Source organism: Apteryx mantelli, chromosome 19 (genome assembly GCF_036417845.1).
Source record: "Apteryx mantelli isolate bAptMan1 chromosome 19, bAptMan1.hap1, whole genome shotgun sequence".
Classification (NCBI taxonomy): Eukaryota; Metazoa; Chordata; class Aves; order Apterygiformes; family Apterygidae; genus Apteryx; species Apteryx mantelli.
The window spans coordinates 4,097,655-4,168,293 of record NC_089996.1 but is presented as its reverse complement, the minus strand read 5'-3'; the positions used below and the strand labels follow the sequence as shown (position 1 = coordinate 4,168,293).

Below are 70,639 nucleotides of genomic sequence, written 5' to 3'. Positions count from 1 at the left end.
TGGCAATTTTGTTACATGTTTAAATGGGCATCTCCTGAGAAATGGGGGCATTCTCTTCAGGTACCTTTCCCTGTGGTGACAAATCCCTAGAGGAGATGCTCTACCTTAAAAATTACCATTATTGATTGATTAAACAAAAGCTGCCCTCTCCTCAAGACTCACTGAAGTGAAGTCCCTTCGAGAAGGCAGCATAAGAAAACAGGACTGCCGCCGACAAAACCCTGAAACGCAAGGTTAAAAAGGGCTGACCCAAGGGTGAGGATCAGTTCCATGACACCGTCCGCAAAGAACAAGCACCCAACATCTCTCGAGAGCGATCAGACCCCGAAAGAAGGTGATTTGTTAAAGCCCCGGGTCCGTCGCTTTTGTGTGAAGCCTGGACATCTGGCAGAAGCAAGAGGGGTGCGCGGTCGGCGGCTCCAGCGCTGTCCTCGACCAGCGAGCTGCGCTTCATTGAAACACCGACCGGTGATTCTCATGCAAATGGCCGGACGGTGAGAACAGATGTGAAACATTTGGTTCTGTTCTTGCTGGCTTGTAAAGAAATAATGCGACTGGAAGGGGGGAAGAAAAGGGGCCAAGCTGGGTGCGGGGGGAGAAAGTTTATAACAATGGTTCTCCCTTGGTGGCCCGAAGCGCTGGAGTTTATGTCAGGCTGTGCCAAATTCATATCTCTAAGTGAATGGGACTAGGCCTGTCAAACTTGGAGGTAGGGGCAATACACAAATATTATAAATACAGGGAAGTGTAGAAGCTGTGTCATGTCCAGTGCGGAGCCATCAATCATCTCCTCCCCATCCTAAGTTTATAAAGTGGTTTCTGACAGTACTTAGACAGTTTACTCCGGCCGTGCGGACTGGCTGGAAAAGCTGACTGCATGCTCCAAGTATGTCGCGTTTGCTCTCGAGGAGCCCCGGTGATGAGGTGCCCTGGCAGGTTTTGTTGATATTAGCAGCCGGAGAGAAAAAAAATCCGCAGGCGCAAAGAAACAGGCAAGCCGAAAAAACAACATATGCTCCAGAAGACCCCAGCCCAGGCTGAAAGGAGCCCGGCGTGGCCATACCTTTGCACCGCGCACCCGCATAGCTCGTTCAGCTCACGGGATGCGCGGGCAGGGCCGGTGAAGGACGAAATCTGGTAACGGCACAGAGGTGCACAGATGCCTGCAGGCTCCTCTGCCGCTTTTTTTCCTGGCTCCTGCAGTTACCAAGTGCTATTACTGTTTGTCGGCACGCAGCCTGGGACACCCATCCAGACGCAGATGCATGTTCAAAGACGCGTACGAGGCCATTTTTCTGTGAACATCCATGCGGAGGAGTCTGTGATCCCACGCAACACCCTACATGAAAAATGTGCCTGACGCACACGTATGCATAGAGCTTGCCCATTACAAACACACAGATACCACCCTACACACAACATATAAAAGTCTGGCATGCACACCCTTACCTGCTGTCGGGTGTACAAATGCAATGCAAATGCTCACAGGCAGACAGAAGTGTCCCTTGGTGCACCCACACACACTGAATCCTGAGCTTGGCTTTTCCCTTCCTTGCCTATTTGGAGACCCCTGAGCTAGGACACAAACTCACAAGAAGAAGGGGAGCCTCAAGGCTGAACTTCTCCTGGATTTAGCAGCAAGTGAAGCCTCTCAATGTACTGCAGCAATGCCTCCAACACTCTGCACCCTGCTAGGAAAGATGAGCTGTGGGAAGTGCTCACAGGTGAGCACGGAGGCCAGGAAGGGATAATCAACATGTTCAAGCTAACCTGCCTTCATCTCAGCCCTTTTCCATGCATAGAGGAGGTGACCACATTTCCCTGGACCAGGCTGACTGAGGTGGGTACAGAAGATCTAACCCCACCGCTTCTCTTAGCCTAGGCTCACACAGCTGTGTCGATGGGACGGTGTCTGCCTATTTTTTGTGAAACAATAAGGATCAGGTTTTTGCAACAGTCGAGCTGACGACTGCCTGCGCAGCTCCATAATTATACACTCTGGCATCACGGTGTACATGTGGATTAGACCTAAAATGACACTGGGATGTTGTGCTCCCAAGTTGTTAAAATCTCAGTGCTGGGACTGCTTCCAAAATGCCCCGGCATCTGGGAGGCTCTTCCAGGCTGGGCATTCCTGTGCAAGTCCCGTGAGTCACAGCCCACTCCACGGGTCTCCAAGCCTCACTCTGGGAGGAAACGGGGTTGTCCATTAGCCGGCCAGGAGGTGCTGGCGTACATCACTGCCCATAGCCGTGTGCGCACACACAGGCAAGTGCAGGCACCCTGCCGCATGCACAACGGGGCAGGTGTCCCTCCCCTCCCCCCGACTTCTCTTGCGGGTTTGCTGTGCTCCTCGCCTATCATCCCTCACTCTCCCGAAGCCTCGGAGAGTTCTCCAGGCATGACTTCACCCACGGCTGAAGCGCAGCCGTCTCAGAGCTGGCAGCGCTTTTTAGCAATGCCTAGCAGGAGCGCACGCTGCCTCAGGACGGGATGCTAAGAGTACAGTATTCAGCCCAAACTCCCAGGGTGATGTAAGCAGGCCAAATTTCCCATACAAGGCTGGAATGTGCATCTCTCGTTCCCCCTTCCAGCAGGAACTAAAGCTGTGTTGCTGCTCTGCTTCCTTTTAAAGTGCTCTCTTCAGCCCAGCAAAGCCAATAAGTGGAGCTGTCACCAGCTCTCCTCAGGCAGAACCGCGCAGCAGCGCCAGTGTAATATCTTCCAAGGAGAAAGGCAAAACCTCCTTGCACAGTGAACCTGCGCCCTTCCTCTTAGATCAACTGAACCCAGCAGACCCGGGTGATTCTCCGGCTCTGACACTGGTTTGCTGGGGGTGAATCATTTCCCCTCTCAGCCTGGCTTTTCTGTTTAGGCCATAGGACACTGTGTTTTCCGGGTATTGCAAGTGCCCTGGCAGCGCTGTGGGGCCCCAAGCTCAGTTGGTGTCTCTGGATCAGCCGTTTCCAGCTGCAGTTTTGCAGCTCCTGAGGCAAAGCAGGATATTTCCAAGGGATCTCATGGAGAGAGCAAGCCATGAGGTTCAAATCTGCACCTCCCGTTTCAATCCCCATGTGTGCCATCCTTGTACAAATGGCAAATTATTCCTTAAAACCCTACTGTGAAGGGAGTTCGTGGCCCAGGTGTTCACCAGTGGGTCTCCAGCTCTTCTGTCCAGTGCAGCTGCCCTGTTCCAGCTCTTTGGGAGCCCCATTCAGTCCAAGGTGCTCTCCAAGCATGGCCTGATATCCGGTGAAGTCGATGAAAAGACTGCCCTTAACTTCAGTGCCCGTTGGTTAGGCTGTTTGAGAACACCAAGTATTTCTACGTTCTTTGCACTTTTTTTTTGTGAAGCTTCACCAGGCCAGCAAGGGCAGTTGGGGGCCAGCTTGTCCAGCTTGGAGACCCTTTGCTGAACGAAGCCAACAGGGACATGAGCATGGGCAGCTGCCGCCTCTGCTTTGGGTGATCCCAGTCTCTATTCCAGTTCTTGGGGTCATTTTCTCTGGCCATAAGGGAAACCTTACCCATTATATCTTCTTCAAAACCTGTCATTTTCCACAAAATATTTTGTTTTCACCAAAAGTACTATTTTAACAGGAAAAAAAAAAGTGTTGACAACAGTTTGAAACCAGCCTTCCCTGTATGTTTAATATGGAACCATAAATGCAGATTTAGGGTTTAATTTTTCTGTATTGTTTTCATTGTCTGGTTTGGCATTTTTTTAAGCAGGGAATGATATTGAAAAGTACAAGAGGCCTAGATGGTATTTATTGCTGCTTCAAACTGTAGCCAGTCACAACTGTATCAAACCCAGCACAATGAAGCATGCAGCACACAAATAAAACGAGACACAAACAAAGGTAATAAAAGAGACAAGTATCTGTTTCCAAAGCGCTGGAAGAGCAGCAGGAGTGTAACTACTTCATGTTCCAGCTAATATAGCTGTCTGGAGTGATGCTCAGAAAGCTATACCAGGGAGCAGTTTATGGGTTTCCCTTGGAGAGCTCTTGTAAATATTTGCCTGCAATAGCGGAGGACTGTTGGTAATGTTAGTGATGTGTTGCTCATTTTGCTTTGCCAGCCACACTAAGAAGCCCACTGCTCAGGGGCGCCACCGCAGCGCGCCCTGCACCGCGGCTGTACGCGCGGGCATGGACGCGGGGCTTTATGCGCTTATTCTCAAGACGTATATAATGCGGACTTAGTTGGAGAATGACTTTTCTGTGAACTACAGCAGCTAAAACGCAAGCGTGCTTAGGCGTAACAGCCAGCTTCAGAGGTGCAGAGCTTCACTGTGTGCATAACTATGTTCAGCGCTGCACATCCGCGTCTCTGTCTCCTACCAGCATCTCCCGGTGGGAATGTTGCAGGTTCCGCAGCCCCCGGCTACCTGGGGAGGGGTTGTTATCTCTAACACGCTTGAGCTGACCAGGAATAACATAGTGCCTCTTCTCATCTAACAAAAGCCAAGATTAGAGCTGGGCTCCAGACCACTAGATGCACCTGCTGGTCATGCTAACAGCCCTGTGCAGACAAGCAACACCCCCACGGGGTTGAAAAGGGGGGTCTTGCCTGCTCATTCATCTATTAAAGGGGTGCAGCTGGGGGCCTGAAGCCATTAACAGGGTGCAAATGAGTGCATGCCTGCAACAGCACCCCTTCATGTGGCGAGGATGGGAGTTTCCTGGCCCTTGTGTCTCTTACTGGGGTGCAGGTGGGGACCTGCTGGGTCTGCAGCCGCAACAGGGCACAGATGGGGGCAGGCCTGGTGCTGAGCCCCTTAATGAGGTGCAGACAAGGGCACCTGCACCCCTCAGCGTGAGCCTTGCTGGGCTGCAGAAAGGATGAGGCCGGGGGAACCCTTGTGCCTTTCCCTACAGCAGCCCATCAAGGCATGGCTGTGACTGCATGATGTGCGTGAAGTGCTGTGGGGAGAGGTCCTCGCTCTGAAGATGAGTCTGCTGCTTCGTGCAGGAGCAAGTGCTCCTGCCTGAATGGCTGGCAGTGTACAGCCTGTGCCTTGCACGCATGGGAGAGGGAGGGATTGCCTCGATAGCTGTGTTGATTCATCAGTGTTGTGAGTTTGGAGGACTCTGCACGTGGGAACACTGAGTCAGGAGAGAAGAGTAAATAGGGCAGGAGGGGGTGGCCAGGGAATGCACTGGCTTCCCTTCATATGCTGCAGAAGGTGTTGGGATGAGCATACACCGAATCTGGCATCTCGGTGAGATGTCTGAGGTTGTCTGTGTTTAATCTGCCTGGCTCTGCTCTATCTCAGCCTGTTTCACTGTCACAGCAAAGGCTAGAGTCGAAGTGTCAGTAGGCCTAGTTAAGGTGTGCGCGATTAATCCCTAATGGCCCAGATTTGACTTGATGAGGAGGGAAGCTACAGTTCAATTCAGGCCACATCCCTGAGCCAAAGAGCCCCTGCCCGTCCCACGCTCTGCCCCATGCCGTGTCTCACAGCTGCAGTCCTGGCTGTGATCTGGAAGGAGCAGCAATGCCCCTGCTGAGCCGCAGCCGTGCTGGGAACCCCCTCGCTCTGCGCCTTTCCCTTCGTTGGCAGCACGTCCCATCCCACCCCACCGTGCACCCTGCTGACAGCGAGAGAGGCTCCGGGAGCTGCTCCCACAGCGCTGCAGGAGTCCAGGAGCCACCCGGACTCCAAGGTGCTGTCCCTGCTCGTAGCAAAGACCAGCCTGTGCATGCAAGGCTGCTGCCAGCAAGGAGCATGGCTGAGGAAGGGGACACTTACCTGGGTCTCTGCATGCTTCCAGCCAGGGGCCAGGCGTTCAAAGCCTGTTTTAGTGCCTGGCATTGTGAAAAAAATAAAGGAAGCTGCAGCTTCTTTAATCAAGGCAGAGATGTGATTGGTCCCACTGGCCCTGGAGGGTCCGTTGCATGCTCAAGTCTTTGGAAAATACTGATGCGGCCACTTTCACAGGAGGCCGAGCCAATAAAGAGCTGTAGAGACACCTCCCCCCCCCCCCCCCCCGATAAATCATCAGCCCACATACTTCGGGGAAGGACAAATGGGTCACTTGTACATCAACCTTTTTGCCCCCTTGCTTATATTGGGCATGACAAAGTGCCCCACTTGAGGCCAAGCTCTTGCCTGCAGCATGGCTGCATTGGGGAGGGCAGGCTCCCGCCATTGGCAGTGGAGAAATCGGGACCCTGCCTGGAACAAGCAGGCTAACCAAGGCTCAGAGCCTGGAGCTTCATGTCGGGGAGCTGCGGAAAGGCTTTGAATCCCACCCTCCTCTTACCGGTTCTTATTAATTCATGCTCCCGATCAGAGGCCTCCCAGATGTCCTCACATCTTGTGCCAGCTCTCTAATCAAGTTGGCCTGTTCTCCATCCCCGCTGGGGAGAAGGTATCAGGTACAAGGTGGATGGAGCTGCTTGCCAGCTCCAAGGCCAGGCATCAGGTATAAAGATATGTTGCCTCCTGCCTCCGCCAAAGCAGGACCGGGTAAGATTTCATCTGCTTTCCGCTCACTGATCCGTTTGCTTTTTTGGGTGCAGGCACTGCATATTTTGCAATAATCTGGGTTGTTTTATCATGCTAAGTGAGTGCAGGCTGAAAATACTCCCTTAAAACTTTTCTCAGTATTAAAAAAAAAAATCCTGTCCCTAGATTTTTAGTCTCTGTGCTGCATATTTTAGCATACATTTTCAACAGAAATGGCCCAGCACTGAAGACGCTGCTCGTCTCTCCCAGCATGGCTCCAGCACTTGCAGCCAGGTGCTGCCCCTGGGGCTGCAGCTCCCTGCGCCCCACGCTCGCCGCAGCCTTGTCTGGGGACCTCTGTTCCCCTTGGGGCTTAGCTGCTCTCCTGACTTTACACCTTCGCCCCAGGACACGGCTAGTGAAGGCTCTGCAGAAATCCCATGAGACAGAGCAAGACCACAATTCCTCCTCTTAATACTGTGGGAGCATTTGGCTAGCGCCTCGTTGTGCCAGGCTCTGTGTGTTCACAGCTACTCTGCCCCCAAAAGCTTGTTTTATCAACACGTCGTAGCAGGCATCGACACACAGTGCAGCTGCACTGATCGGGTTTGTAGCTGTGCTCTCCCCCTTACATGGGTGTTCAGACCCAGATCTTTGGAGAAATAATGTCTTTCTCCAGCAGTGAGTAATCCTGGCTGGCCTCCTCGGTTTCTTCATTTCCTTCTGGCAAGGGAACGTCCAGCGGGAAGTTATGCCAGTAAAATGGTGGCTCATCTTGGATCACAGCTTCCTCCCAAGGAAAAAGGTGAGAGAGGCTTGGGCATCCCCTTCAAGGCACAGAGGAGAGCTGGAGCAGGGATGCTCTCCTGGCTGACACCATCGCGGAGCCGGGAGCCAGAGAGGGCCAGGCAGCCCGAGGACAAGGCCAGCCAGCCACAGCCTTCCTGCTGGCCTGGGGCTGGGGACAGCCTGCAGCTCCCCTGGCTGACAGCAGCTATTCATCCATGGTCCTGGTCTGGGGTGCTTCCCACCACCATCCCCGCACTACGCACAGACGGCAGTGTGAACACAAAGCCCATGCCAGTATGAAGCAGCGGGATGGAAGAGCAAGCCATGACCACGGGGCTGCAGCCCCCTCGCCTGCCTAGGTTTAAACCTCCCTGGGGCTGGGGCTGGCTGCCCATGCGTCCAACGGCCCTGGGGACTCTTGGGGACAATACACATGTCCCTACAATTGAAGGTAAAAAGTTCTTGAACTTTCTGTGTGATTTCAAGAGGGGAAAGCCCAGGAGATTACCGAGATCAATAGAGGATTTGGGTAAAACAGGACCCTCCATTGACTCCTCCCTCTCCTCTGGGCTCTCAAATCCTCGGGCTGCTGCTGGCCTGTCCCCATTAGCTATTGTCCCTATTCAGTTGAGATGAAGGGGCTTTTGTTGTAGGAGCCCATGCGGGGTCACGTTGCCCCTTGGTTATCAATCTGTTTCTCTCTCCTCCATCCCATCCGCCAGCGCCCCGCTACAATGGGATGTTTTCTTCTGCAGCAGCTTCCTGACAGGCAGCAGTTCCCTTTGGCTTCCAACCTTATAATCACTTGTTAAGCTATGCTCGCCTCGGGCTTCCCCAGCCCCTTTCCACCATACTCCCAGTTTAACCCCTGATCCCGTCTACGCTACGGGTCACCAGTAAAGGGGGAAAAATACAGCCGTTCCCGTGGGGGCTGGAGCAGGCTATGCCTTCACGGGGCATCCGAGCTTGAAACGCTTTGCTGTGCGCTCCCCAGCTGCATGGAAGCACCTGGAAATATCATATGATGGAAGTCCTCAGCTCTTTCTTTTGCAAAAGCGACAGCATTTTGGCTGCTGAATTTAATCCTTTGCAGACTTGCTTGTCCAAGTGCTCTCCCGGCAGCCAGGTCAGTGTCGCATGGAGGGACCCCCAGAAGCAAAGCATCTCAAATCGGCCGATTTGCAAATGGAAACCTTGCTAGTGGCCCGGCCCCTGTTGCCATGGGAGGTGGGGGCAAGTTTTGCATGGGCTGTGCTGGGGGAAGAGCCCCGCTCGCTCGCGGGCAGAAGCAGCATCAGGAAAAATTTGCATGGTGGCGAAGTCCTCGGGGTGGGGGTGGGGAGGGGGAGGCAAGGCGGTGGGGATTTGAGCAATAAAACAATAAATAGGTGAAAGGAGAACGGAACAAGCGAGGGAAGTACCGAACAAGTGCAAACAGGGCAGCGTAGGAGATCCTGCCAGGACCTTCGTGCCAGCGCGCTGTGCAGCCGGGTGCGTGCGAGCCCATAGTAGGGCCGGTGCCAGGGAATCGTGAGTCACGGGCGCTGTTGCAGCCCTGCCGCCAGCCGAGCAAGCTCGGACAACCGCGCTCGCCTCCCGCTGCTCAGATCCCACCTGCGAAGGTGGTGATAGGACACCCACGTGCCTCGGCAGAGCCCACAGATCTTTCCCTCGCCCCGAGGGGCTGCCTGGCATCCGGCGGCATCCCGCTATTGCCAGCGCAGGTTTTATGGTGGTGGAGTATAGTGGAAGACTTTAAAATAGATAGATGGAGCGATCACTGCGGAAGAAATTTAAGGGGAAGAGAAGGAGGCTACAGTAAAAATCTTAAGTCGGTTGTGTAAGAGTGCTGTTCAGCCTGAGTAAAATGGAAAGCACCTTTTGCTCCAAGCCTCTAAATCCCAGGGAAAGAAACACCCATTATCCTTGAGAACGGCTATTTTTGTATTAAGGCTAAAACAGAGAAGAGGCATAAATTCTCAGAACTGGCTATAATGACATCATCCACCCAATTTTGCTAACTTTAGAAGCACAGCATTCAGCAAATGGTCTTTGTATCTAGAGCTGTTGATCTAAACATAAGGACAAAAACAGTCTGCTAATAAACCTCTAATTAGTCTCATTATACACATGTACTAGCCTACATGATGTCTGGGATGAGCACGCAGTGGTGGGCAGAGTCCTCGGCGCTATGGGGTATAGAGGAATGAAACAACACTGAGCACTTTTTGGATTTCCACATATTGCCCTTTTTAGCAGATAAAACAGCCTCCTGCTCGGAGAGTTGTTGCAGACTGCAAGAGCCCCTGGTATCTTCAGCTCAAGCATTCAGAAATGATGGAGTCAGGTCCTAAAAAAAAACAAAAAAACAAGATTGCCTTAAATACCATAAGACAGTTTTAAATACAAACATATTTGGCATATTGCTTTCTAGACACTGCAATTTTTAAATAGACTCGGGTCATATTTTCACTAGATAACTAGCAACTTTTTAAAATGAAAACTGAGATTCTCACCAGTATTTCCAGGAACATTCAGGGAAAGAAAAGCACCAAACATCCCAAGCCTTGGGATACAATCGCAAGCTCAGGGCAGGCACGCACTCACTCTGTGCTCTCTCATACCGATTTCCCTTCTTTCCTTGTTTTCTCTGCTTGAAACGAATATTTATTCAAACAGAAAATGTGCCATTGTTCCAAGTGTCTAGGAGAAAAGTATTGTAATAACCGGCATAAAGAAGTCAAGCCACTTCCCACTGATCGCATTCCCTCTATAGGGCCTACTCCAAAGCCCATTGATGTAAGCAAAGGCTTTTCATTGACTTCAATGCGCTTGGGATCACAGCGTAGATTTATAAAGGCATTTAGGTTCCTAATGATGTAAGTAGTTGCCTAGAGGTGTTAGGGGCCCAACCTGCTTATACCCTTTTGTAAATCACACCAGGCATCTACTTGCATGTTGAAGCACTGAAATACCTGAAACTGTAAAATAGTTTGAAGTCACCAAACATACCACGTTGAAACTATGTTCGCTAATCTTAGATAAAGCGATCTGGCTGCAGTACAGCTGGGGTGGGTATAGATTTTGAAATCCATATATTAAAGATAAGTTGCTTTGCTTAGAGAGGAAAAATGTTGTGAAGTTGGGAGGAGATCTAATAGAATAATTCATTGCAAATAACATTTGTTATTAATTTGAGCCTGTTTACTATTTGGAAACATATTTTTATTAGTCAGCCAGCTTTGCAGATGGCTGATTATTATTCATTGAAATTTTTTTTCCTTTTCATTGAGTAATTTGCAGATACACCAGCTTTATTTCCAAGTAGTTGAAGTTTAATTCCTTAGCTAGGTCCACACCAAATAGAAGAAAAAAAAAAGATCTAAGTCAAGTGTTTCATGTGCAAGTTTGTTTAAAAATTCTGTAATCTATGACAAACATTTCAAATTAAAAGGGCATTCCCACAGGCAATGAAATAATGAAGCCCTTAGAATCACGCAGCCGAGGCATGAAGCTGATAGCTATTTCCACATTTTATGTACTCTCAAAGGAGAAGAGCAGATTCTGAGAGCAATCTCATGTTGTGTTTGTGTATTTTTCTTACCAACTGCGGGCCTGATTCTGCAGCTCGCCTGCGGGTAGTTTGTCCAAGTGAGCGGGGAAAGATCTGGCTTCAGGTCTTTCTATGCCGTATTCAGTGCCCTGCTTAGTGTAACTGTTGGCTGTAATCCTGCACATATATTTATGTTTTATACACACGTCAGTAGTTTCACTGGTTTCAAGGGGGACTGTTCCTCTGTGTAAAGACCTTCATGTATGCGAGTATTGATCCGGTTATGAGCTAAATGGGGAATTTGTGCTCAGATACGAGAGTGACGGGGATACTCTAAAACTCTGTGCGGACGGACGGACGGACAGAAAGGCAGGGAGAGTGCGGTCAGGTGGGCACCGCACTCCCATCACCACGCACATGCTTTGGGGAAAGCTCCCGTGGAGCCGGGCTGGTAACTCAGCCTTGCTGGGGGCAGCCGGGATGCAGCCGCTCCTGCCGCTCCAGCGGGCGGCCCGCGGCCGGGCTGCGCGGAAGTAACGCCGGGTCTGCAGGAAAGTCCGCAGAGCTGGTGGAGCCGCGGGGTCGCTTCTGCGGCCCGGCCCCCGCCCGCTGCCCGGGGCAGAGCCCCGAGCGCTGCCCGCGCCGTGCGCGGGGCGGCCCCGGAGCGGCCCGACGGCAGCGGCGGGGCCGGGAGCGGCGGGGCCGGGCGGGTGCGGCGGGGCCCCGGCGGGGCCGGGGGCGGCGAGGCCGCGGCCGGGGGGGAGCGGCGGGGCCGGGGGCGGCGCGGGGGCCCCGCCCGCCCCCGCCGCGCCATTGGCCCGGCCCGGCCGCCGCCCCGCCCCGCGCCCGGCGATGTCTCCGCCGAAGTTTGCTCCAGCGGCGCCGCACGTGGGAGCGGCGCGGAGCCCCCGGCGCCGGCGGCGGGGAGCGGCGGGCTGCGGGGCGGCTCCGGCTCCGGCTCCCCCCGCCGCCGGCGGGCGGGCGATGCCCCCCTGAGGCCGGGCCGGGGGGGGCGGCGGGACGCGGCGGCGGCGGCGCGCAGCCCCCCGCGGGGCCGGGCGCTGCGCTGCGCGGAGGGGCCGCGCTGCGCGGGGGGATGCTGAGCATGGCCAGGGCGCCCGGCCGACGCCTCGGGGCAGCATGGCCGTGAGCGGGGCGGCCCCCCCCGCCGCCGAGCCCCTGCCCCGCAGCATCTTCAAGAAGTTCCTGGTGATGCTCTGCTCCCTCCTCATGTCCCTCTATGTCTTCTACTGCCTGGCCGACCGCTGCCAGACCCTGCCCGGGCCCATCATCGCCGCGGGCGCCGCCTCGGAGGAGGAGGAGGGAGGCGGCGGTGGGTACCTGGGCGGCTCGGCCGAGCTGCCCCCGTGGCAGGCGGCGGCGGCCCGGCGCAAGCGGCTGCTGCAGCGGCTGAAGCAGCGGCGGCGGCGGCAGGAGGCGGCGCCGGGCGAGGAGGCGCCGGCCGGGGGCGGCGGCGGGAGCCGGGCCGGCGGCTCGGGCGGCGGCGGCGGCGGGGGCAGCGCGGCGGGGGCGCCCGGCACCCTCCCGCCGCTGCTGGGCGACGGCACGAAGCGGCTGCCGCAGGCCATCATCATCGGCGTGAAGAAGGGGGGCACGCGGGCGCTGCTGGAGTTCCTGCGGGTGCACCCCGACGTCCGCGCCGTGGGCGCCGAGCCCCACTTCTTCGACCGCAACTACGAGCGGGGCCTCGCCTGGTACAGGTACGGGACAGGTACGGGAGGCCGCGGGACCGCGACGGGGACAGGGACGGGGACAGGGACACGGACAGGGACGTGGACGCGGCCATGCCCGAGCCGGCACTGCCCCCCGCTGGCCGCCCGAGTCCCTCCGCCGCCCACCCGCGACCCTCGCCTCGCCGCCTCCCCACCCGCTTCTCCCAGCGCCCCGGCCCCGCTCCCCCAATCCCCCAGACCCGCTCCCCCCCCAGTCCGCATCCCTCCCCAAACCCCTGTCTCTGCTCCCCGGCGCCCCCTCCCCAAATCCCGTCCCCGCTCCCCCGGGCAGGGCGCAGGTGCCGGGGCAGCCGTCGGGGGGCGCGGGGCCCGGCCGGGCGCGGCTCGCCGCGGCGCTGCCTGCGGGGGCCCCGGGGCGGGGGCCGGGGCCAGCCGAGCTCCCCCAGGAGGGCGGGGGGTCCCCGCCTTGCCGCTCCCGGGCTCTGCCGGGGGGGCTCCCCCAGCCCCGGCTGCCTCCGCTCGCAAAGCGTCTCGGCTGGCTCGGTGCAGCGCCGACCGCCTCGTCGCCTCTTGCAAATCCCAGCCCGGCGACGGAGCTGTTAAAAGCGGCTTTCCTATATTCCGTGTGGAGAAAACATATTTTGCAGGCAAATGCTTCAGCAGCCCAGTAATGGCTACCAGAAAACATCAGTTCCAGGAGCACAGCCCATGCCCTCACCTTGCTTAAAAAAAAAAAAAAAAAAGTGGATGTGATTCTTCTTTCAATTAATCAGTGTTTTCTTAAACCAAATAAAAGGGATCCCCTTTAAAACAAGAAAGCAAACGTTAAAGCCGAGGGGCAGAATTCTCATTTGTTTCGTTTAGATGTTTTTCTCATATATTTCGAAGTTAATAAAGGAGTGTTTTCTGGCAGATTCCTATGGAAAGGACTGGCTAGAGTGAGGTAGAAACTGCTCTTTTACAAAGTGCATCTGTGTCCGTGGTTTTCTTGAATGAAAGAGCAAAAAGAAAAGGATTTCGAGTACCCCCAGAGCTTGTCTTACATTTATGCTAAGCCCAGCTATTAGCTGAGAGGAAGAGGATTTTAGCTCAGACTGCGGTGACAGTGTTGAAATGTGGAGTAGGATAGTACTGACAGTCCGAGTGTTTATGTAAAGTCTTAACACATGGAAGTGATGAGCTTCCTTGTGTATCACCTGGTGTTAGAAATATGCTGGGTGTTTGCAGGCTGCTGAGTGTGGGTTCTCTGAGAAGAAAGATTTCCTTTTGTGTGGGCTGTAGCTGTCTACAGAATTATATTTTTAGTGTGTGCTTATCCAGTTTCCACATGCTGACCCTGTAACAGAAAGGAAACATTACAAACAAACCTGAAAACCTCAAGAACTTGAATCGAGTCTTGACCGTGAAAAATAAACAGGGCTTTGGGAGGGCAGGTGCTGAAGTTTACAGTGGATATTCAGAAAAGCTGTGTTTTGGAGGGTGCCCTTGAATCCCCAGGGAGCAGATAGCATTGAGATAGCCTCACTCTGGGAAACCGTGCCTGAGGAGGGAATGCAGCCCTCGACAGAGGAGGAGCCACAGGCATTTAGAGCGTAGCACAGCCCGTAGCATAGGGGATTTAATTTTCCAGAGGTTTGCTCTTGATCTTGCAGCTCTTACCCATTTGAGGTGCTGCCCTGCAGGCTGTTTGTGCAATCGTTATGTGTTACCATTTGGTACATGAGCGCTCCCATTAATTGGTGCCGTTTGTTTGTTCTGGTATTTGATGTACTGAATTTCACTTTTTTTTTTTATTAGCCCTGTGGAGGCTGAAGTACAGTGAATTCTTTGTATGGGGCTATTCCTTTGAGACCTAATCTTGCAGGCCTTGCTTGTATGAGTAATCTTTACTAACACGCGCAGTCCCACAGTGATGTTAGAGCTGCGGTGTCAGCCCCAGGTAACCAGTTAACAGCCTGCTGTAAATCATCTTTTAAAAAATATCTGTGTCTTTCCACGGGTTGGTTGTGATCTTTGATTAGGGTTCAGCGCTGGGGAAATGGCCAGATGTTTGCCAGCGGTCCTGATTTCTTATCTTTGGAATCAGTCTTAGGTTTCTCATGCATTTCGATATTTTATTTTATTTATTTTCCCCTCAGCAGTCAGACTAAACAGCATCGTTACAAGGTATAAACACTTTGGGTTGCTTTCAGCGCCTGCAGGAAATCGGCACGGTTAGCAAGTGCCCTGTCTAGGGCAACAAAAAGCTCGTGGCTGTTTGCAGCGACACAGACTTGCAAATGGAGAAGGGCAAGCGCGGGCTCCTCGGTGGGTCGGTGCCGCTGTGAATAAACAGCGCAGCTGGCGAAGAGCCTCCGGGGGGGGGGGTTGTGGGTGCCTGGGCTTGGCAGCGGGATCCCTGGGGAGCGCGGAGCTGGGCTGTCGCAAGGATGCCACCCTCAATCCCAAGGGTCCGCGGGGGGCTTGGGCGAGATGGGACCGCGGTTCCTCCTGGAAACAAAAGAACAGCTTCGGCAGCAGCTGCTATTGCCCGAACCTTTAGAAACAGGAGGATAAACAGTGGCTGTGGCAGCAGTGATGCTCCCGAAGCGGCTGGCTGGATGGAGGTACCTGTAGGGCCGCGGCCCCTGAGGCCAGGCTGGGCACAAGAAAGTCATGTCACCTACTGGGGTGCCCAGCGATGCACGAACCCACTCGAAAATGCTGTCCTTTAAATCAAGTGGAATGATCGCTCTCCTCTTCGCCTGCATTGTGTCTGCGTAAAAGGCAGCTGTCCTACGGAGAGGCTTGTTTTTAAAAAAACAACCCGAGTGATTTAATTTGGGAGGTGCGACACCTCCATGCATGCTCCTGTGTGGGTTGAATATTGAGGGAGGTGGTGTGCCTGAAGCAGCTTTCTCCGGTTCAGTTTTTGCAAGTCCCCTGTTTGCAGGGGGACAAAAGGAGGGAGGGGGCGAACCCACAATGGTCTCATTGACTTTCCAGCACAGAAATCTCTGCTCAAGCCCTGAACAAGGCTATTGAGCTATCAGAGTTCAATAGCAGGTGAGCGTGTGTTTTAATAGAGTTGAACTGCCATCCTCCACCCAGAATACGGCTGTATACAGCCTGGGGAAAACGCCAGGAGTGGGGGCTGATCCAGTCAAGTGAAAAATGCCTGCGATAAAATAAATAAATAAAAATCTGTATTTGTGTGATATTGCGAGTCTCGCTGGTTCCCTCTGATCCTTTGTTGGTCTCGCGCTGACTGAGCTGCCTGTTGGAATGTCATTAGACTGTCAGTCACCCCAGCAACATTTATTTCATATGTTTTAATCTCCCTGCCTCTGTAGCACTGATGCCAATTCCACTAGAGCGAAGCCAAGCTAATGTCATTAGATTACACCCTATACAGGGGAAGATGAAAGATGATTCAAAGTTACTCCAACAGGCTGGGAGTTTAAGTACCGCTCCTCCCTGATGCTTCCAGATCTGGGGAGTTCTTCCTTCTAATTAATGTCCTCGTGGGATTTTTCTAAGGCGCGTTTTTTGGTGTGTGGGTTTTTTTTTTGTTTTTTTTTTTTTTTTTTTAGTCTAAACACCCGGTGATGTTTCTGAGTCAAAGGGAACAGAAAATGTTGCAGTTGTTGAAGGGCCTGGGGTGGAGGAGGAGATGGGGGGACATGCCCCTAGCAGCTGGGCGCAGCTGCAGCCCACCTTCCCGTGCAGTTTCCCAGCCCCTGTGCCTCAAATCGCAGTGAAACCTGACCCCAGGGCCTGGAGGAATTTGGCGACTCTTGTCGAGCCGGGTGGCCTGAAGGTCCATGAGGTCTCGTGGCCACCATAATTCAGCAGTGCTGTCCAGGGGTGTTTTTTACTGTGGAAGCGAGCAGAGGAGTGGTGGCATGGGGGACAGGAGTGTGCGGATGATGCCAGGGGATGCTTTGGAGGAACGAGTGCAATTTGTGAAAGGTGGAGCAGGACCGGATGGCCGCAGCCATCGGGAAGAAATGATGTGGTGCAAAGCCCTCTGCAAGAGGGAGACGCCATAGCAGGAGCCAGCAGTGCCCTTCTTGGATGGCTGTGTCCACAAGAGGATACCTTAACATTTCCTCGGGGTAAAGTGATGTTTCTCCCCACCTTTCCTCACCCCATCCTTGCAGTCTCTGCAGCTTAGCTGACTAAGTCAGTGAGTGTTCCAAATGTGCCCAGCCCAGAACATGACTTGGGCCACTGGAGAATTGCATTTGAGCATTGAGTTTGAGCTGGTTTGGAGTTTTCCACTTGCTGCTCTGTGCACTCATGCTCGTAGGAAGCTCTGGTTAGCAAGGCCTGTACCTGCTTCTGGGAACTCCTCGTCTCCCAGGCACATCTGCATTACTAATAGCATCGAGTACAGCCTGCAGCAGTTTCTGCAAATTGCCGCTTTGGACAGCCAGAAGTTGAAGTGGATGACGGTCCTTGTTTATTTATTAGCTGTGTAATTGGATACCTTCCCGTACCAAGCTCACTGTGCCAGGTGCTTTATAAGAAAGGAACAAAAGATGGTCTTGGCCCCAAAGCACAGATAATTCACTATAAACAACAGGTGGAGATAGGCTGAGGCAGGCGCAAAGGAAGATGAGAGTGTGTTTCTTGGCAGGGCAGTGTCTGGGGACCGGCTTTTTCGTGGCTCTTCGGTGTGGTGTGGGTGTCCTGGCCAAAGAGCTGTTGAAAGTAGAGGATGAGGTGGGTTTATGGGTGGGTGAAGGGAGTTGTTCTCACTGGCGAAGGGCAAGATGAAGGAGCTCATTGGAAAAGTTGATGAGATCAGGCCTGGGGCCACTCAGTAAGTTATAAAAAGACCAACTGGTTTTGATGCTAACTTGCTTTGCTACTGCCTTCACGTGTGACCTTGGGCAAGTCCCTGAACTCGGATATTCCGAGGCATCGGGGTAAAAAATTGAAGTTGCTGGAAGGTAGGCACCCTGCTGCTTGTGGAGTTTGGGCTGAAGTCTTGGTGTGCCTCCGTTTCCCATCTGTAAAACGGGAGGGATGGCCCTGCTTTGCATCGCAGGCATTGGACTGCAAGGTCAGGGGTACCTCTCTCCAGCGCAGAACTAACATGGTCTTTGGTCTCAGCCATCTTTTCAGCAGAGCAAAGGGCACACAAGGCAGCGGGGGCACTAGGCAGGCAGCCGCGAAGGGGTCATTCCTGCCACGACCTGCTTCGTTCCCTTTGCTCTCGCAGCTGGGTAGCGCTGGGAGCCTTGGGACAGCTTCAGCTTGCTGTCCCCTCACCGCGCAAGGCAGAGTGCCATCTAGTGTACACACCTGAAGGACCATCCAGACGCGGCACCGTCTGGACACGCATCCCAGCAAGGTCTGGGCCAGCTGTGCAAAGAGCTCGGGTCAGGGTCTTCCCCCTGCAATTTTTCCATAAATAACCCCCGAAGGGTTATTATTTTTGGTGGTGCTTTTAAGAATTTTGTATATATATGTATCACCTTTGTTTTCTGCTGGGTGGAGAAGTTTGTATCTGAGGTTCGTGTCCGTTCCTGCTGAAGTGGTGAGCCCCCGGTTTGGAGTATAAGGGAGGCTATCAAGGGAGAGAAGTTCAGGCAACCGCGTTCCCACTGTAAAGCATCAAAATAGGCAATTAAGGTTTTATTGGACTCTTGGCAGTTGCTGTGGTCTTGGGGGGGGGGGGATATACCAGGGATCCTAAGAAGTCAGCAGGTCCCGTCTTTATCTTTAGCCCTGCGTGCTGCCCTGGTCCCTGAGGTGCTGGTAGGTGGCAGGGATCGGTGCCACCACTCTGCCCAGCTCTGCCTGGGCCCTGGGATGCTTGGGTGCCTTTGGAAAGCTGGGTCTCCTCTGGCCCTGCATTTCGGTGCTGAGCAATCTTGAAAATATGGCCTCGACTGTCCAAGATTTTGTCAGTTAAATTCACAGAGCTGGATCTTGTGGAAAGCAGTATGAAGCTCCAGCTGGCTGGGGTGAGAGCCCATTTATGGCAAAAATTCTGTTGCTCTTTGGGGAAGCAGCAGATTTACTCCACTTAAATCATTAGTCCTCCTTTAAGGCCTTATCTTACAAAATTCCTACCTAGATGAGTAGCCTTTTGTCCTGCGATCAGTTCTGCTGCCGTTGTGGGGTCCCCTGTGGGTAGTTATGTTGAGTCTGGGGTCTCAGGACAAAGTTCTGGCTGCACCAGCCCCACCAATGCATCACCTCTGCCAAGCTAGTGTTTCATCCCAAACTTTTGAAGTCCATAATAAAAGTAGTTAGGTCTTAGTGGGGGGAAGGGAGCTGGTTCCTTTCCATAGAGTTCAGAGCATCAAACAAGTGATCAGAAAAAACAAGAATAACCCCCCACCGTGCACTCTCTCTCCCTTATGTATGCATTAAAACTTCTTAGCTGCTAATTACGCTTTTCCCCCTGGAGAATATCAAGGTAACCCAAACTGCTTTTGCAGTGAAACAGAAGAGGCTGGCTAGGGGGAGAAAGGGCGATTGTTGTGGCCATAAATCTTTGCAAATTCTCATTACGTACAGGTATTATGGAAGGGAACCGGATTAGGTTGCAGTTAAAGTTACATTCCTGGCATTGGACACTGTGGCTCTTACCCTGTTAGATATAGCCTCACCAACCAGAACGGGGCTTCTTACAAGGTTTGTAGGACTGGGGTCTCCAGGGCTGTGACAGCAGCCAGTGTCTCTACCTGAGCCCATCCATTCTCCTATGTAACCCACTTCCTGGGACATCCATTTCATGGTTTGGAGTTAAACACGTTAACATCCAAGCTGCACTCTCCTAAGCCCTCATAGTCAAGAGCAGCCTGTTGGCTCCAGGAGGACTTCGTGTGAGCGTGTTGGCGGGATAAGGCCCGCAGTTGGAATATAAATAGAGTTGCTTGAGGAAGTGAATTATTCTTGGTGTTTCTTTCATCAAGTGATGCGATTCTGTAGGAAGAAATTTTCCAGCAAAAGAAATCACTGGTTCCCTTCATGCATGGCAAGATCATCCTTCTCGCTTCCTAGAAGCGAGGAGATTCGTAATATGCTCTTTCTGTTGCAACACCATCTGCTACAAAGATATAAAGATCCCTGCTTGAACTCCCACAAACTCCAGGCTGCTGCCGAACGCGGTTCTGGTAGGAGATCGGAGCCCAGCAGGCTGTGAAGAGAAACTTCCCCTCTCCGTCCCAGGACTGCTTTGGAAACCAGAGACTGCATCGGCCCGGTGCCCGATGTCACGGTGGGGCTGGAGCTTGCAGGTGGCTCCCAGCTCCTGCTCCCTCCTTGCCTTGGCTACATCTCCACCAAGTTTCAGCTAGATCCCATCCAGCCCTGGCCATGGCTGGTCCTGGAGTGATGTCCCCTGCCCCAGCCTCGCTAGGCTGGGTGGCTCCAATTTTCTGAGCCCAGCCAATGGTTGTCAACAGGGAGCTGATCGCCCAGATCAGGTCTGAAAAACAAATTCCCCTTCCCACGCATTTCTCTGTTGAGAGACGGTCAAATTCAAGCACAGCTTTGCTATGAGAAGCCAGCAAATTATCTCCCCCCCACCTCAACTAACAGGGCGTTTTTCTGCTGAAAATTTCAGAAGGTCAGAATGATTTGTTCTGACGTTTCCTGTTGGAAAAGGATTCCCTCCTGGAGTCCCTGCTTTCCGGGTAAGCTTTTTATGGGAAAATATCAAAAACAGTTTTTTTGACTTCCTTGTTTATCTGATAGTCTATATATGTGTGCATACATGCACACATGCATTTTTGGTCTTTAAAACATTGCATTTTATCCATAACATTTCCTTTCCACTTCTATGATATTGTATGATAACATTTAGTATCATATATCAGAATGCTTCAACATTATTTAAACACTTTTGCACTAACTGAGTTGAAATGGTTAGAAAATCCTCTTTTTAGGAGAAATCCCCAAATACTGGCATGTTCCAGCCCGGAATAAAACAGGTGAGGAAATGTCAGAGTTTCCCATCTCACAGAAATGTCCTGACCCCTCTGGTGTGGGGAAGGGGTGTAAGGGGAGCCTGGGGAGCCTGCCTGGCTCCTCTGAGACTGCCCACAGTGAGGGGAGTCTTGTACGCTTTTACTTTTGAAGACACAAGGGGCCCATTTGCAAAGGGAACAAACTTCTCAGCCAAGCTGCAAGCCTGCAACCACAGGCAGAGGCAGTTCAGGACTGAGCGCTGGGGACGGGGCGACGTTGCAGGTCCGCTGGTTCCAGCATGCTCAGAGCCCCATGTGATGCACCGGCTGGAGGTGCCGTTTTCTCTGGTTTTGGGTCTCAACTTTGTTGGCGCAGGAGTTTTTCCTGCTGCCTGGAAATTTTCACCTCAAATTCCTTCAATCTTGGAAGCTCAAGCATTGACTGACTCTTGCGCCAGCTTGCGGCTTGCCAAGTTCTGCTTTAAGCCTCAGTAAAGAGGCATTTGGGAGGATGCCTGGGCCAAGGGCTGGTGGCTGAATGATCTGTCCTTCTCCTGAGTGTTAGCAGAGTGGCCAGGGCGAGTGCAATTCCTGGCCATGGCTCCCTCTGGTCTCACCAAGTTTGGGCTCTGAAGCTTTCCTCAGTGCTTGAAACGGTGAAGAAGAGGCTTGCTGGGCCCCCATGGTCACCAAGTAGGGCAGCGCCTTGAGCGTCCTCCTGCAGCTTTTGGGGGACCTGCTTCAAAGTGAGCTGTGGTGCTGTGCAGGCTCTCAAGAGAGCAAACTCTGTGCAGAGGCATGGGCGTGTCTAGGAGCCACAATTATTCTCCTAAATCCCATTAATTCTGCACTGGGGAGGCTCCCCAGCTGCTCCTGGTTCTGCTCATGCTTGCTGCACACCTCTCTGCCTCCTCCTTTGCAGGGCCAGGTGGCTTTTGGAGACTGTCTGCCCCTTATGGCGGCTGAAGGGGCTCCAGACACTGCTCTTTCCCTTGGGATTTCTAAGGCAACTTATGCACCTGAAGATCATCCCCATGTTGAGGTTCCCCTGCCACCCAAAGGGGCAGGACACATCTTTCCCCTTCTCTTGCTGGACCTGTTCTCAGTGGGATGAGGAACGCCCAGGCCTGTCCCCGAAGCGCTGGGGAGCAGCAGGTTACCTGGGCGTAATTAGTAACACATAGTGAATGGGCCTTGGTTTCTGTAGACAAAACCAGTGATCACAGTGAGGGCACTGCTGAGATTTGTTGGCAGAGCCTGTAGCAGGGTTGTCCATCTTGAGTCTGGCAGCTTCCAAACCATGGTCCATACAGCACGGCTTGTCTGAAAGGCCTTGTCATAGGATGAGCTTCTCCAAACACACCAGCTCTTCCAGTAGTTGTTTGGTACAAAGGACACACAAGGAGTCGTGAGAAACTTTGGCATTGACAGGATCTGGTCTGGAAGGTCTGGGATCTGCTGCCGCCATCCTGGACTGAGATTCCACCTCCCACCCTCTGAGCTGAGTAGAGGAGTCAATCTCCTGATCCCCAACCACCAGCTCTGAATCTCTCAGCTCTGCAAAACTGAACCAGGAAGTCCCCAGAGGTCAACCTGCCTTGGGAAGTTCCTTGTTAGAAACAGCCCTGAGCTCTGCTCTGTTGCCAGTGTTTGCGGTAAGGTGGGAGCTGTAGGTACCCCAGCTGGCTGTGGGTTCAGCTGGGATTTCCAAGGCTCAAGGCTATCTTCCTCCAGGAGCTGACTCCATGGGTGCAACTGATGTACAACAGTAATAGCGTCTTCGTGAGGGAGAGCAGTCACTTGCCTCTGCCTGGCTTGGCAGGCAGTTTTAGTGGTCATGTTGAACGCTGCCATGAGTACTTGGTGATGCAGGTCCACTGGTTAAGAAAACTCCATGGACATCATCAGCCTTGGTGGAGTGGGGGAATCTCCACTCTACCAGTGGGGAAACTGAGGCAGAAAGCTTACTGGCTCAGAGGCATTCAGTGGCTTTTGCAGATCTAGGCTTAGCACGTGCAACCTCTTGATATCTTGCTTCATGTTGCTGTTGATCTTCTATAACTGTGGTAGGACGGGAGACTGTCTGATACAAGTATCAGCGGTGGGGATTCAGCAGGTGTTGAACTTGCACTTTCGTCAACCCCTTTTCCATCCCAGTGCTGCCCATGGATGGCCAGCCCTGTGCTACACCTGAAACTGGTCCTCACGCTGAAGGTCATGGAAAGTTCTCCTGACTCCTTTTACAAGATTTGGGGGTGTTAATCCCCTTGTCCGGGCTAAATTCCAGTTCAGGTAATTCTATTCTTGGTCCCTAAAAATTAACTCCACAGTTTCAATTGGCTTCAGTTGTCTTTGTTCCCCATTCACAGATGTTCTGGGCAGCATGTTCCTGGCAGAGACCCACTGCTGAGCTCTGGCTCAGGAGCGGTTGTGACTTTCAGTGGCAGGGAAGTGATCTTTCCTATGATCTGCAAAATGATTTGGGATTTTTCAGTGCAAAAGCTGTGTCATGGCAAGGGATAAAGCTAATGTTATAGAATATTCCTGGCTTTTTGTACTGCAGAAGTGTGTGTGAATATTAACGTTTGCCTATAAGTATTTGCCTGGTACTTATCAGTCTTTTACCTGTATGACAGTGATTGTTAGCTCTTCCATCATCTTTAAAGAAGGAACAAAAAAAAAAAAAAAAGCCAAATCTCACTGCATGCAGTGAGCAGAGCACAGGTATTGAGACATAGCTGTGGGAGAGGAGTGCACTTTTGGGTCAATGGCTTGTTGAAAAATGGGGTGAAAATCATAGTTTTGATCAATCAAAATGTGTGATTTAAAGCTCATCCTAGTTTGTCTTCCTTATACATGTCAACTGGAAAACAAAATCATTGTTTTGGAAGGAAAGGCTAGGTAGTTTCATTTAAAAGGATGTTAAGTGGCTTGAACTTGGTACTTTTGGAAAAACTTTCAGGCCAGACTCAACTAAATGTGGCTTGTAGAATCAGGGATTTGTAAGGGAGTTGTGCACTCCCTCTCACATGAGCTAGACCCTCCCCAAGCTGTTTTCAACATCTGTCTGTCTAATGTCTTCTCTTTGAGGCGAATTATCTGCATTGGCACCGGGCTACACCCAGGTGGCCTGAGGTTTAGAGGCAGGAGTGATAGCCTCAGCAGAGGGAAACTTGGGGATTTGCTGGAGCACCTGGTTCAGCCTCCTCCTGTGCAGGACCTGGCTTGTGCATGTTGTTCCCACCAACGTGCGGCCCCAGACCACCCCTCCACGCAGATTCAGTGCCCTGGGAAGGGAGCAGCTCCGCGCTGGGGAGGAAAAGCCCAAGCACTCCTGGTTTGCAGCGCGGAAAATCTCTCCCGAGCCCCACAATTGAGCTGGCATTAGGAAGTAGAGCGTTCCTGTGGCAGCCATCCCAAAACCTTCCCTTGCTTCCTGTTAACCTTTTGGAAAGTGTCTCAGCCTCCCAACACTGAAGGAAAGCGAAGCTGACTGCTTGTGATGGGCACTTTCCAGGCATTTTGTGGCTTGGCTCTGCCCACGGTCATCCCACTTTTGCTTCTCGTACCTCCTGCCCATGGCCAGCAGGATCTCCAGGGCCTCCCAGCCCCATCTGGCTTTCCTCAGCTGGATGCAGCCCCAGCTCAGTGGCCAGGCCCCAACCTGCTTCTCCTGCAGGGCAGAGCCAAGAGGAGGAGGAGGCCACAGGGATGCTGAGCACACACATATGATTGCGCTGGCAGACCGGAGTGACTCGGCGCTCACTCTCGTCCAGCAGCCTGCTTCCCTTACGGGTGAGCCGAGAGAGACTGCAACTTTCAGAAGCGCTTTTTGCAATCTGGAAAGCAGTGCAAAGCACAGCTTCTAGGGCAATCAACACTAGCCAAGGCACGGGGAGTACCAGAAGGCCAAGCACAGCCTACAGGGCTTAATTGACTGCAGTTGCTCTCCTCCAGGGTAGCGCTGGAAGCTTTATTGCCAGGTAGCCCAACAACAAATGGCTTTTGTTCATCTCTCCCGAAAAAGGCTCTGAGTGAGGGCCGATCCTAAAGGACTGTGACTACAGCCAGCCAGGAGAAAAGCCAATCCATCTCTCAGAGGATTTTGAATGTTGGACCTTTGCAAGGTACAAGGTACAGCTGTGGTCAGTGCATTTTTAACGTAACAGAGGGTTTTCTTTAACCTGTCATTTGCTGCATGACCTCATACTCTGCGTGGAAGCCCCAGAGCACAAATTCTGCATAAAACACTTGCTGCGTGAAGCGATCAAGCCCTGAGATTGCTCTAGCAGGTGCTGCCTGCCTCTTGTGGCCATAGCGCCCACGCACTCATTTACACAACGTGTGGTAGGGTGCACATACCTGTTTATGTGATATGCTCCTGTGTCCGCAGCTGAAGATCTGGTTGTAGCTTTTCCTCTGGCTGCAGTTGGCCAGCCAGGGCTTGGGCCAGAGCCATGGATCTACCATGCCATGGGCTTTCTGGGCCACCAAAGACCACTTTCTCAGGGGGCTGCTAGGAGGGTGCCTAGGGATGTTGCAGTCAGTGTGCACTGATGGAAAAAGCCCTTTCCATCCCTTTTTTTGATACCAAAGCCCTGTGCCTGGTAGAAGTAATTAATGAGATCATTAAAGGCATGTTGCTGCAATCTAGAGTTTAACTTACGCTGCTATAGGTATAAGTAATTTACCTTCTTCCTTTCAGCCAGTTTATTAGCACTGCTTTCATGGGTGCTGTAGCACAGGAGAACTCCTCAGCCTCTGTACATCCCTGTGCTCATCGCTGGGTCCCTCTGCTCGAGGCTGTCCAAGTCCAGGGAGACGAGCACAGTGCTGCAGGCTCTCACCACTGGTGGACCTGGGAGTGGAGGGGGCCGAGAGTGTGTCTCCCCGCTGCACCAACTCAGATGGGTTTTCTTTTTTTTAACTGGGATTCTCAGTTTGCCGAAGCATTTGGGGTGGCGGAAGTTTACGGGAGCTGGCATGCTCCTTTCTACCTGGTGCTGGGCCGGGGGACATTGTTCTCCCGGCTCGCCGGCTGTAGCAAGGTCAGCTGTGTCCATGAAGGTGCTTAGCTGGATCTTTATCTCCTGGGGTTGTTCACTGCACATCTTTTCCTCCTTCTTCTGCACTCATGTGCTGTGTTACCAAGTATTGGCAGGCTGTGTGATCGCTCCAGGAAGGGCTCCAATAGACGTTGGATCTGTGGCTGGTGGCCAGGAGATGCTGAGAGAGATTTCACGGCGACCGCGCGGAGGAGGGGCTGGCACGACGCACCACAGGCTGCCCAGCAGCAACCTTACACAGGTTTTGCTTTCCTGCTGCGCTGCAGAGAGCAAGGATCCCCCCGAAGCCCGGGTGCCCCATCCACAGGGCTCTGGCAGGAGACGGGAGCAAGCGCTGGGGCGAAGCTCTGCCACCAGCAGGATGCGGCAGGACCTTTGGCCCTGCACAGTGGGGAGGTGACAGCTGTTCCATGTGGGTCTCCAGCTCCACGTTGCTTCCTGGCACCATGGGATTAGCTTGGCCAGGGCTCTTCGTCTGGGATCCAGAGCACCAAGGAGGGCGCGGGAGCAGCACGTGGTGGGGAGAAGGGACCCAGACAGCGCCCAGTTGTGCTGCCGGTCACTGAGGTTAGATGAACCTTTGCCGTGACCCGGTCAGGCTAGTCTTACAGCTTAGACAGAACCGTTATCTGCGGAAAAATATGATCTGTGTTATCTAGTTAGAAATCTATTTTCTCCAAGGGGATGAATTTTCCAGTTGGCACTCGAATGACTGGTGGTTGTTAGGAGAGAAGGGAGAGTTGCACTTTGCATCCACCATCTAGGTCATTGCAGAATTAATGAACATCAAATCCCTGTAACCTCTCTCTGCTCCTGCCTTGGGGCAGTGTCCTGCAGTTCACGGTAAAAAGTCTGGATAAATCCTGCTGGAATTGCGCTTTTTGAAACAAAGAGCCTGGATGTGCGTGTTACTATGTTAGTTCAGTTGTTGCCAAACTCAAAGTCTGGATCACGGTGGGCTGTACTGGTTTCCATCCACTTCACGCAAGTGCAGCATGTTGGTATTAGAGGTTTGCTCTTGGAAGTAAATCAACTCAGCTGCACCGAAGTATGCTTTCTGCTTTGTGAAAAGAGCCACTTCCTTGCTCTAGCCATGGAATAACAACAAGGTTTTAGGAGGCTGTGATCTGGCTGGGATTAGGAAGACAGGTGAAGTAACACAGGTGATAAATGACTGGCTGGGAATTAGCCAGGCAGTTCATGTTATCCGACCAGCCCCACCAAGCTGAGCAAATAAACGGCCTGTAGCTCTCATCCGAGCTCAAATAGGTGAAGGATAGTAACAGATGCAAAAAGAAAAAATATATATATATCCCTTATCACCTGTGGCAAGTGAGAGCTGGGTAAACACGGCTGAACCTTCTGAAACAGCCGTTCAGATTTGTGTAGTTTTAAGGCTCAGTTTCTCCTCCTCCCCCTCTGCCAGGAGTTTCTGCCTCCACTTGGGCTGCCTGAGCGGCGCACACGAGCTCTGCTTGTCCACTTCTGTCGATGGAGCCACCCATGTTTAGATGGTTGCTGAAGGGATTTGGGCTAGGTGGGCTGACTTCACACTGGAGGAGACCAAGAGCGTCCCCAGGCTTTGTTCTGCGAGCTCACCTGTGGATGCAGGTGACGCCACCAGCAAAAGATCCCCTTTCTGTGACGCTTCCCAAATCGTGGATGTTGATAGACTCCATGCAGGTACACCAAACTCTCCCGGCTCTGGAGCTTCGCTAGTACCGTATTACCCTACGGTACAGTGATGGTGGCCAGGCCCCGTTCATGGTCAAGTTCAAAGTAAATAAACACCTGGAAAAAGGCTGGTCTGTGGCTGGGATGCTGCTAGCTCCACCCGCAGCCATCTGCGCGGACCGGCTGGAAAGAGATACATCCCCAGGAGAAGCGCCGGGACATCCATGCCATCCTGCAAAGCATCAAGGAAACCTGCATCACCAGAACCTGGCTTCCTGTGGCGGGAGCTCACGTCATGAAGGAGGGAAACTTTATCCTTGGGAGAAGGCGCGCGTGGGCGAGACTGGAGAGCTGGGTGTGTACCTGGGCGGAAAGAAAACTTTCTCCTAAAACTGGTTTTGCTAATGAAAATAGGAATACCTGCTTCCCAAGACAAAGCTCTGAATTTCCTGGCAAGGAGCTGAAGGTTTGAAAGCAGGGATGTTAAATATCTCGACCCAAACAGCAAACAGTGCTTGGCTGTTTCTGCTCCTCGTTTGAGCCAGGATGGCCGGTTCTTACCTCGTTATTGCCAAGTGTTCCTATTTCTGTGTGTCCTGGACCCTCCGTAGGGCAGGAGATGTGGTTTTGTTGTTGTTGGGTGCCAGCGTGGCACTGCTGTGGCACGAACAGCGTGCAGCCTGTGAGTGTCTCCCGCATGGCTGCAGGGCACCTAAGAGGCTTAAGGAAGCTCGCTCAGGCTGGGAGACTGTGATCGAGGGCCTACACCTTCCCCTGCCTCAGTTTCCCCATCTGTGAAGTGGGATTATGCTGCTGGCCTCTCTGCAAAATATTAGTTGTTGCTGAAGGTACTCCTGTAGGGGTTGGGGCTTTGATTTCTGGGAATCAGTGAGCATTGGGATCTCTCCCTTCAGGATCTCTGTCTCCAGATGGCATTTGCTTGGACTGCGGGGCAGAGGAAGTGCCGAGGGTCAGGAAGTGCCGAGGGTCAGGTGAAGTCATGCTGGGTTTAAATAGCCACTCGAGCTGCCAAGCCAGAAATGTCCCGACGTTATCGTGTGCACGTGTTAACCCACTGTTCAGCCCGGCACGAGAGCGGGGCTCCGCGGGAGCAAGACCTGGCCCTCATGCTGCAGCCAAGCTGGCGGGAGCTGCGTTAGCACGCAGCAGCTATTGCCGCTTCGCGCTCGTGCGGTGCCTGGCTCTGCGTCCCTGCCTTTCAGGAACAGTAAATCCACTGGAAGGCTTTCAGGAAGAAAGAATTTAGTAAGACACGCAAGCGGCGAGCCAAGGAGCCTCTGAAGGGGCCGACCAGGGGGAACACTCCACGGCCTGACCCAAATGCAGTGCCATGCATTTAATTGAGCTTGATGGGCTTGAACACCGTGGGTCGGGGTCAGCCTTAGGTGCTGGAGCTGCTTCACTTGGCACCTTGTAGAGGCTTAGCTCTGCCCTGCCAGCACTGAGGTCGGGGATGTTCGTTACAGTATGGGGACCCTGGGGCCAGCGCGGCGGGCAGCAGCCACGGAGGCTTGCAAGGCTCCGAGTGAGCCCCGAGCACCCTCTGAAAAGCCCAGTTTTTATAATTACAGATTTCTAGGGGGCTGTGCATGCGAGTTTTATGGGATTTGTCTGTTGGTTGTTTCCTAATGAGTAGTTTTGCTGTTTGGCCAAGCGACAGCTGACTTTCAGATTGCAGCCGATGTCTGGACGGGTCCCTGTTTCTGGTTCTCCTGGCTCCATCGTCCTGCTCTTCGAGGGTCTCTGGCTTCAGTAGTGCCAGTAAAACCCAATGGCCCTTGCCCTCCCCTCCAACCTGCCCCCAGAACAGAGGTGTGAAAAAGAAACTGGCACTTCCCGAAAGCAGGCGTTCCCCAGTCGGGGAGGTGCAGTCCGGGGAGCAGGGCAGCAGTTCAGATGCCTGAACCAGGCCCCGAGATCGCTAGCAGATGGTTTCCCTCTGCAGCAAAGAGGAAAAGCCATTTGCTTGATTCAGCAGTTAGGACCTACCAGCCTTCCCAAGTCAAACAGAAAACTGCAGGTTTCCTAGTTTTCCCTCTGGATTCTTTGGTGTATGAGAATAATGTTTTTACAACACTGAGAAGATTTTATTTTGGGGGGGGGAGGGGGACGATACAACCATCTCCCCAGCATGCGTGCCCACAGCCCTGCCCCAGCTCCCACCCGTGCTGCTCTCCCAGGTCCGACCTCAGACCAGCCCCTCCAGCCCAAATCTCATCCGGAAGCTGCCGGGACTCTGCGCTACATCTGGTTATAGCCCTGGGAACACAGATGGGAAAGGCATGAGTGGTGGCAAGCTCGGAGGCAAGGAAGAGATCTGGGTATGTTTACCATGGAGTAAATCTGGCTTAAAATTAGGAATGACTCTGAAATTTAGTAAGGTCCCTGAAAGCAGGACTTGGCTTGGTTGTCCAAACTCAGAGGTAGTATGAAGGCTGGTGTAAAACCACACCTAAGCAAAGAAGCTCCATTTTGTGCTGTGATAGTCAGGGCTCTGGGTGAGGTTTGGCCTGCTGGAAGTCATTCCCAGCACACTGGGACCCACAGGATAGACGCAGACTCTGGGCCGCGGGCGACCAGAGGGGATGGCAGAGGGCCAGCAAAGACAAAGCTGCCCGAGTAGATTGTGTTTCCTCCAATTTTGAATATGTTTTTCACACGGGGCAGTTCTATAGGGCATTAAATCCTGGGATGCAAGGGAGATCTGAGGAGGCAGGAGAGGCTGTGGCTCAGGTTTCTTTCTCCCCTTTGGCTGGATTTGCCTCGGTGGTCACACTGGTGACTGGATGAGCTGTGTCTAACCAAAGGCACTTAGCTGGCCCCGTGGACAGAGCTGCCGGAGCCCTGCTGGGCTTTTCAGCATGGATGAAGACACTGGTGCTTCTCTTCCCCTCCATCCCCCAGGAGCTTCTGCTGAATTTCCTTTGGTCAGGCCCAGATGGGTGCTGTGCAGGTCCAACCTGCTTGGGGCCACCTGGAGCCAGCCCTTCTTGGAGTCTCCCCTTTTCACTAGATGCCACCTGTGTAAATCCAGATTTATCACCTCTCTTCCAACTCCCGCTGGACAGAGCAAGCAGTGAGTTTTGCCCCAACAGCTGAGCCCATGTTCTTGCTGCAGTCGCTCTGTCTCTCTGCATATCTATCTGCTCCCATCATCTCCACACCGCAGCGTTTGAGCTTTCCCTGGAATGAATCCTTGCACCTTTGAGTCCTGCGCCTGCCGTGAGCCGTGGCATGAACTTCTGAAAGAGAAAACAGTGTTTTTCCTGCCATCTGATACATAGCCCTTTCTGCGCTGCTCATCTCCCATCCTTGTAATTACAACCCTTAGGAGTGGAATCGGATACAGATTTGTGTTTTTCCCCCCGTTACAGCTCACTCTCATGAATGGGCTGCAGTCTCGCCTGTCCGTCGGCTGCTAGGATTACCTTGCTGCCCCGGATCCTCAGGAGGCTCTGGGCAATGTGGGGAATGCATTTAGGAATTGTCAGAGCCCATTGGCTTCCTCTGATAAATGCTTCCCCAAAAGCTGTCAGCAAAAGAGTTGAGAGGAAGCTCTGTCCTATCTGATCTCCTAAGCCAGAGGTTAAATGCATGACGTACCCTATTAAAGGGCTTGGAAGAAAAGGGCATGGTGCAATGCAAGCTAGCCGTTCCCTGGTTTATTCTCCTGGGAGGGAGGCGCTTCCCGTAGCCCCTACACACAAGTGGAACATCTCAGATAGAGATGATTCTGCTCCTGCCTTGACCAGCCATTTCCAGCCTGCTCCAAACCTGCAGAAAGCCCTGAGATCCCTAAAAATTATTTCCACTGTCTGCTTGGGATACAGGGATGGGAAAGACCCAGACACTCGCATCTCCTCCTCTGTCCAGAGGCATCTCAGCTGCAGCCAGCCGGGGGGACCGGGTTCCCAGACCTGCTCCGAGGGCACAGACCTAGCAAAGATCCATGACCCTTTCCAGAGGATGAGAGCTGCCAGGGGCCGTGGGGCTACAGAAGTGAGGATTACAGCTGGGAAAGGAGGCAGCTTTAAGGAGTGATTAACAGGCTCAGCAAAGGCAGGGCTGGGGTTCAGAGAGGCCCAATTATTTCCTGGGAATATTCCTGCTGGAGTGGTGATAAGCGGACAAGGCCGATGAGGAGTCAGGCAAAGGGCCTTCTGCAGGCGCTGGGGCACCCTCCTTGCACCGCGGCCCGTTCCTGGCTCCCGGCAGAAGGCTTTTCGGGTGCCTGGGCTCCTGCAGGGCCGGGGCAGTCGCTCACGCTGGTGTTGCCGGCTCGGGCAGGCTCCCACCCTCCATATGGGTTTCCAGGAATGCTGTGTTTAACCTCTCCCACTAGGCAAATCATAACCATCATATGTTTAGGGGAAAAATTGGATTTGCCTTGTAATCTAATCAATGTTAAATAACAATAATTCTAACTCTGAGGCTCTATGTTTAAAGTGCAGCTAGTCTCTGGGGACCGTCGGAGTTATTTAATCTAATGAAATCACCATTACTGTCTAACGAGGGTGCACCACAGGGATGTCTTTGCAGCGAAAGAAAGCAATAGTTAAATAATTGGCAGCCAGGGCTGAATATTCAGCTGGGGTAAACGGTCAGAGCGGCAGTGAAGTTGAGGGTTTTACCCTCTAGGAACCGGGAGCTCTTTCGCTGCATCCCTCTGACATCTTTTTAGTCAATAGTAACTGTCATTTGTCAACGCGTATTAGTGGCAAGCGCGTGCTCTTGGCAGGGCTGGTCCGTCCCGGGGGAGCCCGGCAGGCTGGGGGCACGCAAGCTGCAGCCCCGCACGGGGGCTTCCCTCCATCTCAGAAGGGTTGTTAGGAGTCAACTGTTCATACTCGTAAAACCTCTGACCAGAGGTACATGCTCCATGTTGCTCCCCTTGGGCGGTCACCTCCCTGGGATTGCTCTCGGCGTGTTCATGAGCAAAGCCATGCTCATCTCCTGCCCGGTCACCGCAGTCCTCTCCTTTTGCCCTCTGTGCTGGCCAGCATCATCCACCTTGCCCTCGGTCTCCAGATCCCCGTATCCTTTCGTGCAAAGGTGGAAATAATTACTCCAAGCAGTAGTTATGTTTTTTAACCCATCTTACTATTTAATTCTGTGTCACGATTTGCTATGCTGCTTCCAACAGGTTGCTCTCTGCACTGCCTTCCCTGCAGTGATTTGGGCTGTTTTGTCTGCTGGGTTTTAAATATTTTTCCCCTCAGATCTGCTGTACTTTTTTTTCTTTTTTTTTTTCATCAAGCAGTTTTGCCTTATCTCCTTTTCAGGGAGAGATAGGACCTGTTCCAGTTTGAATTTCCCATGCTGGCTTTGCAGCAATTTCTGAGCCACCAGTCAATTCACTCATTACAGAGCAAGCTGATCCATATTGAGCTAGCTACTTTCCTACACTCTGAACTTTTTGTATTTAAATATATTGGAGTTATATCAGCAGCAGGCAGGGACTCTGCTGCTGTCAAATGTCAGTGTGGCTGTAGCTCATGTAATTGGGGGAGTGCTCCTTCCCTGTAGCGTGTGCTCTAATTTCCCATTATTATTTCTTTAATAAGACTGATACTTACTGTACATTGCTCATTTGCTGCTAAAATTGGAACCATTAGAGCAATAAGTGGCAATTACCTTCTGAGCAGGGTGGCGTGTGAACTCGGAGCATTGCCCCCCAGAAGGAGAGGGCTGAAACCTATCTTTTAAGAGCAAATGTGTGCAAGCTGCAGGGTAACTCTGGAGCGTGTTTTAGGGACAGCTGCGCTATATTTCAGAGTCTATCCAGCATCTTCCCGAGAGAAATATGGACCATACAGTGCATGTGCTGGGAGCTTTATTGGGCTTGAACCAGGTGGCTGATGCGGGGCAGAGACATGCATGGCCGGACCCGATGCAGACAGACTGAGGCACTGCCCATGTGGCTGAGCTATCTCGGGACACATTCCCTGTCCAGGAAGCAGCTGGATACCTGCCGTCCCAGTGGACTGGCTTCTCCCCAAGAAAACAGTTTCCAGGCTGAAAAGAAAAGGGACATATCTGATAATCTAATGATATTAAGTGCTCTTAAAAGCCTGTCTGTGCCGCACAAGTTAGTGTGCCAGAGGTCTCTGTGGGAGATGATGCAGCAGGATCTGATGATACCTCTTAGGCAGAGGCACTAACTCGGACCCTGAGCGAAAAAACTGCTTTCAGGGAATCTCCACTGGAGCCTCTCTTTCTAGCTTTGCCCTCTCCTGGCCACACGACCTGTTCACTGCACCGCGCTCCTCGGGCTCCCGTGCACCACAGCTAGTTATCGAGTAGCGAGGCTGGTGCTGCCACGGTTGTCTCCTCTCGCTTTCCCACCATAAAATTTGCCATAATGTTAAATCTTTTGTGGTAGAGAGCAGGAAAAGCAAAGCCAAGGGAGCTGGTTCTGCTCATCCGTGCCCTCCCCTGTCTCGGCCAACCAGGGTGCTGCACGGGCAGTGGAGGTTCATCACCCAGTGTGCACCTCCCAAGGAGCAGGCAGTCCTGATCTTCTTTTGGAACTCAGCACCCTGAATAAGTTCTAATAAGGCTTAGCGAAGTGGACCCCAGGATGACAAGTCAGCCTCTAATCCGAGAGCCCAGTGTGCAAGTGGGGAGGCAAATTCCTGCTGAAGGCGCTGGGGGATGCTTCTTGCCCCCAGTCCTGCTGCAGGGAGGAGAGGGAACGTTTCTGAGCCCAGTGGGAGGCCAGACTGAGCTGGCCTGTTCCCTTTACATTGAGTCATTACTGGCTTATTTTTCGTGTGAACACAAAGCTTTAATCATTTTAAGGCTTTCAGATACAGATGTGTGAATGGCCATGGGCACAAGGAATATCCCCTGCAAACAGGCACAGAGTGGCCAGGGCAGCATGACTCTGTCTGTGATGTTTCCTACAGATGCTGACTTTGTTGTATGTGATTCAGATTTGTGATTTCAAGCCTTCACAAGTGTGGGTAGGAGTGTGGTTTTTGTCTTCAGTGTGAGGCTGTGATGGTGCCTTCTGAGCAGCCGTAGGTGGTCCACGGAGGGACCACCAGCCTTGGCAGGAAACTGCAGGGCGCTCTGTGTGGTTGGAGGTGATGTCTGTGCCACGAGGATTCAGTCCAGCTAGCTGAGGCCAAGGATGGATTTAAGGAGGAAGGAGGACAAGACTTGACAGTGGGCAGACCCGAGAGCCCTGTGCCCCAGGATATGGGATTGTCCACCAGGAGACCTGCGCTGGCCCCAGAGGTGGGAAGCCGTGCGCCGGGAGCTGCCTTTGCTCAATGCGGCTCAGATGAGCCCTCGGCCACGAGCAAGCATGGCGTCAGGTGGACGCAGCTCGTGGTGTAGGAGCACAGGAGGGGGTGAAGGCAGGGCCCGGTGCAATAACAAGCCACTCTCCGCGCCACTGTTCCTGAAGGATGACTCCACAGTGCCAGTCCTGATGTCTGTGTTCATTATGCGCATGCCTTTCATAGGGCCTTCATTACTTGCATGCTATCTAGTGTCATTAAGATATCAAGTTCATTTAGGTACATCCACATTGGCAGTTTAATTATGTCTGGGTACTACTCTGTATTTTATTCATGGACTATCTCGGGGCGGTTGTCAGACGCGAGCCCGGGAGATAAAGGTTCGGTGGCTGTCGAATGCTAATGTCCTGCTGGTTCCCTTTTGACAAATACACATGCCAGTTATTACCAAACTGATTATTTCATTCATTAACACCACATACATCAGCTCCCTTCACCCGGTATTATTGTATACATTCATCTTTTCATAAACAATTACCTGACAAGGTTGGGAAAGGCAAGTACTGGGGAATTAATGCTCTAATGGGAATTTCCTGGCTTGGGTTAGTAACAAGGTGCTGTGTGTGTGTGTGGAATGCCCCGTTAGCGTGATCGCTTCATTAATCAAATTAGGGACAATAGCACGTCACATGTGTGCCATGTTTCTAAACAATACCAAACCAGTTTCCATTGTGCTGGGGGCTTAACGGATGGGGCTCTGTTTCCAGTTTGTGGTGACCAGGGACAAGAAATGAAAGCCAGGGGACCCTGGTGGGAAGGCTCAGAAAGCATTCTCTTTAGAGACCTTGCAGCCGGACTGTGTCCTGCATTTCTCATCTGCCTTTCTCTTTTTATTATTATTACTGTCATGAAGAATATTTGCATGAGAACAGGTTCTTTGTTTATTGTTTGCACCTTTTTTTCTGGCTTCCTCTTATTGGTTTCCCAGATCTGTAACCCTCCATGACAACATTAGCAGGGGTGGTGGGAATGATTAAGACAATATGAACATCCAACCATCTGGGGAACAGAAACCCACAGGTCTTTTTTTTTTTTTTTTTTTTGGCTCTAAAACCCAAATCATGGAGAAAAAAATTACAGGGAAACACAAACAGTAAAAAATAACCAAACCCAGGAACTAAGTGTTTCCTGTAGCTTTCTTAGAGGTTGTGGTGAAACACAGCAGGGAGGACTAGTGATGTTGCTTGCCCAGCTGGAGATAAAAGTTCTCGCAGTCCAGATCTGCAGCACATACTGTCCTATAGCACAACAGTGGTCCCCCGTTACATGCCAGTTAGGGCTTCTGCTCCATGCTGCTACAGCTGGAAAGGGGCTTGGGCTGGAGGAGAGCGCAGCAGTCCTGGGCCCAGCACCTCTTGGGTGGATCCTGCCCTTCACCAACTGCTTCCACCACATCTCCGAGCAGTGTGGAAGGAGTCAGAACTGGAGCCACTCTCAGCTGAGTTTTCCTTGAACACACAGTTTGTTGTTCCATTTTGTTCTTGGTCGTGCATTTATTTCTTTAAATTCATTGTACCCTCAAGCATTTCCACCAGAAGGCTCATTCTTTCAGATACTTAGAAGGAGCAGCTGCAGGAGGCCACCAGCACAGCCAAAATCAATTCAGATTTTCACTCAAGCAGACCCGCTTGGCAAGTAATGCTTCAGGGGTCACACTTCTGTACTACTCCAGCGCAGGATTTGCAAGCTAAATAAAGGATCTGAGTGAGATTTAAGTGCCTAACTCCCTTAGGCCCCTTTGAAAAAGCCCCACTGGAATAACTAAGGAGCTTTTGCTGTGCTTTTGCCAGGAGCATTAATCCTCCTTGCTATCTTTAGGAGTCTCTTTGATCACACTTCAAAATCTTCATCTCTAGGGACTCTGACCAGGATTTCCAAAGTGTCTAAAGAGCAGAACTCTTGCTGCTTTTTAGGGATACTTGGGCTCCCAAAGCAGAATCTCCTTTGAAAATCCCACCCATGCCCTTCCGTATTGGGATAAGGAAATCCCACCCTGCTGAGGGTCCCATGGTCCCACTGCCACCCACTGCAAGATGGGACTCCATGCGCCAGTCACTGAATGGTGCCCGCCTGTTGTGAGGTCCTGGTGACTGGTGTAGCTGTCAGCATGGCTTTGAAATCCCCACCACTGTCAAATGTGTCAGCTTGGGAAGTAACTGTTAGCCCATTTTTCCTACATTTTCCCTCGGGAGCGCCACAAAAGAAGGTAGCTCCTTCAGGAGCTGCTGCCTGCCTCTGGGGTACAACAGCAGCCTCTGCTTGTGCACCTCAGGCTGGGTTTTCTCCTCTTTGCAGACGCTGAGAAGTGAAGGGAGTAGGAGGGTTATCTTACTCAGCAGCATCCACCTTGAGAAGCTCTTAGCTGGGCAGTCCTTTAAAATGAGAGGTGATGGGTCACACTGCCGGGGCCCATCTGAATTCTCCAGCCCTTTGCAGTGCAGTGCTGGGTGAGGAAGATAAGAATTTGTTGGCCTGGATCCAAATGACTCGTGTTGACTCATAAAACCAAGGTCATTACTTGGTTTTATTTTCATCCATTCATATTTTGGAGCTCATTTTCCTTTTTTTTTTTTAATATATATACTAATGAGCTGAATTCACACTTAGAAATCATGGTGTCACACTATCACCCAAGCAACAGCTTCTAAGTCTGTTCTGCCTCCCCCAAGCAATAATGTGAAGGTGAGTGTGATACAAGCTGGTCTTTAAGTGGACACTGGGCACTCCTCTTCCTCTGGCTGCTGTACAATTTACTCTTGAAATTTAGATCTGCTCTCAACTAAAAATTCCTGAAATATGTAAGATGACTCTGTCAGATACAGGGTTAGATAGTGATGCATTCTCTGGAAGGAGGGTGCAATAGCTGAGCAAGGAAAAGAGCTCTTAATGCGTGAACTTTTGAGCTGTGGCTAAAATCCTTTAATAGACTATGGGGCTGGAGGAGGCCAGGGCACGGCTGCTATGCACAGTTTCTTCTGCACTAGCTCCTACCTTGGCCAGAATTTGCAAATTAGGCTATGAAGAATCTTTTTAAGCTTTCTATTTTCTGGAGACTTTTGCCCTCTTTGCACTTGACTGCTTTGCTCCAGGAGTGAAAGTAGGGAGCCCTTTAGTAGCCATTAAAGTTTCATTTAGCAAAAGGACAAAGAATTGGCACTGGAAATATGAAGAATGACTGCAAGGGTAAACTTATGTGACTCTATATATTTTAGATCATAGCCTGCGGTCAGTCTCTCTTTTTATAATACTGATAAAGGATTTTTTGGCCTTGCAGCAATAGAAAATATATAGTGATATATAAAGAAGTCACCTCTCAGCATAATTTAAGAAACAACTTCTGTTCTCTGAAGAGGGATCCCTTGAGGTGTCTGGCTTTATCATAAAGCTGTCCATTGATGAGTACAGGCACACACACACACACACACACGCACGTACATGAAGCATCTCCAGCAGTAAAGGGCATGTCACAGTATTTTCTGAAGACTGCAAATTGGGATGAAGTTGTTTAGGGCTCTGGAACAATGTCTTGGAGGACAGATCCTTTTGTCTCGATGAGATCATGGCTCGTCAGAAGTTATATTGCTCTGTCAGTGAGCCAAGCGGACAAGAAAGTTGGCATTTTCCCCTGCAAAGTCCCCCTGCAGAAAAGGGAGAAAGCCCTTTCCCCAGCCCGTGAGACACCCCGGTACTTGTGCCCACTAACTGCGAGGGACCAGGAGCGGCCAAAACTCCCGAGAGCAGGCATATGGCCCGCAACGGTCTCAGCCCAGTCCATCCTCTGCCCAGCTCAGACGTCGTCTCCCTACCTCAGGCTTCAGCTCATAGCTGTTCCTCCGTGCACTAGATGTTCATTTTTGGTCTCTGAGGTCTGGAGGGATTTTTCCTCCTCCAGAGGAGGAGGAGGATGGAGGAACACCTTTCTCCCTGAATCACCTTCATTCAGTGGTTTTCTGTCTCCTTCTAGTTTGAAGACAGTGTTTCTTTCCCCCTCGAGCTGCCTGCATCTTCTCAAACAAAGCTTCTTTCTCCCATTCTGCTTCCTGACCTATTTCCTCTCCCATCCCCTCCTGCATGACTCCCACCTCCCCAGTAAACAATAAGCTCTGACTTTTCTCCATTGAACAGCAAAATCTCCCTTTTCAGGCCTGCAGAGTCAGGTGTTCACCGTCAGCGGTGCCAGGGTAGCAGCATGAGGCGTTTAATTCACATTTTCATGGGTTAACTATAACATGCTGTGAAGTTTCCTGGGCTCTTTCCTTCATATGAAGAATGTGTGTGCTTATGTGAGTGTGCATGTTTGAGTGCATATGCGTGTGTGTGTTTCTGCCGAAGAAAAATGAGACAGACATGGAAAACAAGCAAATCACATTATACATTGCAGGCAATAATGTAGCTCCCAGGGGACAGAGCTAATATAGTGAAAGACAAAGGCACAGTAGACTTTGCTGGCCTGAGTGTTGATTGTGGCTTTTCTGGAATTATTCTTAACTCCACCGGTGCTAGAGGCAAATCAGGCCTAAAAGCTCATAAGCGATCAGGACATAATCTGGGGGCTGTGACAGAGATGGGCATCATTTCGTTCTGGAGCAGTTATAATACTTATTGCTATTAGCAAAGAGAGATTCCTGATCTGCTCAGGAGTCCAGCAGCATAAGGGATGCAGATTATTTTAAATCTGGCTGTGATTTTTGTGGTTTGGAAGAACCTGCTGCTGTCTGAGAGACTTTGTCCAGAGAACTATATTAATTTGCGCTCCTGTTTAGGGTCAGTGCTTCTGTACAGTGCTGCAGTACATGGGTCATAAGCGTTATTATCATTGGCAGGGAAAGCAGAAAAAGATTCCTTGACTTTTATATGCAGAAAGAGACATCAAGATTAAACAATTTGCGTTAGACGTGCATGGTGTTTCCACACACCAAGTATGTGGGGTTTGGGATGCTTGCAGATGCCTGACATGGCTCTTAGTCCTGCGTGCTCAGGGTGGACCAGCTTGCTGGGGAGTTTTGCAGAAGGGCTGAGCAGGGGGCCACAGCCCAGGCGCAGTCGGAGGCTGCCCGGCTGCGGGAGCCGGACTGCACATGCCGCAGGAGCGTGGCTCCTCCCTAGCCGGCATCAGCTGAGAGCCTTGGAAACCGAATCTCTGCTCGTTTTTTGAAAAATCTCAGCCTAAATGCTCTCCTGGGGGCTCCCCAAAACTCCCTGCAAAGAGGCAGCTGATTCCTTGAGATCTGCTTCAGACTTTCCTGTCCTGTCCTGTCCTGTCCTGTCCCCTTGCCTAACCTCTTGTCTCCTTTCCTTCCTTTCCTTTCCTTCCTTTTGTTTCTCTCTTCCTTCCTTTCTTCTTTCCTTCCTTCCTTCCTTCTTTTCTTTCTTTCCTTCCTTTCTTTTTCTCCTTTTTTCTTTTTCTTTCTTTCTTTTTCTTCTTTCTTTGCCTCTCTGTCTCTGTCCCTCTCTCTTACTCTTTCTTTCTCTGTTTTCTTTTTCTTTTCTTCTTTCCTTCTTTCCTTTCCTTCTTTCTTTTTCTTTCTGTCTTTTTCTTTCTTTATTTTTCTTTATCTTTCTTTCTCTTTCTTTTTTCTTTCTTTTTCTCTTTCCCTCTCTCTGTCCCTCTTACTCTTTCTTTATTTCTTTTTCTCTTTTTCTTTCTTTCTTCTTTTTTCTTATTCTTTCATTCTTCCACTCTCTTTTTTCTTTTTCTGTTCTTCTCTTTCTCTTTCTCCTTCTTTCTTTCTCTCTCTCTTTCTCTCTTTCTCTCCTCTCTTTCTCTCTTTCTTTCCTTCTCTCCCTCTTTTTCTTCCTCTCTGTGTCTTTCTTTCTGTCTTTCTTAGACTTCAGCAAATTCCAGGAAGGCATCAGTTGTCTTTAACACCCAAAGGGAAAATCGAAGGGAAGGGTTCAATTACTTGGATGAAAAATGAGTCTCCTAACCGAGGTCTATCCATTTGCTAGTTGTGCTTGTTTTAAAACTGAATTATAGAGACTGCACATTTTTCTGGAGACAAATGCATTAATTTTTCTCAAAACAGACAAGAGGGAAGCAGAGGGAAAATAAGATAATAAGAGTTCCCACAGTGATTTATATGCCGTTGTGAAAGTAATGGGGGCAGACGGTAGAGCGCACTGGCAGCCCATGGGGGAAGGGTCAGGGGGGTGGTGGCAGAGATGATTGCACGGAAAACTGCCAGAAGTCCAAGTAAGATTGTTGTTTTTAGATGATATGAGATCACTTTATGTCTCGAGCTGGTTTGAAAAATCTTTCTCTGTATATACATATATACACACATGAAATACATGCCATATGATGCACTTAAAATCAGCCCCAGCTATACTGTTTATACAGGAAAGGATCATGTTTCTAGCCAGCCTCTCCCAAGTCCTCCTTCTTTTGCCGAAGGATAAACTGGGACCTTTAGCAAACAAAGTGGTGGCTACAATTTTTAACAGATTTGCTCTTGCATATATTTACAGAGGGCAGGCGAGGCCCGTCCCCAGGGCTGGCTGCGCGCTGGGCTGGGCGCTCCCGCACATCTGGGCAGCTGCTGTGTGCTCAGCACCAAGGCAGCTGCAGCATCCCTCGCCTGGTTTTCCAGCAGCTGAACTGGCCTGGCATCAGAGGTTGGGATCGCTGAAACGTTTCGTTCCCTAAGGGCACATTTTAGAGTTTTGCTGAGATATTTCACTGGGGTAAAACCTGAGGTTGATTTTTTTTTTTTTGTCTGTCCACTTTGTTTTGATTTATCTGCTAAAAGTGATATTTTTATTACAGGGAGTTTGCATTGGGATTCTTTGTTGCCCATGAGAACTATTTTACAAAATTGGACTATTTACATACTATACTGATTGCAATGTATTTATTGTTTTCATGTCTTACTGTAGGGAATAAAAAAACTAATGCTGATTTTTTATCATGAATTTATGAAACATATTTTTAAAAACTACAACCTGTTTTGAAATAAGATGAAATGAGTAACAACTTCTTGAAAATTCTTGGTGGCAATCAGCAAAGTCCCATGAAATGTTACAGTTTTGCAAAGTAAAGATTTTTTGGTGAGAACAGAAAAACCCTGAAAGATTTTGAAGCAGTTTTAGTCAGCATTTTCTGATGGGCATAAGCCTCATGAAACATGTTTGGGAGGCCAAGGGGTACAAGGGTGGTGGTACCGAGGCTGATGTTTCTCTCTTATTATTTATAGGAATGATTCAATGAATTCCTATTCCCCATTGGTTTCTGAACAGAAAACACTGTTGTGTTCGGCCTGATACATGAACAGAGAGAGACTGAAAGTGATGCTTTAAAGTCAAGTCTCAGTCTCTTCCAGGGCAGATGGTTAATTGTGCAGTTCGATTTATTTGCCTAATGCAAATCACATCCCATTTGCCCATAACTACAGGGGAACCAGATTCCTGTTTGTTTTGCTAAGAGCAGGGCTGAGATTTCCCCGTCTGCTGCGGCGCCCGCGGGACGTTTCCCCTGCAGCAAGGAGGCTTTGCAGCCCCAAGCGAAGTACCGTGGCGTTTGGGGCCGGCGGAGAAAAGCAACATCTGCTGCCCCGAGCTGACAACGTCATCCCTCTGTGCTTGTGGAAACAGGATGCCAAAATCTTTAGCACCCGCTCTGCCCGAAGGAGGTCTTGAAAGCTAACGCAGGGTGGTGTGAGCGGAGAGCCGGCAGAGCCTCCCTCTCTCCAGCCGTGCCCCACGTGTGGTCAGAGCCCTGCAGCGCCAGCAGCTGCTTGCTCAGGGTCCCCCAGCCCAAGGAAAAACTTTTTTTTATTATTTTGGGAAGGATTGTTTCATTAAAGTGGCATTATAGTTACGGCAGCATGGTGAGCTGCTGCACGGGTGCAGTGCTACGAGGCCGGGAGCCCCGTTCCCACGAGCCGGTGTGTGCCGGGCACAGCTGGCATAGCAGGGAGGGAAGGCAGGACGAATGAATGGCATGGGTGAAACAAGAGCCGTCACCTCAGATGTTACCCTGGCGCTCAGGGGAGCTCTTTGACCTGCTCGAAGATGCATCCGATCAGACAGGGTTGAAAACAGTTCACAAGTTGAATGGTCTTTGTGGAATTTTTAAATGTAAAGAAAAGCTGCTGCATCTCCCTGGAGGTTTTGACCCATTTCAATCGTGTCTTCATGGATCCAGAGGACCCATGTTTGAGGGTTGATTTCCTCTGGGTCCGGTTTTGGGACTGATCTCCTCCAGGTCGGCGCCTCCGACCTCTCCAGGCTCTCGGTGCTGCTGGGGCTAAGCCCAGCCAGTAGTGCCTGGCCTCAGCCCTCGGGTGTCCGCTTGTGTTTCCCGGCTTCCTGACTGGGCCTAATTGAAGCCTAAAGAGATTTTTCGACAGATTCATGGGTTTTCAAAGGATAAATTTGCATATTAATAAGAAGCTGTTCAGACTGATTGGCTTAATGTGTTTGGGGTAAGTATAATTAAATGTCAAGGGAAATATATCATGAAGTAATGAAGCTGAAGCTAATTTATCAAAAAATGAGGCCTAGAGAGCACGAGAGACATTTCAAATAATAAACTGTTCTTTAACCTTCCTCTTTAAGGTGATTTGCTTAGTCAGGGCTGAAATGTATGGTCTTTACCGATCCTTCAGTCGAAGAGAAGTGGGTTTTGGTTTGGGGGGGGTATTTTTTTTCATTCTCTCACCTGTACAAGCCCTTGTGCCACAGTGTCCAGCCAGGATGATCCCATCAATAAGTTTAACGTGGGCAGAGAGAGGGGAAGGTGTAGGCGCCGGTCCCCATAAACTGATTTGGGCTCAGCCAGCGGCACCTGGAGGATGTCCAGGAGGATTTGCAGGTGTGACACTTCACGGGTGCCCTTAGGATGAAGAACAGCCTTGAGGTTTAATTATAGCAGATTCAGTTCTGCTGCTGAGTTGCTTGCACCCTTTTTTTTTTTCTCGTTCCTCTGAATTTTCTCTTTGCACTGTAAGTGTTTCAGAGCACACGCTGTATCTTGCTCTGCCCAGGTATTAGGCGGACATAAAGATCAGTGCGCGCAGGCACCGCTTTAATATGGACAAAAAGAAGCAGTCACTGTTCAGAATCGCAATGCAGATCCCCAAACCGGCTAATCCAGCATCGTAGCCAAGGAGGGCTCAGGTCCGGCTTGCCGACCACGCTGGTCCCTACAGATGCTTCTCCATCACTCTGTGTGATGGGAAGAGTTTGTTAAATCCCTTCGCACAGCATCAGCAGGCAGTGACCAAACAGGCACGCAGAGCGCCTGTTGCTTTAGGCAAATGATGAATCCATTGAATTCATTTTCAAACCTGTCCTGGGTAAAGAAATCCCATGCCTGACCATCCTCTGCCAGCTGCCCTGCACTGCGCTCTCCCCCATCCTGCGGTGCGGGGGGCATCATGATATCTTGATTTGCACTTTGTACCGGCGCAAAGGAAGAAGGCAGGCTACGACGCAGAGAAAGACTCATGCCTCTTGTCTCAGCTGGAAAATCCTCCTTCAACATAATAAAGCGCAGTGGGAATCAGCAGGTTGCAGAATAATAGAGGCATCTGTAGAAGAGAGGCAAACGAGTGTCAATTTTCATTAAGAGGTGCCGCAGTTAAAATAAAAACCAGTACCAAAAAGCCAACAGAACAAACTACCAGGAGCATGAATTTATCCAAGCAAATCCATCAGGGAAATGAGAAATCACTTTGCATTTGGGAGCTACATTAGAAATAGTATGAAATCACAGTGGACCTGATTTGCGTCCTTGTAAGAATTAGCTGTTGTTCTACCAATTTAACAAATGGCTCATGCCCCAGCCTGGCCTGCTCATGGCATGATGTTGGACATGGGCAGAAATGCTCCCTCTGCCATCACCTTTTACAGGTGCGTTGTAGTGTGTGCTCAGCCAGGAGGTGATGTGCCAACCCTGTGGCTGAGCTGATGGTAGACAGAAACTGTCTAAGCTCCAAACGATCATTTAGGCTGCCAAAGGTGGGGTTTGCCTCCCTCTTGCTAATGGGATTAAGTTCACCCCAGGGAAGGTCTCTGGTGCTGGGACCCACTGCTGGAGAGGTCCCTGCAGTGTAAATCACAGCTGATCAAAAAGTGCACTCGGCTGCTGCCAGAGGAGATGAGCACTGGATTCAGGTCTGATGAGGAGGAGCAGGGTTTGTCCTCCCTGGAGCAAGGCATATCCCAAAAACTGCTACACTTACAAAGCCTTTTGGGAATGTGCCTGCAGAAGTGCTCGTAAGGCTGAGTTAAACAGCAGGCATGAGGCTGGGGCCTTGGGAGACCATCCCAGGCCTCCTCTGCTGCAGGGGTGGTGCTGATGAAGCCAAAGAATGTGGTCATGATCCCCGATCCCAGCAGAGAAATGTCCTTTAGAAGGTCCTTGGTGTTGTCTCCATTCCCTTATGAAGGATGGAGATGTGGCACAGGGGCTGGAGGTCTGTGGTCACCTAGGGTCTAGGTCATCTACTTCTGGTCCGTGGATGGCTCACAGATGTGATTTACCAGCAAAATCAATGGGCAGGACTTGGCAGTCCTTTTGGAAGGATGCAGAAATATACCACAATGACTTTGGCCAGGGTGGGGGGGCTGTCACTGGAAAAACAACTGCAAAACGGCCCTTTTCCAACCCGCAGCTGCTCAGCCAGGAGGAAGTGGTTGTGCCATCCTGTGATTGCCTAAGCTCAAATGAGTTTCTTGTTCTGGAAAAGAAAATCAATGGCTCACACAGCTAATGGCATCAGAGAGTTTCTCCTTGTCGATAGCACTTAGGCACTGACAGTCTCTGGGAGGTGCCCAGATGTGCTTCCCAGCATTGCTGCTTTGCAGGATCATCTTGGTGCAGTCCCTTTTCCCAAGGCAGTTGTCGACATCGCCTCTTGGCTACCGGCAATACCTTTGTTAGGAAACAGGAGGCAACCGGGTGCCTGCCTGATTGCAGGGCTCTTTGGTTACCTGCCGTCCTCAGAGGAGCAGTCCTGACCATCAATAATTAATCAGAGCAATTAGGCAGAGGGCTCACACTCTGTAATTAGCTCTTCTCCATGCAATCTCCTTTCCTGTCCATCATGTGCCCCGGAGGGTTTTATTTGCATCTCCCATTGATGTGAGGCAGCAGGAGCAGGAAAGCACTGCCCGGGCCTCCTGCTTCCCCGGCTGCTCGGGCACTGGCCTAGCACCCAACCCAGCACCCAACCCATGACATGGGGTGGGAAATGGGGAGGGAAGCACCACAGGGATGTGTCTGAAGGCTCAGGGAAGGCAGAGGACTTCCCGTCATGGTGTCTAGCATGTCCAGTGGGCCTGCAGATGATTTTGAAGGCACTGCCTGGGTCTTTTAAGGTGACAAAGCGTTTCCCACCTGTTTCTCTTGGGAGGCAGCGAAAATTTCCCATTGTTGCGCTAAATTAAGGAAGCACCATCCAGGCCAAATCTGCTTCCACTTAAAACTCCGGCTGAGGACCATACTGAAAACACAGTACTGTTGAGCAAAGGCTACAATGCAGCCCCATGTCTCATGCACATGCTTCCCTGCCCCTTCCTGCAGCACCCACAGCTCCATGCAGCGAGCCATGGCATAAAGTGGCCTAGCTCCATGGGCAGGGAAGCCAGTCCGAAGTAACACACACACTTGCTCGGCCGGTTGCTGCCAGGCTCTTGGGTAGCAGAAGAAAAAAAAAAAAAAAAAAAGCCTTATCTGGAGGACACTGCATGCTTCCTGCCTGGGTCGCTTCTGCTGGGTGCAGCAAACCTCGGTGCGGCCAGATATTGTTCCTGCTCTTCCTGAGTGAGGTCACACGCCCGTGGTCCGGAAAGAGAGTATCCAGCTGCGGAGTTATCAACAGCAGCCTGGGCAAACAAGCCACTTTCTCTGCGGCACTTCTTTGATGGGTTTCCCAGCTCCTCAGAAAGAAAAAGGCTTCCTGGTGCTGACCTCGGGGCTGGGGTGAAGCAGGTTACTGCCTCCCTGGGATGCTGCGGCAAGAGGTTGGTATTCAAGGCCCTGGTTTGGCTGCGGGGAAAAACTTTCTGGAGTTATTTTCTTAAATGCTGAAGTGGTTAAAAACCCTGGGATCACAGAAAAGCAGAGCTTGCGGCCTTGGCATGCAGGGTGGGGGTGGGTGTTGGTGGCACACTGCAGGGATTTGATAAAATTTATCCCATGTAAGAGAATCAGGAAAGTTTTTGAGAGACAGAAACAGGATAGTGGCGCTGGGGGGTTGGTTTCTTGATGTCTTTTTTTTCTTCTTGACTCTATCACTGAGTTTTCTGTAAGCTGCTCACAACCCCCCCCCCCCATCCCCGTACCTCAGTTTCCCTACTCGCAACACCTACCTATGATGGGAGGGTGCATATCAAGGCGGGGGATCTGTTGGCATCAAGCGCTGCCAGACTTACCTGGGGCTCTGGGGACCACAGCACCTCAATTTCTTCTCCATTTGAGCCAATTTGCAGATAGCACTTTGGAAAGGGGGTGATTTTCCCTGGTGAGCTTCCCCCTGTCCACTGCAGCACACCGGTGTGTGGGTCTTGGCAGCTCGAGGGGGACCCAGGCCAATTTTAAGCCTCAAGGCACTGGCCACAAGCCCTTGAAATCTGGAGAAGGACTTTGCATAACCAGCGCTGGTCTGGACCAATAAATCCTGGCTGCCAGCAAGGAGCTCCCTGCGCTTGGCTAGCACGGCCTCGGAGCCCAGTGTCCACACTGGGGTACCTGCAGCGTGGCAGGCTGCAGCATGCAGCGCACTCGGCCTCCAGGGTGGACACCCTGGGGTGACCGCCGCCGGCTCAGGGAGACAGCCCCGGTGGCTGCAGTCACAGGCACCTTTTCTTGGGGGACCCCTGCTCGTGCACCCATGGCTCAGGAGCCCGGGGCTGCCAGCACGCCCCCCCAGGGCTGCCTCATCCCTCCGCCGTCCAGAGCCTCCCCTTGCCCCCAGGACAGGGCAGGATCTGGGATCAGAGTGTCAAAGTTCTCCTGAACTTCAGTGGTTGTTTCTGAAAGGAACTCTGTAAATGAGAGCGGACAATATGATTCTTAACATAATTCGCTTCCTTCTTGGGGCTGACTGCACCCCGAGGTCTGCTGAGCCTTGTCCCTCCGTGGTGCAGCAATCCCGTGCTCTGCTTAGTCCTGGCTCCCTTCTGTTATTTAAAAAGAGGCTCAAGTGAGCATCGGGTTACTGATCCGGGCGGTAAAAGGAGAGGAAGGAGTGAATGGAAAGGGAGCTCTGCTGATAAGATGTTGCTTGACAGATACAGCGTGGAAACAGATGCTACTGGCTGCAGATGTAATGAGATACATAAATACCGAGGCTTGCTCAAATACAGGCAGGCAGCCTCTGTACGCTGACCTCAGGAGCTCCTGGTGCTCAGGGCCGCGGGCACCGGCACCAAGCCACAGATCAGCTTAATTTGGGGGCAGGATGGAGAGAGAGGCCATCCCTGGAGAGTGCGCTTTATTCCGGCAGAAGGCAAATTAACCCAGCATATAATGCTGCTTCCTGCTTCGGAAAGGGCAATTCCAGCAATTGAATAGCGTCTTACATTTATTCCCTGGCAGTGATTCCCGAGGCCACTGTTGTAGCCTGCCCGAATGCTGGCACATTGCAGCGTGGGCTGCAGCCGCAACAGCGGCCAGGCAAAGTGTGGCCCCAGCTTGGTGCCGGGTGCTTTGCTGTGCCTGCCGCCGGCCCAACAGGTCTCTTTTTTTGGTGCTTTCTAAGTGGTTAAAAGTGAAGATGCCACATCCAAGGCAACTGGAGACATTTGTGCTTTGAAAAAAAATCTGCCTTTGTGTCTCTCTGTGCCTTGCTTGGACCCCCCAAAGGGGTTGGATAGCACTGCTGGCGGAGGAGGGGTGCGGGCAGATAATGCTGCCTGCTGTGAGGAGTCCGGCGCATGGTGCCAGGGCCATCCATGCTTTGCAGCAAGTGCAAAGCCCAGCACTGCCTGGGCTCCACTTCTGGAGCTGGGCTGGATTTGCTGATTATCCCCTGGCCGAGCTGCGTCTGCCAGGCAAGGGCCCAGAAACACTTGCCTCCGTGTCAAACACAGCTCCGACTCAGGACAGACAGAGAAGAAACCAGCACAATAAGCCACTGTTTTTATGCATGCTTTGTATTTAAATCCCTCTTGAATATTAGTGATAGTTTAAAAAAAAATGCATCTTGAGAATGACATCTTTGAGCTGGGCGCAGTGAGCGTGCCAAGATGACAGGGATCTCCACAGATCATCCCTGGAAACAAATAACACGGAGCCCATTTACCATTCATCGAAATGAAACAATCCTGTTGGCAAATAAGGATGTCTTTCCATCCTCAGCCAAGGGAACAAACATGGGCTATACTAGCCAAGGTGAATACACATCTTGCACATTTTGCAATGATGGCTATGTTCAGCGGATACATAAGAGCAGAGGCAGAAGACCCAAGACCTCTGACTTGTCCTCCATTGCACTTTCTTCTCGAGTGTGTAGATGGCCTCTGGGAGATGCCAGTTGTGCTGTGTACACCTTCTGATAACACTCAGATTTCCCTGAATATTGCCACTACCCAGAGAAAATGCCTCAAAAGCAGGATTGTCAGGGGTGGGAGAGACCACCCCTCACTAACACAGACATCTTTGCCCAGGTTCTTTGGTGTCCCCTCCTAGGGCCATTTCCGTCTCTTATTTTGCATGTGATTTGAATTCCCATTTGAGTGTTTTCCCCACACTGTTTCTCCTTCAGTCAGTGCCTGGCAAAGGGCTGGTGAGTTCGAAAGCATCAGTGCCAAATTTCCGAGCCAAATTCCATACACAAACATGAGCCCTGTTTACAAGTTGAAACACAGATCCAAATCTTGCCTCAGATGCATCCAAAACTGAGAATGATGCCAGCTGAGATCTCCCACCAGAGAACTGTGGAGAACAGATGTCAATAAACAGGGCAGATCTGTAGCCCCAGAGAGCCCAGTCCAGGAGATGGGGAAACACCCTGAAGCCTGAACTTGGCCTCAGCTTAGTGACCTGCTTGAGTGCACACCTAAATTTGTCCTGAAATGGGGGTCCTTCACAGACTCACTGATGACTGCAATTGGGATTTGAGCCTCTGATTTCCAGCCCCTAAAGCAGAAGTCACTTGAGGCCAAATCTTTAAGAGTATTCAGTTGTCCGAAGGGCACTTCAGTGCTCTCAAAAGCACTAGGGCACCAACATGGTAGAAAAGTCCTCTTTGGAGACTGGGGATGGGTGGGAGGATCATGCACTGGTCAAACCGCGACAAACCCCCATGAGCATGTGCCCCACGTTGAACAACTCTCCAGTGGATCATTTACGAAACGGATTATGCAGGAAGCCAGGGGAGATGATTGGTGACTTAGGGCTGAGGAGTATTGAGACATCAGTGCATTGCTGGCAGGCTTTCAAAATTTCAGATCCTTTCAGCCTTCCCTTCCACAGCTGCTTCTCAGGTCGCTAGTGCAGGGGTGAAATTTGGCAATAAAAACTATGTCACATTTCCAGGTGCAACACTAAACAAAAGTCATTTCCATCTCCTCCCAGTTTTTTTCCAAGCCATTCTTTGTGCAATGCTACCTGTCTTCCAGGAGTCTTGAGAGGATTAATTGACCTTTGGAGGGCGCTTTCAATCAATAAGGCACGCTCTAAGAGCTAAGCATCAAAGGGGTGAAAGCAGGTAGCTCAGTCCCACAAAAATGGTTCCATTTGCTTACTTTGGTCTAATCACAAACCTCAGGAGATGGGCAGAGCTTTTTATCCACTTTTGGCTGGGGGAGTCGATTAAAAAGCAGACTGATGCCAGTGTCCTGATTTCCAGTTTGTGATGCAGAAATGCTGGTTCTCCCTGTCTGCTGGGATGTCAGGACAGACATTGTCGCACCGTGTCACTGCAAGGTATAAAACCATCTGAAATGTGCAATGAGGTGTTTCGCTATTGCAACAGAGCCTGTGGCTGGGACTGGCTGTTCGTTAGCCCTAACGAGCCGGCCTCGCACTTCCATCCCATGCTGCTGCTGACGGGTATCAGCCACAGCATCGGAGCCACCATCCCCTTCCAGGTATACCTTCAGCCATGGCCTCCAACCACCATTAAAATCAACAGGATTGATATTAATGTCAACTGGACCTGATTTTGCATCCAGCAATATAATGCATGGTTTTTTTCTTCTTCTAGATGTCTGTGATCATTTTTCACACTCCTTTCAGCTTTCTCATTCCCACCCTTCTCTCTTTTTTTTTTTTTTTAATACCAGGAATGTATCTCTCCATTTATTGATTTCATCTGACATCTAAAGGAAGGCAAAGCGTAGGCTCAAGTAACTCAGACATGCCCTCATAGTTCATCAAAGAGCCTTTAGAGCCTTGCTAGATCTTTCAGGCCAGCACAGAGTCACTGAGTCACTGATAGGAGACACACCAGCCTATTAGGAGGCACAGGTTCAGATCTTAAAGGCAGTGTTTTTTTTACTTATGTATATGTAGAAGCCGCTGGTTACAATAAGTAGTCACTTGTGCCGGAGCATCTTTCTTTTCAATCTCTGGTGCTGTACATGCTGTAATGGCACTTGTGGGAGCGTGGGCCTGAGGGAATCGCTTGTGCTAGAGGGCTGGGATTTTAAGGAATTTTTGCTGCTAAAACAATTTGGAAGAAAAAGAGAAATGGGGAGGAGAGAGGAGCCCAAAAGGGAAGAAGACAACTTGCTAATGGATGCAGTAACTACCACACGTAGCAACACATGCTACTGGGGCTTGAGGCTGCATGAAGCCCCGGTGTGTGCTGTGCCTCAGTTTCCTCATCCTGCTTCTTCTCCTGCTGGGGAAGGCTCCGTTTGCTGCTGGCTGCCCCCCAGGACTGCCAGCTGTGGGATGAACCAAGTGAGGGGAGGCCTTCTGCCCAAACCTAGGGATCAGTCAGACAGGTAGGAGCAACAAGAGACGCGATAGCGGGTGCGTGTGTGACTCCGCACGCGTGCTGATCGCACCACACTGGAGTCACAAATTCTGCTCAAAGGCCTCCGAGTCTGGCTGGGAAATGCCAGGGAACCCGAAGTGTCATGTAAGGGGTCCTTGGGCATGACGGCTCTGTTTACACACCTCTGGTATGCTGAGAAAACCATCTCATTTGCCTGAGCTGGCAACATTTCTGTACTTGGAGAGGTGAAATAAGCCCCCATCAGACAGTTATTTTTCCCTCTCCGATCTGTTCCGCTAGCACAGTAATAGCATCTTTATCAGACACATAATACTTGAGATAAAAAAGGCAACACAGAAGCAAGAGAGGCAGAAAACCCCATAAAATGTGAATCAGGGCAGGAGAGTGCCAGTGCCCATCGCAATCACTGCTGGGTTCATCAGTGGTTGATGGAGGGGGCTCCCCGAAGTCAGCACCTTGCTGGTGTCGAGGCAAAGTGTTTTGTTTTATCTCCTCCTCCTCACATATACCAGATAATTCGATGCTAACAAGCAGGTTTCATTTTTAACCACACTGGAGCTTAGCTATGCAAAACCTCATTGCGAGCAGCGAGGCAGTAGCTGTAACGCCAGCATTGATGCAGCGCGGGCACACAGCAGCTGGTGCTCAGCCCCGCGGCTCCCTGCTGGGGCAAACAGGATGCAGGATGGGGTGTTTGCTGGTGGGAGAGTCTCCAGTCCTTCTCGTGCTCCCAGTGGTACATTTGTGGGAGCAGATTAGGCTGTTGCTTGCGGGAAGAGCTCTTCTGTGGGATTCGAGATGATGCAAAGCTGGTGGACTTTTTTGGAAAGAGCTGCGTTTCTTTGATACAGCTTTTCTGCAATGACCTCTTTGGTGGCACTTGCTTAAAAACACAACTTGACACCTCAAGAAACTTCCCTTCCCACCCCGCTGCCTGGGTGGCCACACACAGTACTGTTGGGCCCGCTAAAATCAAGGCAAGCTGTGCCCACTGAATTGGGATTAGAATGAAATTCAAGTTTTTAATTTGGCCACGGCATTAAGCAGGACAAAGAGTGAGGAAGGGCTGAGGATGTGGCCCCAGAGGCACTGCTGTAAGCAGGATGCTGGGCTGGGGCCAGCTTGCTGAGGGTGCATTGAGGTGGTATGTCAAGGTGATGCCGATGGGGCATCAAGGGCTGCAATGGGACGGCTGAGAGGTCCCAGTGCTCCCAGACTGCCCCGGCACCCATGTGAGCATACGCCCTGGGCAAAGGTGGGAGACAAGGCAGGTTGCCGTCCTGCCCCACTGCCAAACAGCTCTGTTTCCACTCCACCTCGGTGGGGAAGGCTTTTGCAGCAGAGATGGAGGCTCTGCAAGGACCCCTGGGGCACAACTGTGTGCTTGCTCCACTCCTCTGCAAACTGGCCTAAATTCAAGACAGGCACAGGCCAGGCATGCACACAGGAGCGTGCAGATATCCCCAAGACAGTGCTCGTCAGTCCAATGCGATCGTGCAAGGGGGCATTTCGGCTCCTCTTGAACATGTGTTTTGGGCCAGGCAGCAGCTGAGCAGCTTCCCTGCGTGGCTCTTCCTTGCTGACCTTCTTCATTGATCTGGGATCACTTCCCTTTTCCCTGCATGCTCCTTTCCGACTTGGCCCACTTATATCCAAAGGGGAGGGCACCGGTGCATTAGGTGCTTTCTACCTCTGCCATTGTGCAGCCTGGCTGTGCGGCTACTGCAGCCTGGTGCCACCCTGGGGCTGGCGGTGCTGCAGGAGCATGGGGCTGGGACCCTCCTTCACAGGAGCGGGTGCTGCAGAAATGGCAGGTTCATATTATAATTTTGCAGGAGCGGTGGAAGAAATAAAGAAGGAAATGCCAGTTTCCATTGCTGCACTAGAAATGCTGTTTGCTTTGGAGAAAATAGCCTGGGCTCTTCTTTGGCAATTGCTCTACGACATTTAGTATTGCTTTCAATGACAGCTGACCTAAAGCCAGGGAACTATGTCCCCCCACAGCATAATCCTGGACAAACTGAGCCAGAGGTGATACCCACACCCAGCAGCAGAGAGCTCAGCTTTGCTTCCCCACTGTGCTGCTACAGGTTTGTCAAGGGTGACCTGGCCCCACGGCTCCTCAGCTCTGCCGCCCCTTGCACAAAAAGTCAGAAATTTCAGGTCTGCAGCACTATCCCAGGGAGACTCCTTAGCTGCTCTAACACCTGCCTGCAGGCTTTCCTGCCCCCCAGTTTCTTTGCATGTATCCCAGTGCCTGGAGCAGCAGCTTAGGCTAGTTGCCAAGCTGGAAAAGGCTGGATGTGAGTGGAGCGCTTCCTCGGTTAGGCAGCAAGGTGCCTGCAGCCCGGGACTGCTGGCATGTCTTGGGGCGAGGGGGTGAGCACTGCCCTTATGTTTCTGCTGTGTCTCGTAACCCCAGTGAGACTTGCAGCCTGTGTAACTCAGAGATCCTGATATTTAAATCACCAGAGTCTTCATGGCTTTGTACCATCAAGACAGCCCAGCTCTGCGTGAATGGGCTGTGTGAAAGTTGGGCTTCGTGTTTCTGCTTCATACCCGTCGTGCATCTGGCTGATGATAGCTCACAGCCTGTGTGCCCTTTCGGGGCTGTGGCCAGCTCAGTGGGAACAAAGCCAAAGAGGAGCATAACAGCAGCTTTGGCCTCTGGGGCTGCCAAAAAGCCCTGCGGTGCATGCTCCTGAGTATGCTGGCCCATCCTTCCCCTGCCCAGGTCATCTGCAGAGGAACAGGGGGCTTTGCTGCAGGGGGCAACTGGATGGAGCCAGCACCACGCCAGCCCCGCTGCAGCCGAGCAGGATGCTGCAAAGCAGCTGAGATACCCAGGGGAGAGGTGCAGGGACTCCTGAGTGTTTTGTGCAGTTGCAGCTGTAGCTGCTCTCCCCGAGGGGCTCTCAGCCCCCTCTGGGTTGCCATCACTCCCAGAGCCTCATGGTTTGGCTGCAGCATGGAGCTATGTGATGTGGTAGGCTTTACAACCATTTTCTATAGTGGCCTTAGATAAGGCACGTTGTTTCTCATGTGTGGCTGTTGTGCCAACCCAGCATAGTGCACGGGGGGGTTAGGTGCACTGGCAGTGCCCCCACGCTGCAGTGCAGAGGTCCTGGCCATGCCTTTTGTTACAGCTAAAGGCTTGGAGGAAACATGCAGCTGGACTCACCCAGGCACGGGTCTGTGTCCAGTGACTGCCGGCAGCAGGGCAGGTGGCTTCATGTTGAGTGTTTCCATGCTCTGGTGTAGACATTGTGGAGCTTCACTGCTGCTAGCTCAACACCCCTGTTGTGGCCCCAGCCAAGTCTCATTATCCTTCTCCGCCTCGCTTATATTGCAATTTCTGTATTGGGCAGTGCCCCAGCTAACCTTCATGCTGCAGATGACCGAGGGGAGAGCTGGCAGCATGCTCAGACGGAGCAGGGTGCGAGTCCCTGGTGACTGGTGCCTTGCACTAGGCGGCTTGCATCGACCAGGGCACTAGCAGGGTGCTGCTGGTGCCAGCAGCAGCACAGGGAGGAGGAGGTGACAGAGATCATCGCTACTGTCTGTGTCATTGGACTGGCACGTCTTGTGCTAGATGATCACTTCAGTAAATTCAACCTAGACGGTCAGATGATAAAAAAGTCGTGCTTGGAGTGCCAGGGAAAGACTGAGCTTTGTTTTCCAGCGCCGGAGGTAAGAGGAAGCTCATCGTGCTTAACTTCAGCCATCTTCAAGTCAGAGGTTTAGTCTAAACTGGTCGTCTAGGCTCTTTCAACAGACAGCTGAGGGAGACAGGCACCCTCAGATGGCAATTCATTACATCCGAAATCCGGGAGGATGAATAGCTCTCTCAAGGGATCTGTACAACCAGACACTTACCTTCCAGGGGTTAAAACTAGATGAGATGAGTCCTGCCTTCAGATACATGATGGGGGCAGTTTTTACTAGAGGACAGAGACTGGTGTGGAGCTGATAGCTGTAATCACAGCAGCTTTATTTATTGCTCTGGGCTGAAAAGGCAGGAGGCATGGTGGCCTGGGGAAGAGCTGCCTTTATCTTCTGATTTCAGCTTCCCTCCGGGAGAGATCTGCACTAGATTTATGTGGGAAAGACTTTCTGCAAGTCATCCATGGCTGCTCCTCACACCCTGCATGCTGCAGGGGAGCCCAGGAGGTCCTGAGGCAGGGGACAGGTTGTTCCAATGGCTTGATTTGAAAAATCAATCCCACCTCGAGTTTTCTGCACCCAGCGCCAATACCAGCTATGACCTCTGCGAGAAAGGCGCAGTGGCCTTGGGGCTGCCCCTTCCATGTGAAACAGGCTGTCACCCCGCAAGATTTCGTTTCTTGCACGACTAATGCTTCTGCCTGTTTTATTGCTAAGCTTGCAGTTGTTGGGCAAAAAGAAAGAAGCAGCAGCACGAATCACCTGAGGCAAATCAGCTGTTTTAACTAGTCTTCCAGCCCCTGGCAGTGCCAAGGGGGGACCTGCCGAGGGCTGGTGGCCAACGCCAGCAGCACATGTCATTGCATGAATTCTTGCAAGCTGAACGTTCAGAAACACTCAACTCTTGGGTGCTCAGGCTTGTAAGAATTGAGCCCAACACTTAATTTTGGTTTGTTGACATAAAGTGATGCTCTTCCCAGAATTATGCTCTTGCTAAGAATGCAGACTTGAGGGAAGGCGGAGTCTTTGGGGACTCGGATGCTCTGGTCTGGAGTTGAGCCAACAGCCTGCTTGGCCTGGGAAACTTAGGAACTTCTGAAAGATTTTTACAGGTATCATTGTACTGTCAATAAGGAGATATAAAAGTAATAATAAGCATGACACCAAAGATCAATTCCTATACTGGGAGTGTCTGAGGCTAGCCTCACCTTCCCCTGCATGCATTGCCTGTCCAGGGAGCCAGGATAGGGCTAGGCTGTTCCTGGGACACTTGTATGTGACCCCAGGTACTTCAGGGTAGATTTCAAGCACTCACACACCAAGGCACCTCAGAAAATCCCTTGGCAGCACCCTGTGCATTGCTGGGACCTGCAAACAGTTAGGGTTTCACACAAAATTACCATACCAGTGAGGCACCCAGGGCAGTAGATGGTGCAGCTGGGCCTCTCCCTCCTTACCCGACACCTGCGGGTTTGCTTGCAGCAGCTCAGAGGGAAGATGCTGCATAAATCCAAACTGTTGCATTACCAACATGAACACTTTCTCCACTCTCTGGTGGTCCTGGCTGGGGCTGTTGGCCCCAGAGGTCCCAGGAAGCACTTATAAATGAAAGGAGAGAGTGAGCTCATGCCCATTCTACACTGCTGAAAGTAACTTGTGCGAGCAGGGAAAGGACGTTCCAAGGGGGACAACTGGTGGCATGGATGGGGGACACCTTCACAGGCACCTGGAGCATCCCATGGGCAGCATGCATAGCCGGTGGGGTGTGTGCTCGCCTTCAGCAGCAGCCCTCTGCACTATACTACAGCCTCGTCTGCATGCAGCAGTTCCAGGGCCGCAGCGAGAATGGGCCATCTCGGGTGCCACAGGAGGAGAAAGTGCAGACTTGAAAAAGGCCAAATGCGAATATGCATGCATAGCCCAAATGCTCCCTTTGAGGAAAGTCTTTCTCTCCTATTAAGTAATTAAATAAAGCTCCGAGCTCTACTAAAATTAAAATAACAGCATCCATTTATTCTGGCAGAGTCCACTGTTGACTGCTCTTGCCAAAAACATTTTTGTGGTTCTCATCTTTTCAAGTGGCTCTTTTGCAATAAAACCCAGATGCCATTAGTCCAGGGAGGCCTCCAGGCAGCTGTTTACGTCCATGAAAGATGCCCTTTGTAATTAATTAATCTCCCGAAAGCTGTGGTAGCACATTCCCAACGGCTCCTGGCACATTTTTTCCCGCCGATGCTGGCAGAAGAGGTGCGCATTGATTCCTCACCGCTGAAGAAAGCCTTTTTGTTGCAGGCTCTGGCCACAAAAGGGGTTAATCTCCTCATTGGGAAGACACAGCGGAGATTTCAGCATTTATCAAAAGCCAAACAAGAGGCAGCACTGTGCTGGGCTGCTGTTTCAATGGCTCCTTCTCTTGCCCAACAGCGGTAAGCACAGTGGCAGGAGGCTGCATTATGCTGGTCTTGCCAGGTTCAGCTGGGGCGTCCCTGCCTGACCATGGCTTGGTCTTCTTTTTTGGAGAAGGTGCCTTGCTTTGGAGCCGTCAGCCTGAGGTTGCAGAAAGAGCCAATAGGCGTTTGGTGCCTGCCCCATGTATGCCTGCTCTGGTTCCTTTTGGGAGGCTGGCGGCTCATCAACAGGGGAGTAAATGTGTGTTGTTGTACAGCCCCCTGGGACAGTGTACCACTACTGGGCTCATTAAAGGGATGCTGTATTAACAAATGGTGGCAATTAGCCCTGCTTTTCTGGCATGAGCACAGCACGCTCCCTTATGCCTGGGCTCTGCTCCCACAGTGAAGGACTCAGTATTTCCATGAATCACTGCCCATCTCTCCTACTTCCACCTCCATGGCTTTAGCACCTCTCCTCACCCCCTTTGCATCCTCCGGTTTCTAAATCTGCAACAAAGTCTCTTTGACATCGTTCTGCCTGGTCTCCCCACTTGCGGTAGTGGCGCAGCTCAGGGCCGAGTGGCAAGACTGAAAAAACGTCACTACTTCTGGGTGTGTGTGTCCCAAAAAGGGGCAGCCATGCTACCTGTCAGTGTGCTGGACACAAGGGCATGCACATCCCTGAGAACACTGGGACAGGTTGCCCAGAGAACTTGTGGAGTCTCCATCCTTGGAGATATTCAAAAGCCATCTGGACAGGGTCCTGGGCAACCTCCTCTAGGTGACCCTGCTGGAGCAGGGGAGTTGGACTAGATGATCTCCAGAGATCCCTTCCAACCTCAACCATTCTGTGATTCTAAGAAGACTCCTGCAGGCTGGGCAGATCTCATCCTCGGCACACCTGAATGGGGCTCAGACTGAGGCTGGTCCATCTGGCCTTTGGTTGGACGGAGGTGCCCAAAGTACATTTTAGGAAAGGAGAAAGCAGCATTAGACCTTCTCTGCAGGCTTTTGAGGAGCAGCAGGCAGCAAGCCTGGCCTCAGGCCACCAGGCTGGCTCCAGAAAGGACTGCCAGCAGGTTGAGGCTGCATCCAGGGCTAGTGTGGATTGGAGGGCCTGGACTGCTCTGGCTGAAGGCAGCTGTCTGCAGTGCAGCTGTCTCCATCCAAGCTCCAAGTACAGCCATGAGAAATGGGGCCATGGGCACTCTGGATGTGCCTGATGCAAAAATCTTAACCTGGTCAAATGACTCATACCTGGCCCTGTGGTTTCTCACCACTGATGAAGACAGCTGCAGCTGGAGGTGAATGATCCACCATCCTGAAAATGTCCCAGGCTGCAGGCCCTGCCTGGGACTGGGCAGCTTGAGGGTGCAGGGGAGGTAACTCCCAGCTGTGGAAAGGCAGTAATTGCACTTCACTACTTCCCAAGAGCAGCAAAGACCTACATTTTCAAAGCTGGGTGATGATACAGTTGCACCTCCTCATGGTACAGCAGACATACTCTGAATGGAGGGATAGACACTGTTCTCTCTCTCTCTCAATCACTAATTTCAAACCCCATTAAAATGTAACTTAAAATCCAGGCACTTTCCCTTTTGCCTTCAAGTAAGTACAGTTCCTCTGTTCTCAGCTGCTCTTGACACTTTATCTCTTCCTTCTCCCTCACTTTCTGCATCATAACTACATCACAAGGAGCCGCTAAAACCCAGCCACTGTGGTTGGAGTGTGTGGGGGTGTCCACTTGCAGTGGCTGTGGTTTCCCTCCCTCATAATTCCTTATTATTCTCTGTTCATTGCATAAATTCCCATATGCAGAAGGCAGCTACAGCCCAAGTGCAGGAACGTGTCGCACGACTGCTGTCATCAGTGCAGGGCGCTGCACGTGCTGAGCTGGCAGGTGGCAGGGGATGGTGCTACAGCCCGGTTAGTTCGTCCTTTCAGGGCTTCAGGTGCTTCCAGACAATGCAGTCATGCCATGGCTTCTGAACCAGCAGGGACCAATGCAGTACCTGAGAGATGTGGGTTTATGGCATGTGAGGGAAAAGTCATTCATGAAACCACCCTGGGCATAAAAATGTACAAACAGCTGTAGCGAGCCAGACCAAAGAGCCATCTAGCCCAGACTCTTCTTCCAGACAGTGGCCAGTATCGGGTGTCTAAATAAGAGTGTAAGAAAGCAGATGATTTGCAGGGGGTCCTTCTCCTCTTATCTCCCCCAGCTTATAGGGGTTATGGACTCTCCACATCTGAGGGGTCTCTGGGACTTTCACATTTCATTGCCACTGATTGATTTCATCCACCATGAATTTGTCCAGTCTGTTCCTGAACTGTTTACACTTTTGGCCTTTGCAACATCAGGTGACAGCAAATTCCACTGCCGAGTTATGTATCTGCTCGGCAAAGGCCTTCCTTGTGCTGCTTTTCGACCTGCTTCCATCCTTCTTCTCTTGTCAAAAGTGATTCCCTTTATGTCTTTATGTCATTCAGGATGTTAGAGAGCTCTCTCACACCCCTCACATTGTCACTTCTCCAGCCTGAATGTTCTTAGTTTGTTGAGTTTTCCCTGTACAGATAGCCTCAGCAGAGACCAGGGAAGATTTGGCTTCTGTAGGACCATGTCTTTGCTAAGCCTATGTGTAGCATGGTTTCAAACAGAAAGAATTGCTTCAGGAAGGGTCAATCCTCACTGCCTCATTTGTAACATAACAACTCAGCCTGGGGTTGGGTTGTTATTGGTGTTTTTAGCTGTTGTTGGATTTTCATTGTTGTTTTTTTGATAGATGAGTTTAATTTTGCTGGCATATTGCACAGGTTTGCAAACCAGATGTTGCCTCTGCAAGACAGTAACAATAATGTAGGCAGGGAACAGTTCATCATGGCACACTGGTGCTAATGCTGCGGTGAGGTCAAAGATGAGGGGTCATGGAGTGGTCTGATGAGGGTCCCTGCTTCTCAGGAGCTGAGGGTGCAGTTGCCATGAGAACTGCTAGTCGCGTGGAGGCAAAGCTTGCTAGCAAAGCAACCACCTCCCATTTATTTTTCATTTCCTCTGGGAAGGACCGGATCGTTTGAAGGAGACCAAGCTGTAGCTAGGAAAACTCTGCCATGAGCCCAGAAGCAGAGATGGATCTGTGTAACCAAATAATGTTAGCTTGAATGACTGGTGTTTCGCAGATGCTGGCTCCTGTTCAGGGGTGATATATTGGAGGATGGGGGAGCAGCAAGGCAGGCAGCACCTCCCTAGGGAAGCCTTTAAAGCCACCTCTTTGCCTGCAGTGCAGGCGCGTGGGGGCTGCCCAAGTGACTCAGGTCACATGTCCCCTTCCCCAGCAGCAGATAGGAGAGTTGCTTTCCTTCTTTCTTTACAAGCTGTGAAACCATGTGTTGGGTGATGACTTTTTTTTTTTTTGGGGGGGGGGGGCTTATACAACGCCTGATTCAGAGCTGCCCCTTTCCCAGGGGTGGGAAGCTAGTGGGAGGTGTTTTGGTTGGAGTTGTTTCCCAGACAAGTGTCACACAGGTTGGCATCACTTCAAGAGCCACGAGGTCTCTGCTGGGCGACAATGCTGCTTCACTGGCACATCGTGCCAGGACTGGGTTTTGGGGCACTGCCTGGAATTTGCCCTGCAGTAGCAGGAACAAGCTGAAAATACTTCCACCAGCAGCAAAAGGACAAATGGCTAGTTTGATGGCTCCTGTATCTTTCTGCCTTACCTTGTTGAAGAGCTCAGATGAGCTAAGCAGAGCAGCCAAATCTGTTGGTCCTTTAGAAAACCAAGAGCACTTGAATCCTCAAGTCATCTGTGGGGCAGGATAAATTCCCGTCCCGCTCCAGCTCTCTATCTGGAAGAACTTCCCAGAGCTGCCAGGAGTGTAGGATTTCTTTGGATGGAAGAAGGAAATCACTGAGGTCAGGAGGCTGATATCGCACATTTTTATGTGACATCAGCTTGCTGCCACCTTGAAAATACCAAAAGATAGAGTCTTACCTCCTGGCCCTTGAAAAATCCCTCGTGCCCTACAGGAAGGGAGTGTTGTTACTCAAGAAATTCACTGTTATTCCAGGGAATTTAAGCCAGTGTGCAGGAAATCCCAGTGTGGGCAGGGAGGAATTTAAAGGAATAGGCCACTGGGATTGTCTAGATTTGCTCTGTTCTTATCATGCCACTGCCAGAAAGGAGGTCAGTCCCCCTCAAAAAGCCCCATCAGAGGCCTTGAATATGCTTAGAGTCTACTAGGTTCAGAGTCTAATTCTCCGTAAACAGGCACAGTAAGCGAATATGCTGGAAATCAGGAGTATGTTCAGATGCTTTGCTGGATCAGGGCATTATAACCCTCCATGCAAAAAGAAGAGAAAGCTGGTAATGCACTCACTCTCTCTTTCTCTCCCACAGGGACCTCATGCCCAGGACCCTCGAGGGGCAGATCACCATGGAGAAGACTCCCAGCTACTTTGTCACCAAGGAGGCTCCGGCCCGCATCTCCTCCATGTCTAAGGGCACAAAGCTCATCGTGGTCGTGCGGGACCCCGTGACCAGAGCCATATCGGACTACACCCAGACGCTCTCCAAGAAGCCCGATATCCCCACCTTTGAGAGCCTGACCTTCAAAAACAGGACTACGGGCCTGATCGACACCTCATGGAGCGCTATCCAGATTGGCATCTACGCCAAGCACTTGGAGAACTGGCTCCTGTACTTCCCCATCGGGCAGATCCTCTTTGTCAGCGGGGAGAGGCTGATCAGTGACCCTGCGGGGGAGCTGGGCAGGGTCCAGGACTTTCTGGGCCTCAAGAGGATCATCACGGACAAACACTTCTACTTCAACAAAACCAAGGGTTTCCCGTGCCTGAAGAAGGCAGAAGGCAGCAGCAAACCCCACTGCCTGGGGAAGACGAAAGGCAGGACCCACCCCGACATAGACCAAGAGGCGGTGCAAAGACTGCGGGACTTCTACCGGCCTTTCAACATGAAGTTCTACCAGATGACGGGGCAGGACTTCGGCTGGGACTGAGGCTCAAAAAAAATAATTTAAGAAAAGGAAAATATAATATAATATATATTTTTTTTACATATCAGTAGAGATGGGGGAAATACAGAAAAAATAATAGTTGTGCTGAAAATGTTATTTGTTTTGATTTTTTTCTTTTGACACTGCTTTGTTTTCTTTCTTCTCTCGGAGATGAGGTGCTGTGTCCTAGCAGAGGACAAAGGAGGCTGTGAACTGCAACTTGGTCCTACTGACATCACCTGCAGCTCGGTTGTTTCCTTTGATGGGTCCAAGGTTTAACATGGTCTCTGTAAAAAAGGGCAGATGCAAAAATTTTGATGTTTCCAAGTTCCATTTTCAGAAGTACATGGTTGCTTGGGGGAGGTCAGAGCCTTACTGGAAAGTCAGCTAGATTTTGGTTTGCAAATGCCATTTTAGACCAGACCTTGGTCACTTTTGGCAGTTGAACCAAAGGAGTCCTAATACCTAATTTGGCTTTTAAAATCTTACCGTAGGGTCTTTTTTTTTAACTGCATGAAACCATTGGTGACTTTTTTTTTAATTTACCCAATTTTTCTTTGACTTTTGGTCCCCCTCAAATCAAACTTTTCTCATCAACCAAACTTAGCTATTTTTCATCTTATAGAGGCCAAAACCAATATTCCTTTGTTTTGTTTTGAAACAAAACACTTTTGGTAGCCAAAAGTAAAAGAAAATAAATTATTCTGTTGACTTTATGATTAAAATTTCCAGGTAGTCAAAAGCCCTCATTCAAGGGATTTGGCTCTAAACCAGTGTCCCCGTTCTGGGAACACTCCCCCTTTCTCTACACTTGACAACAGAGCACTTTGCCCAGCAGGCCCCTTCAGAAGGGATTTGGGTGATGGGCAGGGGAGGGTCCATGCTATGATAACCACTCATGATACGCCTGTCCTGGAGGGGATGGGCAACCCACCATCCTGCTTCTCCTGTGCAGGAAACAAGCTTGCAGGGAGGTGTCTGGCAGATGATACTTATGCCATATTGAAGAATGCTTTGGATTGGGCCAGTCTTAACAGAAAAATGGCAGAGCAAGGGTTGTTTGGAAAAAAAGAACAAAAAGCATGTTCAGAAAGGGCAGAGAATGCATACAAGGAGAAACAATGAAAGTTTTCTTGACCTTTCCTACCGGAGAACCAAGGGCAAAATAGGAAGGAGATCGCCAGTTTTCCAAGGCCTTAAAAATTGTCAGGGAAAACAAATATTCTGTTTGTAATAACCAGGAGCTTTAAGTTCTCTGCTTTGATCCTCATCACCTTTTTTGGCTAATAGAAATGTCCCAGTGACAGAAAACTATTACTTAAGCTCGTGTATTACAGCTGGCACTTACCTGCTGGTTATTTAGCTTCAGTATTTTCTGGACTATAGTAGCACCTAATTACCACTTGGTGTTGTAAAAACACAGATCATGATGATATTCCCTCTCCTCAGTCTGATTTTAAAAATCCCCTGACAGGGTATAACAAACTTAGGTGGGGATCACCAGGTAAATCTGGTTAGGAAGAAGTCTGGGGTCCCAGCTCAGTGGCTGCCCACACTCTGGCCAATACGGGTGCAAAATTACAGCAGAGCAGAGACTTCAAGTAGTCCAAAAAGGCCTGTATTAAGACCTAGACCATATATATGAAATTACCACTTAACCCTACAGAAAGTCATTTTCATACTGGTCTTCCTGCCCAATGGATTAGGAAATCCCATGGCAACTTCATGGCACCAGCTTACTTTGCAGGTGATGGGCTATATCCATCCTGGCTCCCCTGAACCTCCTTGCTCACCCCTACGTTCCTCTCTCCTTTGCTGAGGACACAGCATCCAGGGATGATTGCTTTCCTACCCCTGTTGAAGACACAACCCCAGGTGGTTTCACATGCAAGGCCCATTTCCCAAGCTAATTAAGATAACTGCATTAGTTTTGTGAGGCCTCAGGACTTTTTCCTACCCCGCAAAGCCTTACCTGAGCTCAGGTTTCCATGCTTGGGTTGACACGTTGGCAGCAGGAAACCAGGGCTGTGTTCAGCAATCTGCCGTGCCACGGCAGGTCAGGGTGTCAGCCTCTCTGCCTTCACTGGCATTTTCACCTCCTTTCCACTATCCTTGCTTCAGTATGTCCCATCACTGGTTTTAAGCCCCTTTTTTGGATGCATCCTGTGCCACATAAAAATCTGAACAAATATTTTACATAATCACCTTCTCCAAACAAAGCATGGGAAGCAGCTATGGACTATGCAAACATGAGTGTGTGCAGCCAGACCCCAAACAGCCCTCTCTCCTACCTGCCTCCCTTCAATCCTCCTCAGGGTTCACGCAAGAAATCAGGTGGGAAAGCTGGAAAGGTCAGTCACACAGCACTGCCTTGGCTTCCCAGGGGTACAAGCCCTACCAGCACCTCTGGAGTTCACTGCTGGAGCTCAAAGGTCCCAAATCAGAGCAAGCTGGAAAGAGAAAGGCAACAGGATCTTGGTGACGGTCTCCCCAAAGCATCAGCAGGGACAAGGGGAGCTACCTGCTCTTTGCCTACGCCAGCCAGATCAAGGGGGAATGGGCTTAAGGTGCAGCAGAATGTAGGGAGTGAATTATTAGAGAAAACCTTTCTAACAGGAACACTTGTCGGGGCATAAACGGGGGATGATAGCCGCCCCTTCCAGTGCCATATCCTTCCACGTCTCTGACTGCCAAAGCGAAGCAGGCAGCCAGGGCAGTGGCAGGGAGGCAGTATCACCCGCTGATCTACTGGCGCACTGAACAGTGCCGGCACCACTTAAAAAAAGAGTTGAGCATGTAATTTCTTTGGTCTTTCAAGGAGAGTTAAGGTTGGGCTAATCTGTACGTGTTTTTGACAGGTATAAATATCATTTAAGTGTATGATTTAAAAAAAAAATCAATATAATGATATTGCTACTGTCTCTCATATGGTCACATTTAGATTAGTATAAAGCTGCTTTATACTGCTACAGATTGTTCTTCCTATATTGAACTAACTGTAATGATATAAAGCACCTTCATACAAATGAGCTTCTACAACTGCCACCAAATCACTCTCATTAAATCAGTACAGCTTCGGTGCGTACACAGGTCTAACTATCTTATGTGCCTTTAAAAAAAAAATCTTCCCGGCACTTTGAATTCAACCACATAGGCACACTTTCCCCAAATATGGACGCTTTACATCCATTAATTTCTAAGGCTTTGAATCCCTAGATGCACATCTAGTAAAACTATTTAGGGATCTGAGACTGTAATTGATTTTTTTTTTGATCTGGGCAGTAAGTATTTCTGAAAATCCATCCATGTATGAACTTGGCTTTTAAATGCATGGCCATGCAATCAAAATCACTTTGAACTCTAATAACATTTAAGCCTCTAAACCCTTTAGGCTCATTTTAAAATCCAGCCATGAAGTTTAAATTATTTTAACCCAAGAGCGATTGGACGTAAACTACTCCCTGTACCAAAAACTGGATCCTTCCTAGGCCTACAGTATTGAGCATATATAGTAGGACAAGAAAGCGAAAGTGGCTATAAATAAAAATGAAAGTGACCTATAGAGTTTGATTCTTCTTAAAAAGCAGAAAAATCAATACATTAACAATGAGCAACTAACTGGGTGTATTAGTTTCTATAATGCAATGTGTCATTCGGCACTGATGAAGCTTGGTCTTATTATATGCCATGCAACATTTAGATTTTAGAACTCGTTTCCAAAAAAAAAAAAAAAAAATCCACCCTTTATAAAGCATCATGTCCATGTCAAGGGCCAAATTCATCTTCTGGTTACATGGCCACAGGCACTTTCTGCAGCACTGCATCAGCCACCCTGACCCTCAGACCGAGGGTGCTGAGCACAAGTATCGCCCCGACTGCTTTTGCCAGGACTTGTACATAAGCAGCATTTCCCCAAGGCAGGACCCAGCTCTGGTTTAGATGGGCCAGAAATAACCCAACACATTTCTCCTTGCACATTCGAGGGGCTGGAGGCGCTTCTCCCACAAGCCTTCCTCAGTCCCCAGCGGCGGCAGTGGTCAGCCAAACCCTGGCGCCAGGAGCAGGGAGCTTTGCGCCCTGCTTCAACCGGCTGCACCTGGAAAATCTCAGAGAAATGGGGTTTTCTTTACCAGTCTGACAAGACAAAAATTGGCCTTTGTGCTGCTGTACTAAAAGGAGGTGCATTGCTGTGATTTCTGGAGAGAGCTGGCAGGGCCAGGAATGGACTGCTGCATCCACGTTAGCTAACGGGGCTGCCTTTGTGCTGGGGGAGGGGGGGATTTAATCAACTCCTAATGAATTGCTGTTGCCCACTAATTTATACAGTTAAAAGAAACATAAACATCAATATGCCATGGAGATCAGTGAACGAGACTCCTCTATGTGCTGTTCAGGATGGTCTTTGGGGTGCAGCACTAATAAGTTAAATTTCAAGCAATGATACGCTTATTTGGTCATGCCTACACCACACTTAGTTGGTTATTTTGACTAATGTTAATTCTTAGCCTCTTCAGTTCTCTCTCTCTCTCTCTCTCTCTCTCACACACACACACACAGAGTGTTAAGTCTCCAGGTTGGGGGAAAAAATGCCCATTTTCTTAACCATTAAAAAAATTCTTGTTCATATATAATGGTTTCTGGGTTTTCTCTCCTCCCTCCCCTTTGCTTTGTGATACTGTCATCTTTCCCCCTTTGGTGCTATTTCAGTACGAATTAATTTAATTTAAGAATGAAAAAGCACACATCATTGAATAAAGTTTACAGGTACTGAGAGGCTGTGCTCTCTTTTTGCTGGCGGCAGCAATCTGGAAAGAGCAGGAAACTTTATGAAATGGGGAAAAATACGAAATTATCCACTTATGACTGATGGAGTCCCTTCAAACTAACACACTCCCCAGCAGCCACGGTGCCGGCGGTGCAGGAGGGCACCAGTGCCGGGCTGGGGAAGAGCCGCACAAAGGATTTTAAAGCTCTTCAGCATTTAACACCTTACCACTTTCTTTAGATAGCAAAATGCCTCTGAAAGTCTGGCCTTTGTGCTTCGTGCATCCACTCACCCCTGCGTCACTGCCAGCCCAGCCACGTTCATGGTGCTTTGCGAATTTGGCAAAGCCATGGTTCCCCCCGACCTGTTAGAAGATGAACAAACCCCACGCACGTTGCATTAAGTGAAACCCAAGGTGGAAGCAATTCACCAAGAAATATATACAGTGGAGCACCACCATATATCAGGTTTTCTGTGTGGTCAAGTAAAGTGATATTCTATTTACTTTTTTCGATGTATAAACAGATTAAGTCCCAGGAAAAATATGCTCCCAAACTTCATAATATTTTATTAAACAGCTGAAGTTTAATATAATGTTTTGGCTTCAACAGAAAAATGTTCCATTTCTTTTCTGAGCACCTTTGATTTTATTTTCTTTTAATTATTGTTATCCGGAGTTAACAATGTGGGTTTTGCACTCCACCCAGTGAGGACTATTCAGATTAGAAGTGGGGAATTTTGCTGAAATACAGAAATAACTACATGGTGGTAAGAAGTCAATGATGCCTCAGCGGAAAAAATCTGGAAAAGCCAATCTGGAGAATGAATTCCACTTAGCCAGGCAGTAACATGTCCACATTCCTCAAATTCATAGCTGTTATTACCTAAGAGATTGGCCAGCAATGTTCCTGCAGACATGCATCCTTCATCTTAGCTCCTGTCCACACTGCCGCACATGGGGCAGGAGAGCTGCTCCAGCTCGCTTGGTCCTGGGAACCGCGTAGCTCCAAGGGGCAACTCGTAAATCCAGGTCTGATGCTGTGCTCTGGCTCAGCATCGGGCCACACAAACACTCCTTCGGACGCATCGTCCAGGAGGGTGTGAAGTTGCCAGCGAGGGCCAACGCGGCGCTGCGGTTAGAGCCAGGGAGCCCGCGCTCCCCGCTCAGCCCGGGATCTTGGACAAATGACAAATCTGGCAAACCGCAAACACCCCACTGACAACCCAGCTCACCTCAAAAGCTGTTGGAAGTCTAGAAGATCTTTTCCAAAAAGACTCAGCATGTGCCTTTCAGGGTCTTTAGATAGTAATAATAATGGTAATAATCCTCTCATGGTTTTTTAGGCAATTGTGTGATTTCTGGAGGCCAAATCCATTGGTCTGAGCATTACCTGATGCCGTTTGACTGAGCAACAGAGGAATTTCTATGCAGCTTATCAGATACAAGTAAGCGGTCCCTTGCCAAACCTCATAGCTATTTCCTCTCCACGTCAGTCACGGCCCCTAATTTGTGGGCCTCATTAGAAGAACGAAGCAAGTTACCCAAGAAAGGCATTTCACGTCACAGAAGAGCTGCCTAATAGCCATGTACGCAGCCCTCCTCCCCATCTCTCCCCCAGGGGAATGGCAACCTCAAAAGGATTAAAAAATAAGCGAGGTGGGTGCCTTTCCTTCAACGAGCCTCTTGCCCGTGCAGAGAAACCCTGATCGTGGCTATAGCTGCTTCTTTTTTTTTGCTTAGCAGTTTAAAATTTGCAACTTAGACACAGCCCTAATAACTGAAGGTCCTTTGCCACAGATATAATAGTATCTGGCTCCTGTGATCTCCTCCTTTAATTTCAGGGCAATGATGATGTTTCAGAAAGGATCAGGATTAGACCGGCTCAGCCACAGTCTCTCCAGCTCATTTCTTTTGTTCTGCCACCAGTAGCTGTGATTTAGGGCAGGCGAGCAACATCTAAAGGAAATAACTGAAAGGTATTGGCTGGGGAGCACTTACCATCCCACGTCCTGGGCTTATGGGACAGAATCAATAGATTTTCTGTAGTGCTCCCTCCTAGAAAACCCCTATGGCTAGGCACATAAGAGACAGAAACAGAGGAAAAATAATTCTCCCAAGAAGGACAAGTCCAAGAGCACAAAGGACCGCGGCTGAATGCATCCCATCGACAGGGCAAACGGAGTCACTAATCTAATTACCCAGCTCTCTGAATGCCTGGAGCTGTCCCCAGCCTCATCCCCAGCCCACTGGGGCTTTGGTGGCTGCACGGCTCAGCAAAATGGCCCTTGCAGCTTCACTGGATCCACACTTCTGGGATGCACGAAAATGTTTGCACTTCTACCGTGCGGTGTTTCACCTACCGAGCAAAAAGAAGCTTCTTTGGCACTCAGAGGGGAGACTACAAAAGCAGCCACAGGTTTATACCACCCTTTCTGCTTCTTGGAGTCTTCAGTAAATGTCCCAGCACTGCTGGTGGGACCCCCGTGGCAGGCAGTGTCCCTCTCGCTTGCAGTCTCGGGAGATTCACGGCACTCTCACACAAGGGACTCCTGCAGATCTCTGTCTCTGAGCCAGATTTCAGCTGAGCTAACTGTATCCGGCTGCCAGGATAATTTCCGCTGGATACGTCCTTCTGCCCAGCGCTGCTGCGGAGACCATTGCTCTACATCTGCCTCTCCAGAGGTGGCTGCGTTTCAGTGCTTGGCAAAGGGCATTTTTCCAAAACTAGCTCTACAGTCCCTGTGGCAGGGTCATTTCCAAGTGGCAGCAGCACGTTGGCTTCCCAGGGTGGACTCACCTTTCCAGCACTTCCTCCTCCACCATTGCCAGAGACAGCAGATGCCACCTCATGGCTGGTTTTTAAGCTCCATTTGCACCATGCAGGAGGCCCAGACAGTGCTGCAAAGCTCAGGGCGCTCTGCCAGCCCCATCCCTCCCCACGTGCCGGAGCAGCGCTGAGCACTATTTGCTGCCTTGGGGATGTCTCCCTCTTGCTTTGCTCTGCCCGGTTCGGCAGCATCACCTGCCCTGGTGAGGCCAGCTCCCAGCCATGCCCGAGATGGCCCAACAGCAGCCAGAGCCACCCAGGATGCAGACAACCCCGGGAGCATCGCTCTGTGCCCAAGCATGGCCGTGAGGATACCCAGCCCATCAGGCTGGTACTTGTACGAGTGCCGATGGGACTCGCTGGCTCAGTGCAGAAATGGCCAGAAAAGGCTAAGTCTGCCGAATAAATAGGTTATTAACCCTGAACCCCTCTGCTAGCAAGGGGTGGCGTGTGAGCTTTCCCTGGTCCATAGTACACCAAGGTTAGCCAGCCGTGCTCAGCTGGTGTAAGGGGGGACTGGAGGATGCTGCTGCTGTAGAAATGGACAGTACACACACGTCATTGCAGTATTTCACTTTTTTTGATTTGAATATCAG

The 70,639-nt window shown here is 50.8% G+C and overlaps 1 protein-coding gene across 1 annotated transcript; it reads left to right on the top strand.

The window, feature by feature from the left end:
* The first annotated feature begins 11,861 nt into the window (after positions 1-11,861).
* LOC106499387 (heparan sulfate glucosamine 3-O-sulfotransferase 3A1) lies at positions 11,862-62,548 on the top strand. The gene is made up of 2 exons (XM_067308442.1): positions 11,862-12,520; positions 61,835-62,548. Exons 1-2 carry the CDS (start codon positions 11,940-11,942, stop codon positions 62,451-62,453), a joined length of 1,200 nt encoding a protein of 399 aa, XP_067164543.1. The 5' UTR covers positions 11,862-11,939; the 3' UTR covers positions 62,454-62,548.
* The last annotated feature ends 8,091 nt before the right edge of the window (positions 62,549-70,639 follow it).

Bases quoted from the DNA above. Each gene is read 5' to 3' on its own strand.
- LOC106499387 (XM_067308442.1), top strand. From the start codon at position 11,940: ATGGCCGTGAGCGGGGCGGCCCCCCCCGCCGCCGAGCCCCTGCCCCGC. The intron at 12,521-61,834 runs GTACGGGACAGG...TCTCTCCCACAG, and splicing joins CGGGGCCTCGCCTGGTACAG to GGACCTCATGCCCAGGACCC.